This window comes from Phymastichus coffea, unplaced genomic scaffold (assembly GCF_024137745.1).
Source record: "Phymastichus coffea isolate CEN01 unplaced genomic scaffold, Cenicafe_Pcof_1.1 PCOF00038, whole genome shotgun sequence".
NCBI classification, from domain to species: Eukaryota; Metazoa; Arthropoda; class Insecta; order Hymenoptera; family Eulophidae; genus Phymastichus; species Phymastichus coffea.
In genome coordinates, this window is record NW_026706849.1 from 271,576 (window position 1) to 343,664 (window position 72,089).

Below are 72,089 nucleotides of genomic sequence, written 5' to 3' on the forward strand. Positions count from 1 at the left end.
TTCTCAATATTTATTGTATACGTATTATCTTACATGTCAGTAATATTCAAATATTACAAGTTTACCAACTCTCTCATAAGAATATTTTTTTGTTTTTGTTGAATTTATCAAGAATTGCTTACATTATAAATTAAACGTTGAAAATATTTTTCTCAGAACTCAGTACTGAGAAGGTACTTTTCAATATTATCTATTATATTTCGAGATTCTCACTGAAATAATCTCTATTATTCTTTTGTTTCAGCAACGACTTCTACTAATTCTGATGACGATGGTGAAGAAATCGAAATTGTCTTCGGATAAAGTAATCAAACATTGTTAGCACTGCTATTCTAAAATGTGAATGAACATTAATTAATATAATTGTAAGAAAAAGAAATCAATTAAACATTAAAAGATTCTTTTAGAACTTGTATAAAAAAACAACAAATTACAAAACAATAAGGGTGAATAACAATGAAGCAAACCGGACCTTGGTGGTTTAGCTGTGACAAACAATTCTGATGTTTTAGTATCTTGTTAAATATAGTAAACCAATTATCTTCCATAAATTGATAACCAATACTATACATTATTCTTTTACTTTTATATAAGCTAGATGTTTAACGTGTTTTTTCTATAACATTTTAGCTAATATTCAAGTTTGTTCATCGCGTAATGATGAGTATATCTAATTGTGTATGTTTCGCAGAGAGATATATCCTTTATTTAGTGATTTTCTTATCTTCATAATTTTATAATTAAATTTTTATACGAGTACCAAGATTCTACCCAAGCATTCAGGTAAAATAATTTATCTACTAACGTTTTTAAGAGCAAATTTCAATTTTCAAAGAATTCTTAATATTATTGCACTTGAATATCATATAACAGTTAAGTTAATTAAGTTAAAGTAAAAATTCATTACAGTAACAGAAATATTCAGAAATATAAAGTTAAGTGGAAAGTTGAAATGAGAAATTAGAATCTGTGATTCGATATTTAAACCAAATACTGTAATTAAAGAAATACAAAGAAAGCTTAATATGTCACTGTTTATTAACTTAAGTAAGAGTCTAAATTATCTACGTAATTTTTCATAAAACTGAATTTCTGAAATAAAAATAGCAGTGAAAAAGGAGATGAAAGGTAGGTTTCAAAAGCAAATATGAACCGAGGAAAATAACTATATCATCCGAGACTCGATTAACTTGTTTACAATAATAGAAAAGCTTTTTGTAAAGTCACAATGTAAAATAAAATTGATATAAAATAAAATTGATATATTTCATAAAATCATTCTTGCCGAATTCACCGAATAAACAGCCGAGTAAAAGTCTACCTACATTTATTATAAAGTAATTATTACATGCTGTATATGATACATAATAATAACAATTGTATAATTAAAAATACATCTTGTTTTATTGCATATCTCTGAAGTACTCTGAAGTACAATTACATTAATTAATAATCATATAATAGTCAATTATTCAAAGCATCCTCATTTCATTCGAGGTTTAGTTTTGTATAGAAAGCAACATCACAATTTTTACATCGATCTGTACTCGATTTAAATCAATGTTGAAAATGTAGAACAACTGCGTGTACAACCAACAGATTGTTTACGTATGTTATGATAGACAAGATAAAATATCTACGTGACTTCCAAAAACGGAATATTTTATGGAAACAACAATATAAAGATAGTATCTTACCGTACTAATGGAGAATTCTATAATTATTTATTTGTGACACGCGATTTCGCAATTACAAAAGGGAATAAAGAGCAGCCAAGTAATCTTTACGCCTCTCGGTTGAACTACAAGTAATAGTCAAGTTCCTCTTGTCTGCGTAAAATCGCGAATTCGTGAATATTATAAAAAAAGAAATTTTCAAACAATCAGAAAATCTATGAGAAAATCTCTCATTTCTAAAATAAAATTCTATATAAAATTTTTTAATTAGCCGGACGGACTTCCGTCAAAATTGGTTTACCTATCAAAGATAAATCTCCCACTTAGATTACAAATCATTATTCTTAAAGTATAGTTTCTTTATGAAAAAATTCATGATCCAAAGATGATTTCGAGATAGTTATTTATTTTTTATTTTACGATAGAACAAATAAAACCGACATCCTTGAAAGCATTGTTAGATTTTTAATATTTCTAAGCATAGAAGCAAACGATCAGTTTTGATCTAGGTAGCAACATTTATGTTTAAATTTTTCCAACCCTACTATATGTAATTTAGAAAAATCACTTAATGATGACCACAAACAATTTTCTACATTCATTATACACAGTCGCTTAGACTGTAATAATTTCATAACTTTATTAGAACCAATAGTAAGAACTTTGTATTATTATGAAAAAGTTTCCTTAATACTGTCATATTTTCATTTTGTAAGAATGAATATTTCATTACATGTATTACATCTATATTTGGTTACCAAAGCATTTAATTAATCATCGTAACGATACTAAAATGAAAAGATTTTTATTCGAAACAAAAATCTGACTATTCCTAGAATCAATTTGTTTGTTCTAATTGTAATAATGAAATTTTTAATATTTTAATAATTTCAATAAATATGAATTAACGTTATGGTGCATTTTGGACTCTCGATTCTGAAAGTCGGAAGTTAATACCAATGAATATTAAACTATAACTAATATACCTTACTTATGAGAAAAAATTAATATAATATATAATTGTATGTATGAAAATAGGGAAAAGAATATCCTAAAAAGCTCTTTTTGGAATAAATAAATAATTTTTCCATAATTTTTACTTATTATATAATAAAATATTGTATACCACTGAAAAATTTCTTTTACTATAAATGATTTTTATGCAAACAATGAAAAAATTTTTAAAATAACTTCATTAAACGGAATTAGGTAGAAATAATTACTCATACGTGAATTTTCATTTTTCTTTATTATAAACATAGTAAAAAAATGTTATGATCTAGATATATCTATTTTTCTTTTAAAAAGTTATGTCTTATTTCACAATGAACGTGTACCAGACACGATGTATAGGTAGAGCAAATCTTTCTCATACATTACATGCGTTATTAGGTACATATTGTATGGCTACTGAAGAAATGAGTTCTTGCTATGTTTAAAATGACATAAACGTATCATATAATGTATTATCTGTATTTGAAAGAATGGTCTCACAGCGTAAAATAAATAACGAATTATTCTAAAACTACACAATTTTTAATATTTTCATGACATTATTACGAAAACAAAGACTTCCACATACAATCAAGAATACTATGAAATGAAAAACATTGCATTGAAAAATGGATTGTCATACTTAATTGTATTCATAGAAAATTAAATAGCTTTATTGAATTGCTTATACTACTAATACTTGAACAATATACTATAAATTTGTAACGCAATCAATTTATAATATTGAATGATTTTGAGAAATAACAGTTTTATTTATCTACTTTTCTTTGGCTGGCCAATTTTCTTCGTCATCATTACATTTTATCTTCGCCCTCCATGTGCTATTTTCAAAATGCGTTCCTAAAAAAATAATATAAAAATTAAAACTACTGTAATCTTAAGAATCTATTATCTTAGCTACACTTGTATAATCTGTATTTTTAATGATTTATTTTACTATTTCACTGTGCATGAAACAAACATTAATGATTAGAATTACTCACGTCGATTTTTATTAAGAAAATTTTGAAATGTACTGGAAAAAGTTTCGAATAAATTTTTCTAGTGTAACATTATAATTTAATTATAATTTAATATTTTGAATCAGAAAGATTTGCTGTTTATGTACATTTATAATAAATACAACTATGATTGTAGATGTTACGTGCCTATTGAGCTGTCTGAGTATTTATCTCGTTAAAAAAATTCTTGTTAAAAACAAAAATATCGTTAAATAAGTTATGGTGAATTAATAAATAAATAAATCTAAAAATCTTGAAAAGGTATATGTAATAATTAATTTAGATAAAATATGTTTTAGATTACAAAGTAATTGAATTTTAAAAAAATGCACTAACCGGTAGTTGATTAGCGTTAGGTATGTCATCATGTGGTCCTCTAGTTTTAGGAGGTATTTTAGGTAATAATGAATCGGTGTCAATTTTTAAGTTGGGATTATTTTTCAACAGCGTTTTCTTAACATCCTCAGCTACTTGTATTACAGCTTTAGCATTTAGAAAGCGATCATCACTCCATAATGGACACCTAAAAGTGATAACATTTCTAGTATATTTAAATTCAATTCTTGTCTTAATCGATATTCAATTTCGATTTTTGAATGTAAGAATAAAATATTTCATAACTTCACAACATCAAAACTAAATTTTATACTTTTTGACAATGAATATCTTTCCTTACTTTTTTTTTAAGTAAAATTGACAAACACTTTTGTGTCATAAAATTCATAAAAATTGCACAATATATAAGATTTACTTTTACTCAAAATTACTCAAAAACAGTTGAAGTAGTGAAGTATTTGTAAAAGATAGTATACTCACAGATGAGTATTAGCTCCACCTTGAGCATTAAAATGATTATATCCCTTAATTGGTTTACTACACAAATAACACATTAAGGCACCGCAAGGACATTGCATTTTATTGCAACCATCTTCTTTATAAAACTGTTTTCTGCATTTATAACATGTACGTACTAATGCTTCAGTCATTTTTTCTTCTAACATGTGGCGAGCTCTGTCAGTCTTGATAACTTCATCACATTTCAAAGGGACGTGGTTTAACTCTTTGCACATCCTGTAAGTTTGAAAATAATAAATAAATTATTATTAATATTAAATTAAAATGTGTATGTATATCCAGGTATTCTTTTGGATATTATATTTTTTAATTATATAGTTTGAAAATAGTTGCTTTGAGGAGATGGAACTTATTCAGCAAGAAAAATTATTTGAATTTATTGAGACTTTATTCTATCAACATAAGCAAAATTTATTGATTTGCCATGTAGTTATAAAAAACTAAAGATAGCATTATGTTCTTACTTGCAAGTTTCTTTCATACAATCAGGATTAAGACATTTGAATACTTTGTCTTCTGGAGGAGGTATGGATGCAAAATGGCAGAATGGACATGATACAAGTCCATCCACTCCAGCAGCTATAACTTCAGCTGTTTGTCGCTTTTGCAAAAGTGCGCTAAATTTGGTAGGAGGTAGGACTTTTTGTAGAGTGGCCAACGAAAATTCACTTGTACAGTCCGTGAAACACCGAACGTGGAATTCTGCATCTGCTAAGGCAGATTCAGTTCCTCTAATAATACATTCATGACAGAAAATATGTCCTTCATTACATTCTGATGATTTTGTTGGCATGCACTCATCATTGTAACAACATTGACATGTTAGCAAAAGATTTTGTTCCTAAAATTGAATGAAACCACAATAAATGAAAAAAATAACGAATATCTTAAACGTAAAGATCACATTTCCTAAATAAAATCATACTTTTAATTCCTTAAATAACTGTTCTTCTTTATTTTTCAGCATATTCAAATAATTAAGAATATTTTGTTTATTTTTTATGAAAGCTATTTCTTGAAGAAGTGGAATATCTTCTGTTGGCATCTCTACACTCACTCTTTTACTCTTCATGTCAGAACCTATTTCTGTTAAATTTTTAGCAGTTAGACTCAAATTGTAATTATTACTTTTATATCGCTGAGTAATAGTGGTTACCTATAGAAATTATAATGAAATTGTCATTCATGGCTAGGATTAGTAATAATTAAAGAAAATATGAGCATACTTACTTTATTTTTAACAAAAAGAGATTTCAGAAATTCCATTGCTATTGGTTGATAAAGACATTTTCTCGACGTATTTTCAAAGTGCTCCAATGGATCAGGAAATAATTCTAAAAATTTCTCAATATTCAATTCTGTCGTATACTGTTTAATTTGCTCAGTTATTTTTATTTTAGCCATATATTGTTCTTTTGTAGGATAATTACGAGATTCCAGTTTTTGTTGGATAAATTCTTGAAAGTCTTGTTCTGAAGGATTTTTAACTACGAAATCGCGTATATATGTTGGGTCGGCATCCGGAAAAATTCCCAACAAATATTCATACTTCTCATCTATGCTTACTGATGTAATGTCTGGTTGATCAATAATGTACTCTACAGGGCGTAAATGATTTGATCCTTCGTTTAGCAAATGTTCAATCAATGCATTCAAAATGTACGTTTTATCATTTGTATTTGTAATATTTGGTGGATTGATACAAATATTTTTGATGTATGAAGATTCTACATCAGGAAAAATAGATCGTAATTTATTATAAATACTTTGATGTGGTATACTAGTTGAAGTTGAGGATACAATAGAATTCATTCCAGAGATTCCTGGTTGAGCCACTAACAAAAAATATTATAATTAAAAATATTTGTTTATTTAGTTAATGAATTTTTAAACATCTTATTAGGAGTCCATTGTAAACTCTCATTAAAATAAGTAATAACATCAGTGTTTTAAATTGAATTATTTGAATAGTACATACCTGTGTCATTATGTAATGGCTTTGTCTGAATTTTTAATGAAGGTTCTGCTATAGTTTCCGATTTTTCAGATTTATATAATAAAACATCAATTGGTCTTTTAATATTCTGACTATTATTTTGTTTTTTGAGTTTCAGCTCATTTTCCATTCTGATTAAACTATTTTTATCAGCTTGATCTTCAATTGTAGTAGTTCTTGGTAATTGAATGTGGATGAAATTTGAAGAAGGCAATTGCTTCCGACAAGCACTTAATGGTGGTGGAATATAATGTTTTGATCTGGCAGCATGAACATGGTATAGTCGTTCTAATGTGTTGTCTTTTGGTTTTAATATTGATGGTCGTATAAAATTGGATTTTGCCGCCATGATAGGATTTATAACAGTTTGGGCATTTTGCAGTAGCAACTTTGGTGGTTGTATAACAGTTCTGCTCTTAAAGTTCTGTGAAAAACCTAAAATAATAACATATTACCACATGAGAAATTTTATTAATTTTATTTTCTGATTTTTAAATGTTAATAGCAGTGTAATGTCTAACCATCTAAGATAGGCAAATCTTTAAAATGATTAGCTGCTTCTTGTATTGTAGTGTTCTTAGTTGATTTAAGATCTATTGAATTACCACTTGCTAAATGTTGAAAATCATTAATACTGGAAAAAGATGGTGTCACAGGCTGTTTTAAGAAATTTGTTGAAGGAGCCAAGGTGAATTTGTCATTTAGATTTTTCCTATGCAGTGTTTCTAGATTATTTTGTTCTTGTAATAAACCACTAACTACTGTTTCATTCCTTTCCTTTTTGCTAGTATGGTTTACTGTTGGTATATTGCAAGATGTTTTAGAAAATATTTGTGTATTTGAATTTAGCAAGTTCGATGAAGAATTCAAATTACTATTGAAATTAATCTCTTTATTTTCTAAAGATGCTCTGGAAAATTCAAACTTATTAGATGTGTTCAAGTTTTGATTTATTTTGAAATAGGGTTCTATATATTCCGAACGTTTAGAAGATAGTGAATCATTACAAGATTCATTAGAAAGGATATTGTCAAACTGTAATTTAGGATGGACATCTAATTGACCATCTATTTCAAACATATTATCTAGTTTTAAAGTTTTTCTTTCAATTTCTGGAGAATTATTTGCTTTTCTTTTAACAGCTTGTGATTTTATTCTTTTTGATTCTTTTTTCATCAAATTTAATAAAGTCAATTGTTTCCTGTCAGGTAAATTATTATATTTCATTAATACAAAATGTATTTCTTCTGAAGTAGCCCAAGGTATAATTTCTTGTATACAGGTAATATCTTTCTTCATTGAATCATCATTTACTCCGATGAGTCCAATATTTTGTGAAATATTTATATCTTTACTACATCCAGCAACAGGATTAATAAAGTTGTAATTAGATACAGTTTTATTGGCAACATTAAGTTCAGCATTCGGTTTTAATTCTGTAATAAGTCAAATTCAAGTAGTATATTTAAAATTTTAATACATGAATAATCAATTTTAACACTTTGACTAATACATGACCCATATGCCTTTTCTACATATAAAGTTTAAGATAGTATCACTTTAACTATTAACATCAAATAACATTTGTTCTATTACTTTTAATCAAAAACCAATTAAATTATCAGTTCTATATAATTTTTCTACATATTTTCATATTAAATATCATTTATTTACATTGTATAATAAAATATAATCTGAGTTTGGAAGTTAAAGCAAGACCATCTCATTATAATTGAAGACTAACTCTGTAGACAAGGCAATTGTGACTCATGAAAAATTTCCTTCCAATTCCTAACAACTATAAATGTTTTAGCTGTCTCTTTATTTTATGAGATCTTTCAAACAAATAATACTTATAGTTTCTTATACATGTAATTGAATTAAAATCATGTTTATTACAAAAATGAAGAAATTATTTATATTCTTGTAATCAATGTATTAAAAAAATATCTTAAATTATGTAATGAAATGTGAAGTAGTTAAGAAAAATAAAAATCAAGCATACCTTTGCTACATCCTGGAAATACACCTGAGTCAAATAATTCATTAAATAAATTGTCCAATGCTTTATCCGAATTAGGTGGCTCATTATCATTTAAAATATCCATACTACTAGAATAATTATTGACTGTATGGTTAACTGCCATATTTTCCTCATTAAAGTTATTATTAGGATCATTATTATTTTCTTCTAACATTTCAGATACATCTAGAGAATCATTATAGCTTTGTTCTTCTTGTTGATTCATTTGATTTGGCTGATCTAAAATAGCCAAGTAGTTTAAAAGTTGTTTTTCACTGTTAGATCTACTAAGGTTATCAGTAGTTAAATTTGAATCTTCATTGAAATGGTTTGAAACATCAGAATCACTAAAACTATGAATTCCATGACAACTTGTATCAGAATCATACATTTCTATATTAGAATCTGAATTAATTTCTATATTTTCAACATTACTTTTATTTTCAGATTTTTCAATAATAACAGTTTCTTCTGATTCAGTAGAATTTTCAGTCAAATCAATAAGAGGATGAATTTTCTTGGGAACTTCAATTTCAATAATATCATTATCATTTTCATTATCATTACTTAATTTCTTATTGTCTAATTCTCCTTTTGAGTTGCCCATTAGACTTTTTGAATCTCGAACCCTTTGAGCATCCAACATACATATAATAGTTTGTACAGCTTGAGCTGATCCATGTGAAGGATATAAACTTTCCAGTAATTCAAAAACAGCTGATTCTTCAAATTGGTTGTTTCCATTTCTCTCTGAATGTTGTTTAATGATGTTAAAATCATCAAAAATTTGATCATACATACTGATGCCTTTTAATCAAGTGAAATATATAATTAGATTTTACATTTTTGTAGTTTCATTTAAATTTTTAGGTTACATAATATTCAATTAATTGCATTAATAATGCAAATTTGCTAATAAATAGTTGGAAGTAATCATTGTAATACTAATTTCATTTGAATTATTATAATTTCAAATCACTACTGAAATTAATGAGTATATGAACACTATTAAAAATAAGAAACCTTAGTTCGTTTAAATTAATCGATTCAATGGCTATACAAGCAATCAAAAAATTAATCGAAACGATACATAATGTTTTTAATCATTTTTAAAGTAAAAAGTTGTGATAACACTGCAACCTTTTAAACTTATTGCCAATCTTACCTAAAAAGATACTCACCACCAGTCACTGTAAATGCTCATTAACTACCAATATTTATTGAAAATAATTACAACTTTTAATAAGTCAGATACTTCGTAAATTCGTTGTAAATTTTGTTTCAAACATCGACTATCTTGTTTTTAGCAATCATAACCTCTAAATAGCACATGGGGTTTCCGGCGAGTTTTGCAAAAAATTAAACTAATAACTATTTTCTTCATAAGCAAATTTTCACTATAAGTTGTTTAAATTTTTGTTATCAACGACTTTTTTATGATTGATCTTAACGATTATTAGAAGATTTATATACACTTTCAAAACTTGCCGTTACAAGAAAATACTTTCACCTTGGACACCTTGTGTAAGACTGTGAACCAACAAAATGAGGCTTTTAAGAAAATACCGAGAACTTTTGATGCTCGTTATTATATTCAAAACAAATAGTATGAGTATTAAAAATTTGTTCTTTAATTTCCTATAACTTCTTTTGTTTTATCACTTTCGCATGTTGTTATCTGAGTCTGACCAATGCAATGCTTGAACTGACATCATACTCAATTATATATATTCACGTACACACATCTATAAGGCATGGCGTGTAAACATACCACTACAATACTGCGCTTCCTGAAAATTCTTTAAATAGTCCTCTTTTATCGGCTATTTTATTCTACTTAAAAATAATATGATAGCAACTTGTTGAAAACAAAAACATATATAACTTTTTTTACAATGCAACGTGGCTATAGTAATGCGATAGTTTCGAGATACACAGGACACACCAAACTACAGCATCGGTCATTGATGTGGACTGGACTGAGTACTACGTTGAAGATGCTATACGGTCCTTTCGTTTCGGCTTTACCCTCCCTCTTTTCTTGTTTTGGCCATCGCTGCTTCTTCTGGTCCTTCATAAAATGAGTGACTTTTGATGATACGCAGCAAATATAAAACGATAATATCTAGGTGCTTAATGAGTATATTCTGTAATTATAACTTTTACTGTAAGATATAAACGGTTTTTCATTAGCATTTGATATTTTAATCTATGAAAAAATGTATTACGACGTTAATTCTTACGCATACGTTATTTCAACTCCATTTATACGTTAAAGTTTTAGAAAATAAAAAAGCTTAAAAGATAAATACATAATATTATTAAAAAATTCCTCTCGAGGAATATACATAATTTTTTATCAACTAAGCTGTATAATCATATATAACACAGTAAAACGTGTATTTTCAATATCACGGTGTTAAACCAATAAGAAACAAGCAATGGTTAAATTTAGCTAAAATCTTTTTTTTAATTTAAATGCAACTTTTTTAATGCAAGATTTCTAAAACGTTATCATAAACTTATTAAATATGTATAAAATATAAATATTTATTATAATAAAACAACCATATATATTATATAGGTATCCATTTATGAATGTCGTAAATGAAATTTGATTTTTTTTCGTTAAGCTATTTTAATAATTTTATTGTAGGATCAGAACAGTTAATATGAAACTATATTTGTATGATAATGAAAAACTATGTACAGAATCGTATGTATATATAATGAAAAGCGTGGAGGTAAATGATAATAGGGCTTTTATCCCTGAATTTGTGAGTGAGCTCAAGCGGCCCTCGGTGTCAGTCTGAAGACTGTATAACGCCTCTCACACTAATTATTCTTGCATTTATAATTTATGCCTTATCTTATTTTATTTACAATGTATTGAAATTTGGATTAGTTTTCATTTTAATTTGCCCTCCATATTTGCCTTCAATGAATATCTATAATAAAGGATGATCTTAACAAGACCTAAATGTCATTATAATATAGTGTTTAATCAGAATTTCACGGATCGAATAAATGAATAAAAGTTGAATTGTTACTTTGTATTTCATGAATAGGAATATTGAAGTTGAAATATTATTTTGTTTGAAATTATTATTTATTCGTATAAAGTGTGAGATTTTTCTCAAATCATATCGGTTTAGTTTGGACAGATTTCTGAACAAACTGATGAAACAGCACGTACATATACCGTGGAAAGGATATTCTTTGCGATAGAGTTAAGTTAGATTCGTATTGATTATATAAGAATAAAGACGTGTCTTTACTTGTTATTAAAGAGTGTTTTTATTTAATTGCGATTTCTCACACCCATGCTACCTAATTATCCTACATGATATAGTTGTATTTGTTACAATTTATGTATTGTCTTATTTTATTAAAAAATTATTAAAATTTGTACTGGTTTTATTGAAATTCACTCTGCATATTTTCTTCAATAAATATTGATAATAAAAGACGATACTAAACGAGGCCTCAATGATATTAATATAATGTTGCATTTGAATTTCGCGGGTCGAAGTAAAAAAGTTGAACTTATATTTTATCATTAGAAATACCGAAATACATAATAAGATTTCGTTTAAAGTTATTATAAATGCGTAAAAAACTAAGCGCCTTTTCTAAATCTCTTGGTTTGGTCTCTATCCGGCCTCCGTCTTCCCTCCGTGCAGCGGTGCGTTATATACGACATGTATGATAATATCTGATATAGGTTATATCATGCACGTGTATGCGTGTCACAATATACATGCATAAAGGGCCGGCCATGTTTTTGGCACACGCATCGGCTCGACTCATACGACTGGCTGCAGGCAGCAGCGAGCAGAGCGTGAGCGAGGGACCCGGGTTGGAAAAATGGCGGAGACGTGTTTTTGCGACGGCAATCATTGTCGTTGATGTAAAATTAGGGCTAGTCAGTGAGTGGAGTGCATTGAGTTTCGACATTAAAAAACCTTTGTGTTGCTTGAAACACGACGAGTACAACCCTCCAACACACGCGTGTCACCACTTCTAAGTGTTTAAATTTTACCTCTCAGCCCTTTCCTTTAAGAAAGAAGTAATAGCAAAACCAGCATAGACCACGCATAGGCGAGTCTTGTTTTCTCGTTATTCAAACTGCCCTTTTATCTATTGGCAGTGACCCTGACGGATCCATCCTATTTAGAGAAATTTTTCGCTATACTCCGGCGAGATGTGAACCAAATAGAGTAAGTTTCTTTCCTTTCTAACCTAGCTTTTTCTTCGATCTACTCCACAGATTGCATGTACTTTTTTTAAGTAATTCAATCTCAACACTTTTGATTGTTGATTAATTTTTCACATGACTTTATACTTATAATTAACTACATCAACAAATACTGATGTGCAACAGAAATGAGAACCCATAGTAAAATTGTAGGAATTTTACAGAAACATTATATTATTAATCATAATTTCGACATTCATATAACACGACTTTTATTATCATGAAAAAATTATATTGATGAGCAAACAACATGTTTTAAATTATTTGGCAATACTATTTTAAGATAAAATGTTGAAAAACTTCGTCGTTTTTTTCGAAGGGTCGCGTTCAAGATTACTATTACTAATATCTAATGCTTTTCAAAATGTAAAATATTTTTACATTTTGAAAGCATTAACAATTGGTTTTTATTATTTAAGTTAATTAGTGTGATAAAATAAATGATGAAATTTTTAATTTATTTTAGTGTATTTGTAAAGAAAAGACAAAAAGGTTGTTTTATGTAATAGGTATACTTTATTATTACAAAATTATTTGTAATGAAAAAACCATTACAAATACTATCTACCATATCAAAACATTTTCTTTACAGTAAACTGTTCTAGTCTTGAAAGACCAGGCATAAATAACAATAAATATCAATCATGGTTTCCAATGACTTTGATGTGGAACAGTTTGAAAGAAGACTTCAAACTTTGAAAGATTCTCAGGAATCAATACAAAGCCTTTCATCATGGTGTCTTGAAAGAAGACAGCATCACAAAAAGATAGTTGCTACTTGGCTACAAGTTCTCAAAAAAGGTTTAATTATTTCTGGCTTATTAAATTTATTTGAATGCTTTCACATTAATAAAATATATTACATTTTATAGTCAAAGTAGAACACAGATTAACACTCTTTTATTTAGCAAATGATGTTATTCAATATTCTAAAAGAAAAAATTTTGAATTTGTGGAATCATGGGGGACAACATTGCAACGAGCCACAACAATGGTTAGAGATGAAAAAGTGAAACACAGAGTTTTAAGGATTTTTAAAATTTGGGATCAAAGACAAGTTTATGATGAAGAATTTCTTGCTGATTTATCAGGGCTTATTTCTGCTGCCCCCAAAAAAAAAGTGGAACCTCAACCAATACAACAGTCTGAAGAATTTCAAGCAGCTCTTCTTATTTCTACTATGAGATCTTGTGCTACACTTGAACAAGCTACAGATGCAAGATTGAGAGATTTGAAAGATTGTAGTGTAGATATTGACAGTGTTGAAGAGTTACGCTCTTCCTTGAAAGATCGTCGGCGAGTAGAGGATGCTGAAAAAGATGTTGATCTTGCTGCAAGAAATATTGAAAATTATGTTCGATCTTTGGAGGCAGAAATACGAGAAAGAAAACAGGTTCTTGATCTGCTTGAACAAGCTGATCAATTTTATGAAACACAGAAAGGAGAGGTCAAAATTGTTGTTAATGTATGTCTGATTATGAAACTACTTATTATATTTTGATGAATTATAATGGATGTGTTTAAGTATAAAATTTCCTATTGCAGGCTTACAGAAATTTTGGTAGTAGAGTAAAAAATTTAAAGAAAAAGTTAGATGAACTTTTGCCAAAATTAGCATCTCCTCTCCCATCACCAGATATAAATGCTCCGTCACCAAGTCCAGATAGTGATATTGAACTACCAGGGGAAGAAAGTCAAATAAATCAGTCTACTTTAATTAATGTTGCTCCACCTTCAATGTATGGAACATATGGCTCAGATTACAATCCTGTAACTGCACCTATCAATAACACAACATCTGATTTTAGCAATAACTTTTCATCTTTTATTGGTGAAAATTTAGACTTTGACCCAGTAAACATTTTATATATAATTAATGATATTTTTATAATGATATGTATTCACAACTAGAAATACAATGTTTAAAAAAATTTTTCAGAGAAATATATTCAGTGAAAACTCAGTATCTGGTACCAGTCAACAATATGATATTCTAGAGGTAAATAACATTTTAATATAGAAATTTGTTATTCAAAATTAAAAAATTGTTATGACTTTTTTTAATTGAATAATCATCTTTTTAGAACAAATCAAGTGAAGTTATTGATATACATTCATCATTGGATACAAATAATGAAGAACCCGTCTCAAGTTTTCTGAAGACTGTATTACCATCTTCAGATTCAACAAATTCTTGTGGTATCCCTGGTCTTGGAATGGATGCAGCAGATGCAATGACAGATAATATGCAGTGTAATGATTATAGACCTTTGAGTATGGGACCAATTTCAAATACCCCAATAATGGGAAGAATGTTAGGCATTCCCACTACACCAATAGGGAATCATTCTCAAATAAGTCATAGTACACCCTTGCATAGCAGAAATTTGAATGGAGAATCGCATACACCGTCACCTTATTCTAGTGAAAACAGTCAAAATAATCCCGTAATTTCTATGAATTCATTTGACAGTACTACAGTGAATCCGCTGCAACCTCCGCCTATGCCCCCTATTGAATTTTTAGAAGATAATAATTGCTACAAACTACCTCCTAAATTTCCAACATGGACTTTTGCCAATGAAACACCTAAAGAACCAGGTATATAGAGAATTAATATTTTTATACGATGACTTAAAAATATTTGTAACAAATTTTATACCACTAGTGATTAATTCATAATGATTAAAAACCTTTTCAGTAGTATTTCCAGTTGTAAATGATACAACTCCAGTTTGGCCACCAAGTGACAAAATAAAAAATCAATGGAACGAAAGTAGCAATGAACAGTGGGATATGAGTAACGATCCAAATTGGTCTGACAGTATAAGAATTAAAAATGAAATACTTTCCGAAACTCCCGAATCACCTCCAATGTATGAAAAAACAAGTTATAATCAACCAGTCGAATATAATGATTCACAGTCTCAAGAGCCAATTCTGAGTAGCGTTGGTGACGTTGATCATAGGTAGCTTTTTATAATCATCTTTAAAATATATAGTCTATAACTATTTGACATTAAATTTTTTTTTATAGGGTGTTGGCTGTACCTATCACAGCAGATAAACAATTGCCTCACCGTTTAATGAAAGGCGCTGATGTTGACCATCGGAACCTTATTAGTCTTACAGGTAGTCCAGCTAATAATAGCAACGATGCAATGACTGGATCACTTTCGAATGATAATTTATGGACAAACACAGATCAAGATTATAGGTACACTATAATAACAATAATAAAAAATTAATTTTTTATTTTTATAATGTCATTTTAACAATAAATAAATAATTCTAAATGACAGGAGGCCAAATATTCCTGTTGGAGATAACGTTGAAAGTGTAGATATGGAAATGTCTGATGAAGAAGGAGAAGGTAAAAAGGGTAATCGAGTACTGGTAGACTTAAGATCTCAGGATCGAGATATGCGAGTGCCTAATATGCCTCCTGGGCCACCACCTGGACCGCCGCAACATCATCATACAGCTGATATGGATATGCGGATGATGCCAGGCCCAGGTGGTCCTCCTGTTAATCCAATGGTTCGTTATTTCATTATAACTGATGCCTCGTAGACTTTGCAAACATATTTTTGTGATACGTCTTAATGATAATGTCATTTATATAATAGGGTCTTCAACGAGGTGGAAATGTTGGGCCAGATTTACACGGAGTAGACACGAGACCGCCTCCGCCGCCACCTCCACCTCCTCCAGGGTTTCATCCCGGACAGATCAATTTTCAGCAAAATCAGTCTGATTTTCGTCACAACAAATCGATGGATTTTAGGCCTAATCAACCATTCCATCCGAATCAACAAGAATTTAGACCCAACCAAAGCTTTCCACCACCTCAGCAAGATTTCCCTCCCGGTCAACTAGAATTTGAATTTTTCGATAGTCCACATGGCAGGTTAGTATAAATTAGTGTTTAATCTCTTAATGATTTAGAATTTTCGTAATTGATTTGATTATCGAATTCCAGGATTCGATTGTGAGATCGAACTTTTTAATTTATTTATTTTCATTTGCAGAGGTGCACCTATGCAGAGAGGTGGTGGCAATGGGCGAGGTATCGGAACAGGAGGACCATTCCGCGGCGCTGGTGGTCCAAGGCCACCTTGGATGGACCGAGGTGGCCCAGGTCCACGTCCTCCCATGCTAATGAGTGGCTTTCCACCGGGGTGTCCGCCGACGCGCGGTATGAAACCTCGAGGTGGACCTTTTCGTGGTGGACCGGCTGGCTTTCGCGGCAGAGGTCGCGGAGGTAATGCTTGGTAAAAACTGCTTCTTACCAAGCCAAGCCTCATGAACTCATAATTATTTGTGTGTTGCGCCACAGAATAGAGTGGTCGGCGCAGTTATTAAATCTTGTAAATAATTTTGTCCACGACGTACATTTATACGACTGTGTATTTTCTATTTTCTTTATCATGTCTGCAACCATGAACATAAACTGAGTAATGCTTTCCCAATAATTGATACGGAAATATCTAAGGCTAAGCGTAACTTGGTTCCTTTGATTCTATGATCATTTAATAAGTCAGCATTCGTAATCAGAAAGTTTTAAGTAGGTTTGCGTAGTAGCTTTTCAGTGTTCAACTTTTTTCTATTTATACTGACTCTGGGAAAAATTACGTGCATTTTTATAATGACGAGATATTTGTTTATATAGTTAATATTAACATAAGAACATTTAAAATTACTGCTCGTAAATCAAATGATTTTTATACTTGATCCAAAAATAATGTACAAAATTATGTACAAATATTATTTTTCAAAATTACTGAAATTTTTTGTTTAGAAAATAAGCGATTTTTGCATATCATCTAATACACTTCTTTTACATAACATTCTATGTACTAAAAAAACACTTGATAGTTTTAAAGATTTATTGTTTATTGTTTCAAGTATAAAGAATGTGACTTTTTGAATAGTAAAGAAACATGGAAATATGTTGTACATCCTACTTCGGCAGATAATATACTGTACATAGAAACACCGTGACTTCAAAGCTCTTTGTAAACTTTGTTTAGGTTTTGATTAGTATGGCAATTTTTACAACATGTACTTGTACTAATTTGAATAATAATTTTATAAGCCACAGCCATCACAATTACACATTGTATAAAGTAAAAGATTGTAAATTTCAGATCTTCATATTAAAGATAACGTTTAGTTTGGTTATAATTATCATCGAAAAGAACTTTATTTTGTAGATAAATTACGTCACTAGTAAAGAATTATTGAATTGATTATATATTATTTACGCTTTGAACGATGAACGTAAGTTCTTCCATATGAAGCAAGCATTAATACAAGTTTATTAAAAGGTTTCGCTGTATAAATAATTGCTGCATTATCATAGTCATTAGAATTAATTGATCGCAAACGAAAGTTTTTGTTATTCATGTAAGTTTTGCTAATGCCACAATTTGAAAAAAAAATGGAGATCTTGATAAAGTTTAGATTATCTTATTCATTCACGATAATGCATTTTCTCTAGAATAATTAGAAATGCATAAAAATGACTTATGGCGGCCGCAAAAGATCTTGAAAAGCTTGCATAATTCGTACGTTTTCTCGAAAAAAATATTTAGTAGAGGAAGTACAATTATTGTTTGCATGCTTATTGTACATATACCGGATTATTCCATAAGGTTTGGAATTTATTATATGGAGCTTATTTTCTGACAATGAAGAAAAGATAAACATTAATAACACTGCTTATTCAAACAATGTTATGAACAATAAATTCTGTATTTGTAGTGTATTTAAAGATACTTATCAAGAATTTTGTTTCAAAAGTTATGAAAAAAGAACAAATTATTTGAGGTCTTAGTGATAAACATAATTTTAACCTTTATTGAACAACTTAGTAGTTTTCTCTGTATAAAACGAAAGGAATCCTTGTTGCTTTCATTGATCTTTTTTAATAAAATACAAACTCCTAATGAAGGTCCTTTTCAGCATCCAACACTAGTATTTACCCCATACACTTTTTTAAATAAGTCGATGCTTAAGCATTTAAATATTTATTCAATTTTACAATTCGCTTCACATTATAAAATGTATTAAATCATGAAGCATAATGTGTGGGGTAAATAATTATTTCATCGACTTTTATATGTTCAGTTTTCGATTTTTGTGTTCTTTCGTTTTATGAGTTGGTAATTGACAAGTGAATACGGCATTTTCAGTAAAATCTGTGATACGCGATTCAAGTTGAGTAAAATGTCAAATAAAACTTAGTACAAATTAAATTTACGACTCCAGATTAATTATAGTAAATTAACGCATACAATTTTTTTGCTGCGGGTTTTTTCTTATTTTCAAATTTGTATTTAATCTGTTAAATATTATATGATATACCTAGGGAAGTAAAGTATTAGGAAGGTCGAAGCACACCTAAATTATCCCTCAAGTTAAAAGCGGATTAAACGCGTGCCACGAATTACAAAGTTACATCCTGTAGTGCACATTTTGCTCATCCAAGGAGAAAATGCATCTTTTCCTTTTGAATAGCGAAAGAAAAATTGGCATTTTCAGTCCGCTGCCAAGAAGAAAATATTTACGCTTGAAACTTCTGAGGCTAAATTTACATATAAATTATTTGATACCTTAACAAAATGCAATGTTTTTATAATTTGAAAATGTTTACGGAAATTGAAGTGTAAAATCAAAAATAACAATTTAAAAATTTTGATCTCGGTATTACACGTAATATTAACCCAATATAAGTAAAATAAATTGTAATTTTCTGATATTTGACTTTAAAATAAAAATTTTCAATAATCTATTATTTGATAAGTAATACTTAAAACGATGAAACTATTTTAGATTTGCAGTAAAAACATTGCTATTAAGTATTAATATTACAATTTATTACATTTAGTAAAATAATTCATTCTACATCATTGGTTTCTAAATATATTTAACGTGAAAATAAAATAAATCTGCGTGCATTATAAAAAGGTTTTCAGTTTTCTAAAATTGAATTTGAATAAAACAAAATATTTGACCAAATTGTGTAAATTATTGCTAGATAAATAAAGGGATTATATTTTTCTAGAGAAATGTAATTTAGATAGTTGAAGTAAATCTGACTATTAAATAATTAATAAATTCATTTTTTTTTAATATTTATTTTTTTACATCTAAATAAATAACAATGTAATAAAACAATGATCTTGTTAAAGAAATATTAAATACAAAATAATTTGAACATAAAATAAAAGTTCAAAAGAATTTTAGTTACATTTAACATTCGATTATAAAGGTTTAATGTTTTATTTTTTAAAGAAATTTGATTATCACACGTATTACTGCGTATAACAGTTACAATAATTTTTGCTATGATTTATTTTTTCTAGTAATGAAAATGTCACGTTTGCGTGAAATAAAAATATTAATAAAGAGTATTGAATTATTATTAATGGAGAAAATGGTTACAAAAATTTATAAATAGATTTATATAGATTCGCAATACGCGAATTGAAAGCTTTATCGAACTGAATCGCAAAAAAATAGTTTTAAAAATGAAAATGTCTATAACTTTTGTAAATGTAAATAGATAGGTATTTGTGAATTAAAATGATTTTTATTTATATTTTTGTGCGCATGCTGATTTCGTACCCTCCTGTACTGTATAAAATGTTTGTCAAAATGTAAAAACCAATAAAGGTTGATTGCTGCATACTATGTATGCTGTAAATTTTTTATAAATCATAAAATAAAAAAAGTAATGACAGTAATTTACTGTTGATTATTGAACATTTCCTAAAACTTATTGATTTATATATTTATGTTTCTTTAATATGCATTAATAGCAATTGAGGTATACTTATTTAGATTCATGGACAGGAGCTTGTGGATTTTTTAATTTAAATATTTTAATATTTATAACAAATCAATTTTCTGTTTCCCTATTCAAAAATACAATCAGAATACATTATCCTTTTGAAAAGTTTGATTTAATTATCTTGTTATATGATCATTATAGTTGAAAAAAATGGATTATTCGCGACTGGCCACTGAATATAGAATATTTTTTAAATTTATTTAACAAGAAGTTTCAAATTATACATACATTTCATACGCAAGATTTCGACGAAATAAATAAGAAAGCTGAAATTATAACGAACTTAATTGTGATGTACAATGATTGTTATTTTGACTAGATAAAAATGTGATAATTTGGCACTTTATTGAATGTTAATATCGGTATTTGATAACAAAATATGTATGTGTACTAGATATTTATATAATAGTAGATTAAGTGATGTAAACTGGATACAGACGAAATTAACTAGTAAATAGTTCATATGACAATACACATGTTTGCGCTGCTTAATTGAATTTTACAAACTAGTTATAACATTCAGGACTTATTGTAATTATAAATTATACTCGATGTCGAATGTCACATTAGTTTGCAATGTTCTAAGAAAGGTTTATATACATAATTTTCTCCGGACTTGAAAAAAAGATGAGAATACTTTAACTAATCCAATTTTATAAATGTCTGAGGAAGTAGCGATGATTATCTTTTTAGACTTCACTCGGCCGCATATTATTAAGTAATTTTTTCGTAGAAAATAAAAAATGATCATTTTACTCTTAATGGCCACTTGTTAATCTTCTGTTAATCTCCTCTCTGTTAATCGTCTGTTTTGTAGAAAGAATATTTTTGGAAATCTCCAATCTATTTTGGCAAAACTTGATTGGGTTTGCTAAGCAACATTTAGGGAAATAAAATTTGTAGCCGATTGCGAATTAGTTGAATTTCATTTACATATATACACGCGAGAGCACCCAGAGATAGCGAAAATTAGAAGTCAAAAGTGAAAATACATGATTTACATAAATATCCCGAAGATGTGTCATTTAGGAATTCATTAATTTTTGGATGAATTCGTCGAGTCAAGCATCGGTAAAAACATGACACTTATACGTGGAACATATACGTATAACGATAAAACATACGCTAAGTTAGCGCGAATGGATAATCAGCGTATTCATAAGCGCACAAACAAAGGCCAATAAGCACTTAGCGGGCGCAGTTATATACATACGCACACGTACACACACACACACACACACACACACACACACGCGCGCGCGTATATATCGTTGAAAATGAGTCAGAAACTGAAGGGATGACAGACTATGCGTGTGGGGCCAGTGTATCGGAAAAGTAGGTCAACAAAATCAGTATAGTTCGGGTTGATCCTCGAGATTTGTCGCAGACTGCCTACAGAGAGAGAAGAAGAATTGTATCCCGGCTCCCATCGTCCCTCAATCTCGGTTATTCCTTATCAGCGTTACAATACACTCATACAAATCCTTTTGCTTCTCTCTGACTAATATTCCGACGTTGATTGCAAACATAATGCGAAGGTAGCGCATGCGCCTCCATGAGCGCAGCGACTCGATTTAGATATCGGAGAGCAATGCTGCTGCATACGGTCAAACGGGTTTTCAACTCTCTCTCTCTCCTGCTAAATATACGTGACGAACGACGAAAGCGAGTGCGACATGAGACTATTGCACGTGTATGATAACTCGAGTTGTGTTTTATTCCCTCTCACGTATAGAAAGTAGTGTTGGGGAGGGGGGGGGGGGCGCAAGCAAGCGCTACTGGATCAGCTCAGCGCGCGGTCGATAGAGCCTCCTTCTCACCTCTGACCTCTCTCTCTCCTCACTCTCTCATTCTTCTTTTTTTCTTTTTCAGTCGGTTCGCGCGCCTATTTGTCGCCGGCGCCGGCGCCGTCGCCTAATATATCTTTAGAGCGGAGTAGATAGGTCTCGTAGTTCGATTTGGGTTGAGCTGAATTGGGGCTGGTATCGCCGCTCGAAGGGAGGCTACACAGCCGCGTATGACTGGACTCTGCGATGTTCTACTGTGCTACAGCGCGCCAAACCGTGGCTTCGAGTGAACTCGCGTGAGACGGTTAAAGGCTGTTGTCGCTGCTTACTCGACTCGGTTATCCCGGTTGACTTGTCTGGCGAGCGCTCTCCCTACGGATCACCACCCCTTCCGAGTGCTTACCACCCTCTGACGCGCGCGTGCGTCGCACGTCCCAGACATGCGAGCAGCGACGGCGATGGCAGCAGCTCCGTCAGTGGGCTGTCGAGCGCCGCGTCGCCTGCTCGCCAACCGAAACAAGTGCCACCCGCGCGTCGACAGCACACCAAAGCCCCTTTTCCCGTTCGCTCGCTTAACGAGCCGACGCTCGCTCATTAGTATAGTCGAGCACGCGCCACCCGCGATAAGACAGAAACAGCGAGTGCGCGAGTGACACGCGCGCGCAATCAGCTCGGTCGTCCTCCGAGACAGGAAAGCTCGTATGTGCCGGGAGGCCGAGAAATTGGTGCGCGACTATACCGGAAGAATAAGCTCACTTCTCTTATTCTGACTACTACTGCTCGTAGCACTTGAGCTCTGCGGGCTTCAGTTCTCAATGAGACGCACGCCGTGTCCACGTTTCCTTACTTTCGGTAGGTTTTACAATACTCTTATATTGTAACATCCATGTCATCGTTCGCAAATAGCTCCGTTCGGAAAGGTCACGACCGCCCAACTTATCTCCAATTCCCTCATTATCGCGCATTGCTTATATACGCGTATGCTGAATTAAACGGTTTTCGCTTGTACAAGCATTTATTACAACCTGCTTTTTCGTTTCAAGAGAGAGCGTGAGAAAGAGAGAAAGAGAGGCTGCTGCGAGGAAAAGCCCAACTTACGTAGAGTAGCTGCGCAAACAAATGTGCGCTTTTTCAATTCGCTTGTGCACACACACACTACATACATGTACACCATTCGCGGTGCACCAACTTTTTCCTATTTTCTTCTCAGAAGGCATTTTTATTTTTAGAAAGTGTAATTGACCGAAAAATAGCACAATTTTGCAGGTTCGTAAAAGTAGCATTGCTTACAGGTATTTTTGCGACGGCTAACGAAAGGCGTAGTAGTGTGAAAATGAGTCGAGAGAAATGGATAATCAAAGCAAACGGCCGATCATTCAAAACGATAATGCACTATTTGCCTAAAATAATCGATATGTAGGCTTTGTAAATGTAGGCTGGAAGGCTGAGCAAACCGAACGACAAGATTTTTACTTAGACGCCGTCGATAATAACTTTGTCCTGTCAACAAGTGAGTTTCGCTTGATTCGTGATTCTTTTCTATAGCACGCATGTTAATGGTTGCTTTGATCGATCGCCAAAATATACCTGCACGTTTCTGCCACGTGCGTAGCTAAACAACAATTAATATAAGCAAATGAGTCCTAGAGTATATATTGCACGTTTGGCATGATGGCAAGATATCCAGCATGAAGATCCGTTTAGTGAAAATAATGCATCCTTGGAACTACGTACGTATGGGGATGCTTGACAAGATAGGCCATTTGGGAACTGTGGATGATGCTCGTACTCCACGTGTATCGTACGCTCTCTCTCTCTCTCTCTCTTCTCTCTGTCTGTCTGTCTCTCTCCGTCTCTCTCTCTCTCTCTCTCTCTCTCTCTCTCTCTCTCTCTCTCACAGACACACTCCATATAACTGAAGTTTGCATACATGTACGTATACATACCAAGAGAGAGAGAGAGAGAGAGAGAGGGGGGAGAGCTTGTATAAGTAAAGTGGAAATGAGGCTAATTTGGAGGTTACACCTTGAGAGTCAGTACCGTTTTCGTGTAATTGAACAATACGCCAGCAAGCGAATATTCATTAGCGAGCCATTCTACAGAAAGCTTAATCAGGCCTCTACATATATATGCAGGTAGGTTTTATGTATCGAAGCAATTTGCTCTCTGCTCGACGTGTGGGTACTAAACTGTTTCGAAGTTGTTGCTAGCGCACTTTCGTTCGCGAGATTAAATTTTGAAACTTACGTCGAAAGTTTTGAAATCCTTTATTCTTTGTTCACCTTAGTTTGGGATGAGGCATTACGTAGTTTTTTCCATTAATCAATTTTTCTCTTTTAATTATACAGACGTTAACGGTAGCGTGGAATGAAGTATAGCCAAATTTTTGAAGATGAAAAACAACTATTGATATTTTGGCAGCGAAAACTCATAAAATTTTGATATTATACGAACATGCATATTTTAAACCTATTAATATTGAAACTTATCTGTGATTGTCACGTTTTGCCTTCTCATTTCCGAAGATAAACGTAAATGTTTATTTAATGAGAGACCAGTCGCCAATAAGACTTCAGACGTAATAACTTATGCCATTTTTTAATGGACTTCTCTGATAAACTTATTTCCGTTCTTTAAAGATTTTAAGAATATAATTAAAAAGTCTATAATATAAAAAGAATTTTTCAATATTAAAAAAAAATTAAGTTGATTACAAATTACGTAAACTTATTTACTACAAGTAAAAAAAATTTTTTATGTTAAAAAAACTAGGTTGATTACAAATTACGTAAGCTTATTTACTACAAGTTAATTTTTTGATTGAAATCTTTAAGTTGCGGTGCAAACACAGTCATTAAGGAATCCAAATAAGAGAGTTACAATATATAGTCAGCAGGGTAATAATGCATATAAATTAATAACTTTTTTATCGTTCATTTGCTAAATTAGAAGTCGTTTTTTCTGTGTCTATTTTTCAGTAAAACAATATCTGGTTTATAGGTATGCTTAGCTGATTGTAGTGAATTGGTATATACGTACGTGACAAGTTAAGTTGCTATACCTAAATCGTGACATGAAAAACGTTTTTTGATTAATTGCTGTTTCTATAGCTCATCACTTTATATAATAATACAATCAAAAAATCTATCAAATTATTTACATTCTTTAAAAATAGGTCAACTATGATTATAAGTAATTATCACTATAAATAGAATGAAATAATACTTTATATAAAAGTTCTTAAAATAATGTAGGCTTTATAGGACGTGGAAAAAAGTATTTGCTCAGGTGCACATATTTTGCACATCACATACGTTGTATACCCATGAACAATGTTTTCCGTTGTGTTAAGCGCAGCTTCGTTCTCTCTTAATCTCGGAAATATACGACCGCAGAACGATTGGTGTACTTTTATACAGCTGCACGTTCGAGCGTTCAATTTTTCCGCTTGCGCGCGAATAAGCTACAAACTATAAGCACTGGAACGAATGAGTTTTCCTTCGCTATACGTTGACATTTTTCATTAAAGCAAGCAATGTTATATTAGCCCAGGTTCATAGAAAAAAAATGTTATTATCAAACTTTAGAAATACTGAACTTTGAGGCACTTGAAAAAAGTGTCGAGAGAAAGAGAAGTGATAAAATATAACAGATTGCTGGCCGATGCTATTTTCGTGCGTTGCAAAAGTAATATCAGTAGATCGAAGTTGTCGAGGTGGCGCGTACAATGCGCGACAAATCTGCGCATTATACCGACTTAGGAAAGGGTCACAACAATCATTGACTGGAGTGCATGGGATAAGCAGTTGGTTGGGTCTGGCACTACGTAATACAGATGAGAGAGAAAGAGAGGGACAGAGAGAGAGAGAGAGAGAGAGGGAGAGAGATGTAGTCATTGTACGCTTGGTTTCTCGTTGGAGAGCTCGTCGGTTGCGGCTGTGTCACGACTTCAATAATTCAGCGTGCTTCAGCTCGCGCTCAAAGCACGCACGCAGTTTCGATGATAAAGGACCCGCGCCAGCCACGGGGATAAGCCAGCGCTTTCTCGGTCCGCGTGCTACTTCAATTTCCAATCGATCCCAGCTTTCCTCTCTTTACCTTCTTCTCTTGGGACATTCGGCCCAGTTGAATTTGGTATTGATTAAAGACAAAATACGCTCTTGCTACTTCATTACATATTTACTCTCGTTTAACGGACTTGCTTTACTTTATTCCTTACAGCTTTTACATATTATTGAGCACTTATTTTTCATTACGGATCATGTATTGCATAATCGAGATTTAATTGTTTGTTATCTCCGTGCAGTCAAGAGGCACGAAAAATGGTAAACGATGAAAGCAGCAAGTATAAGTTTGTTGACCTATGCAGTAGTAGTTGGTATAGCCTGGTTGTGTGGCGTCAAGCTTCTGTACAAATCAATATTTTTTAACGTTAGGCCGTAAAAACTGTGCATATCGAGCACGGCCGGACTTCCGCTTCGACCGGATATTAATTGGACGGTCAATCAAGTAAATTATAAAACATTTATTGCTGCTTTTGTTCATCCTCTATATTATATTTTTATGTAATAGTGTCATCGTCGTATTATGCAGCTTTATATTCGGGATTCTCTATTCATCATTAGGTTAACTTCCATTTTTATCTTATCTTTTCAAATGACCGAAAAATATAACTAACATATCATTTTTAGAGTTCAAGGGCAGATTCGATATCGTTACCCTTAATTGTGATACAAAATCTTTATACTTATATTTTTATAGCGCAGTTATGATAAGAGAATATTTGAACTTTAACGATTAAGGAATTTATGTGAACTTTGCGTCACGTTTTCTGCGTGACTAATAAAAAATATAACGAACAGCTTCAATGTTCGTTTCTGCAAACTCTTCTTTTCTTTATAACATTTTTAGAAAACATTGACTAAAAAATTATAGTTGACGAAAATTGAAAACCACTCAAATAATTTGACTCTTTTATGCTAATTACATATTACAGCAATTTTAATTTTAGAACGTGTTTATTCAAATATCGATTTTTCATCTCGAGGTATTTGAGAATGAAAATTGCTTATAATTATGTTATTTCAACATAGCTATTTGTTTATTTAATTCGATTTTCAAGCCAATAATTTTTTTCTTTACTAATTTTAAGTAGAGAGGCGATATTATACGCATTCTTGCTGAGCTTCTAATACGATAATGGTGTTGCTGATAAAAATATCGACCTAATTATTTCAAACAGTATTTTTGGTTTTAATGAATTATACTTTTCAGCACATTTAGCTATAAAAACAAAAAAAAATCAAGTATATAGAGCTTTAAAAGTTTTTTTCTGATTTCAATTATATTATACGTATAGCAAGAATAAAATTACATCAACTAATAAATTATTTATTATTAATAATAAGGTAAGAAGAACAAAAAAAATCAAGTCTATCGGATTATAATTATATGCCCCGATACCAATAAATTGGATGGCTTTTCGTGACGCAGGTAATGGAGTAGTTTTATTTACCAATAAAATGACTATTCTGATCTCCTATTCTGCTTGCCCAGTGGCATGAATTGTTGATAGTTTTGTTATCCTTTGAATTATAATTGCAATATTCGACAGTTCTTGAAGTTACAAGATGATATAATGACTAAATTTTAAGTTAATATTATTTTCCTCTTGTCGAATTTTGAAAGGTAATGTAGTTTTCACATTAATTTCGTTCAATATAAATTAGTAAATCTTGAAATTTATTAGTGGAGATAAAGGTTTTAATTCTGGATTATAAATTATAGATATTTAGTCAAAAATGAATAAATGCAGTGATCTTGATAAAATTTATTTTATAATATTCATCTGAATATACAGTCACGTGGTCGTATTTATAAATGTAAAATAGTTGTACATGCTAAATGTTATATGAGTCTTATATTAATTTTCAAATACATTTTCTTTTATAAAGGAATAATAATAAAAAACAAAGACTCAAGATTGTTCAACCATGGCCATATCTAAGGCTTATTCTTAAATGAAAACTTGATAAATTTTCTCAATACAGATACCATTCTGTACATTAGATCATTAGCAATCTCTTGAAAAATTCGTTTAGTACCTCTAATGTTGGATAAAGTCACCATAATATGAGATCTTGGTTCCTTTTTTTCTTGAAGTTGACATTCAAAATCGATAATACATGCATTGTCAGATTGTAAATTTATTTGGCTTAACAGAGATTTGGAAATATTTATTTCATTTTGAAAAGGATCTTCACTTTTATCAACATTTTTTATAGATTTGCGATTTTTCCATAAGCAGTGAGATCCTTTACAAATGAGTACTAAAATCTGATGATCCATTGTTTGATTTAAATGGCTACTGTCATTATTTATTTTCACCTGGAAACTTAAAACTTTTTCCAAATATTGTTGTATCAATTTAAATGTTGAGTCAACCCAATCATTATCAAAACTAACTTTTTCTAAATTTATTAGTGCACCATAAATATCATATGGACAAATTGAAAATCTTTTCTTGTCTGGTACAGGTGGGACATAATTAATTATGGATTTATTTGTAAAACCAAAGAGATCTTTGAGTAGAGTTTGGTAATTGTTATTCGAAGAGTTAACAATAATGTTGGCAGATGTAAAGCAAAATAATTGAAATTTATCAACACATTCAGCTGAAACATTATTTGTGACATTCCAATTCAATTCAGTTGGATCCTGGACACACATAGGTCTACGTAAATTAAAAGCTTTAGGATCAACTGAACCATTTAAATATTCTTTATAACTTTTCATAGATACTGGTAGAAATTCTATTTCATAAAATAATTTTTTTTCATATGATTGCCCATCACAGAGACAAGCAATATAAGTTTGAAAATCATATTTCATATAAAAATCAAAAAATCCAAAAAGTAATTCAGGAATGCTTTTATATCTATTGTCTTCATTCATTTCAAAATCATTTAAATTTTCACTAAAATTGACTTGCCATCCATTTATAACTAAAGGAACTGTACATTTTTCTTTTAAACTATTAGTTGTAGGTACTAGTCCAAGGTTTTGAAGATAAAATATGTATAATATAGTCAATGCATATTTTGTTATACCAATATAACTTCTCAATTCACAATTGTAATACCAATATTTTAAAATAATCATTAATGGTCTAAATCTAGGATCAATGGAAAGATAAAATTTTAGTAAACTACTATTATAAACTCCTAACTTACTCTTGAAAGAAATATCGCATGAAACATTTGTTGGAGAATAACAGCACTTTACTATTGGTACTCTTGCAGTTGGAATTGGAATACATCTAGAAAATTTATAGTTTGACCGAATGGTCTTTTCAACTATAGTAAATAATATCTCTGAAGAAAGGACATGTGGTCCAATAGTAGACTTCTTATTCGCTTTGATAACAGGTATTCCTAAAAATATCGATAAAGGTCTGAAAACTTAAAATGGGTTTATAATAAATTATACAAAGTATTATTTATTTGAACAAAATTACCAATATCCAAATATATGTCTAAATCACATTTTCTAAACCCTATATCAGTAACAGATGAACCAAATTTGAAAATTCTGCACTTTGGAAAAATAGGTTTGAAAATGTTTTCTAATTCTTGACAGACAGGTTCATAATTCATTTTAATATCTACTTGTGTAAGAGATATTTTATTAATAAAGTTGTACAGTTGCTCTTCAAAACTGTCATCAGTAAAAACATTTTTGATAGCTTCATAACTAATGTTATGTGCACAGTCTTCTATAATATAAGATGCAATGATTAAAAATAAAACTAAATAATAATTATTAAAGGTCATTTTATAATTAAATACCTTCATAAGTCATTTGTGCTCGATTAACACGTAAATTAACATTGTTTATATGAATTCCTTTAGATAGAATCATTTTAATAGGTTCACTGGAAAAAATTTTACTATATATATATATATACTTTTCATACAAAATTTCTATATTAAATTTTATAATTATTAGTAATTCTATTATAAGTAAATTACTGTATACAATAGTGGACAAAAAATGAAATTAAGTTTACAAAAATCAAAAGAGTAAAAAAATGAATTCAAATTTACCATTTACTGAATTCAACAAGAATTTTGTCTTCTTTGTTTCCAAGTGTTTTGTGTTTCACTATTTTACCAGTCTGCGACAAAAAATTTAACAAGTCATTCAAAACATTAGGTGCTTGTGGAATTCCACTTATGTAAACTGAATTACTTCTTGAATTTCTTTTTATATGACTTCTAGTAAGAAAATGTTGTTTTAAGTCATCCTCGCTTTCAAAGGTGTAATCACAAACTTCACACTTCCAATTATTCATTATTTGCTGTTTATCTTTTAATTAAAACGTTTTAATTAATTTGAGTATAATTGTTTTTTTATACAAAGAATTTGTATTTTTTAGTTTCATACAAACTATACATTTTACTAATTACAATTGGATAAAAGCATTTATAAAAAATTATAATATTTTATATTTTATCTATACTTTATCTAAATTATGAAAAATTGTAATATTTAACCTTTCATAATGATCAAATGTTTTCTCTATAACAATGGATTTCAATCGTCAACTAACGTAGTAGATATAAGATATGATTAACTTTGTTAAATCTACTGAAAACGCACTATTACACGCGATTGAATATTTCGATCATTGTCTAAACAATTGTATTTATGTTCAACAAACGGACACGTTGGTGAAATGTAAGCATGGACCATACCATAAAATGTCGTTTTATCTACGATTAATACCCTTGTACACTGACGTCTGCATTAATAAGTTTATTTACTGATATTAAATTTACGGTCAGTGAGGGGTCGCGCCGCATGTCGGAGAAGGACAGGACGAAAAACGACCACAATATATCTACTATTTTTGTAAACATTGACACATGACGGCCGTAAGGCTATTGAATCAAATTCTTTCACATTAGAAAATTGAAAGAGAAATACGAGTGAATGTGTTCTCTTTTGACCGATTTAATACATAATAAATAATAATAATCCATCGACACACGAATATAAATTAACCAAATAATAACTCGTAACAGTATATTCTAAACGACGATGATCGTTGTATTCATTTCAGAAAAGCAAAATCAATAGTGAGAGTCGTTCAGATAAAGGACTAATGCGTGCAAGAACGGAATCTAAGTCTCCGAGAAACAGCTACAGCGTCGGCGGCGGCAGCAGGAGCTGGTCGATGCCGAGAAATCGCTTCGGGGCCATCGATCGTTCGGGTAGACCGTTGCAGGCGGGCGGGCAGCGTCGCGGCGAACATGCTAGAGTATACCGGCCAACTGGCCAACTGCTGCTCTTACATCGGCAAGTACTTACAGCTGCTGGAGCCGAGGTTCGCTAAGCAACTACAACTACATTGTCTATCACGGCCGAACAATGAGCAAAAGCGTCGAACTGCTGAGCCCTGAAGATACTGACCATTCGCACGGTGAGCTAACGTTTTTTATTTCAAGCCAGTAGTCTGGCAAGTATCTATACTGATCTTTTGTACATCTTGATTTTGGAAAACCATAACTTCAGCGCTAAAAATTCGTAGTCGAGAACTTGCAAAATGTTGTTTCCCTTAAACAATGCTTGACCATTTATTGATCAGCTATTTTCGATTTTCTTTGATCGGAGTTTTAAGCGCCAGCTTTAAGTTTTTGGTTTGCCCTGCCTTGAGTAGCTCTTGTAATATCTAAAAGCAGAGTTTATTTAAATTAGAGAATAATTGATGCGCGATAAGTTCCTATACAATGACCTTACAGGTACAAAAAATCTAGTGCACTTTGATATCTACTGCATGCTTGTTAGGTATATGACGGCCGAGTGCATCCTAATTTTGCACAAAGGCACCATTAATGCTTCAGTATTCTCGCAGCCTAAAGAAGAGAATTTCTCATGGGCAATTAATCACCTGAGTTTTTTTTTTGTAAATACCGGATGGAGACTAGTCTTTTTTGCTATTTTATGATCGACACATATGAGTATGCAGGTTTCTATTGTAGCCTCAAATACCAGTGTTGTAATTGTTTGCACGTTGATTTCTATTGTTTAAAATGTATTGTGGCGACTGAAATGCTTGAATTCGAGTTTAGCCGTGATAATATAATTAATCGGTGAGTAAAGAAAAACAAGAAGCGAAACCAAACAAAGAAGCCAAAAGAATGACAGGAGAAAAGGCAAAGCTCGAGATGCCCGTTCTGGAGGCTCCAGTTGGCTCTTGGATCGATTAAACCTCACGTATTCAAAGAGCAGCTGCGCACCGCGCGGTGGAGATCCAATTAGGCGGCGACGAAGCTCTAAGAAACTCCAGATAATCCGTCTCGTCAAGTCATATTGCAGCATTAACGCACTCCATCTCTTACCGCGCGGTTGCGTGCTTTTTCGCTTTTCTCGAGAGCGTAGGCATAGCTCATTACACCTCCCAGACGCACATATCTACAAGTTTCGTATATAAATTTTTCTTATATTTTTCCTTCACTCCGGGAACAGCCAAGACGAACAATCAGAGTTTCGGTTAGTACTAGAAAATCCTAAAATCTCAATATCGGATAAGCAATGTTTTTGGACAAATTCGAGACATCCTATGGAAAGTACATCTTCGTAATCTAGTGGGATTTTATCAGCTGAAGAATCATTAAAGACTAAATTTGTACGTCATTCTTTGAAGCATTTTAGTCACGTCAATGAAGGTCAACATTCATTTCTTCAAAGATTTTATTCACTGTATTCTTTTTTATTTTATCGTTTTTATTATAACATATTTTTTAGATAATCTGGTAAAAATACTGGACACGATGTTAAAAATATAGACTAGAGTTTACTAATATTCCAGAAAATACTTTTAAAAATAATGGCATGCCTATGAAACAGGGCCATCGGTAGTCGATATAGGAAATACGAAAAAGTATATCTATTGTCCTATTTTCAAATTCACTGTAAAATGCTCTTTTTATATAGCTTCAAATGCGTACAACTTGTAGCGATTTGCCCTCGTATTTTCATATTTTCCTCAATAATCGTCTTTCAGTATAAAAATTAGAGAAGAACTATTTCCATTCGTACTCGATATTTCTTCTTTCCATTTTTCGTTACACATTGGCGTAATGTAATAAAGTTATGGAATGGATATACAAGTGAAACCGTACATTTATAATGTAAGTTTACACACATACCGTACGTGTAAAACTAGACTACATGCGACTGTCAGACAGATAAATATATATATAATAATGCTGAGCAAATAAACCTGCGAAACTTGAATGAGTTGAGAATTCACAATCAGTTGTTAGTATTTATACATCCGATGAAAAAGCTGAAATTTAAAAAAGCGGATTAGCTAGTTCTGTGTACTTTATCTATCAGAATCTAAAGTTCCAGAGACATGAAGTTGAAAAATATCATGGTTAGAACAGTATAAACGAAACTAATTTTGAAACGTCGTAGCTTGCCAAACGTTTTTTTCTTCCATACATATGTTTTACGACATGGATTTTCGGTTGTTGTAATTTCGTTCTAATGAGGGAAAAAATTTGACAAGTAACTCTCTTATATTTGAGAATTTTAGAATTGAATTTATTTTTATGAAATTCCGAATCGAAATTCGAGAATTTTATCAATGGGCGTTTCAAATAGCGCTAAGTAATATTGATGTGTAGTACAATGTACATTCAATGACGCATGGACGTGATGCAAAAATAAATCGCATAAAACGGAGCTGATTTATGAAAGAAGGCGCATTATAGACTTGAGTGAAAATTTACAGCTGGAAGGAAACTCCGCGTATAATACACTAGCAGACAGGGTAAATAAACAAGTAAGGACAAAGAAAAAAAAATTAGCGGTAAGTGGATAGGTGTTCAATTGAACGAAACAAGGCTTAATTGATCGAGTTATCGGCAAAAGTAAAAAAAGAAGTGATGTGTGCGTTGCAGGCGAGACGAGCACGGAAGAACGTTCCCGGCTGAACCTAAATGGTAGCCGGCAGCTATCGCGCAGCGCGACGGAGCTGCGCGACAATGGCTTGGCGCGAGCGGGCGAGTGCAGCGGTGGTGAGAGCTCGTCGGCGGGCCGCTCGCCGGAACGCCGTGGCCTCCACCACCAGCAGGAGCACCTAGCCAGCGGCGTGGTGCAGCGACTACGCCACTCGCACCGCCACATCTCAGTCGCCCAGCGCACCCACACCTTCTTCGCCTGCCTCAAGTCGCGCTGGCAGCGCAGTCGCAGCAAGGAGCGCAAAAAGTCCAAAGACCTGCTCGACTCGCAGGCCAAGGAGTCCGACTACGCGGCCGACTACTCGTCCGATCACAGCAGAGCTTCCTCGGCTAACCAAAGCCCCGCCAGACACTACCTCAATCGACCCGGTACGTATTCTCCCGTTGTTTTTCCTACGGATCCACATGATTAACACTGATCTTGTAACTTAGTTATTACGTCACTACAAGCGTAGCACCAGCTTCGATTCTTCTTATAAACTTTACAGCCACGCGCATAAAGTATCATAGTCACACACATACCGACATACGTATACGAGCGAAGCAATCTGCGTTTATGAACCATCACAGACTACCTGTCGGTCTTACTGACATACCTCTGCGTAATAACAAATATAAATTATCTGATTTTGCACCTGCTTTCCTTAAACTCGACATTTGTAATAAACTATTGTTCGTTATTCTTCTTGCTTAAAGGTATTTGAAAAATTCGACGAAGAATTAGCTGTTGATGAAAGCCGTTATCCTAAAAAGTAAATTGAAAGCCCTAGAACAACCTAAGAGTCTATTAATATTAATTATCCCTTAGGAACTAGAAAATAGAAGTTATTGGTGATGGAAACAATTACGATACTATACTATACCGTGTAAAATAAAACTATAAATTCGAATGATGTGCTATAACTCAAGTCAAATGTTATTATTATTGTTTTTTTAAATAAAAACCTTAAAGCAGTACTCAAAAAGTATAAGTCACCCGATATATGATGGTTTGAGAACTTGAAAAAGGCCTCGTCGATTTATAAGTGTTTAAATTTACCTTGCTTGAAGTAACGGTTCTTTGCTTGACTAAACCTTAGATTTAGTGACGAAAAATTTTTCATTTAATTCAAACAATTTAGACTAATTTTCAGGTTATTGAATGCATGATACAAGTTATAAATTCTAATATGTATATATATATATATATATATATTCATACATATATATATAAGTAAATTAATATTATTAAGTCGTAATAAAAGTTCATGAAAAAAATTCTTTTAAATAAATCCTAGAGGGAATTTTAATATTCATAAAGAATACTCCCTCCAAAAGTCAATTAGTTATTATTATATTATTCTATTCACTACATTTTATGAGTCATTCTTTTAAACGCTAGTCTCGTTATAACGTTGAATCTTATTGCGATTACTATTGCATAAATATTTCAAATATTAGATATTTCACAATAATTTTTTGGTATAAGTTATATTAAATAAAGAAATAGCCATAGACTACGATAGACAATGAATCATCATTTTTCCGAAACCACATTTTTCTAATTTATTTTTCATAACTCATGTTTTTGATTGTTATCATAAAAATATTTTCAATAATTTTTAATCACATCAACTTTCATTTAGTGAAAAAGATGACCAAAAAAGCCGTTTTAAAAAATCATTTTTTTTTCAACGATCTACACTTATATTAAGGAAGGAGAATTAGACAAAAATAATATCTATGTAATTTAATCCTATTACGTTTCGTAATATTTTCTTCCTTTGAGTTATTTTCGGAATATTGAGAATATAAACGAGAAGAATAAGTACTAGTAAATCCAAAAAGTGTCAGAGAAATTATATTTAGACTTTCCTGGTAACAAATGTAAACTTATAATTATTTTTTTTTACAAATGAAAATATATTTAAATTTATAAGCTTGTAGGTAATGTGTACGATAATTTTTTTTTATAATTTAAGATTTAATTGCAATAGTACGTAACGTAAATTAATTTACGTGACGCAATTGTTGCAATACTAACTCAATTAGATGAAACTTTGCTATTGGCTAAGAATGCATTGAAAGTTATAGAAAAAGAAAAGAAATAAAATAATTAGCAGAACTTATGTTAGTTGTTAACTTTACTCTTACTGCTATGAAAAGCCTGCTGTTAGATAAGTGCTTGATAGGTCTCTTGAGATGAAAAAAACGCAATAATGAAAGCTTTTGTGATGACATTACATTATAACGACTTGAATTTTCATATTTACGTGTAAATGATTTTCAACAATTCATATATTTTTAAGACAGCCATTTATCTAGATGTATAGATTTCATTTACTCGGCCTGTTATATTTTACAAGATGTAGGTATATATATATATAAACTAAAATATTTAAAGTGAGATTTTTTGAGATATTAAAAAGTTAGGTAACCGTGGGAAGCGATTATGTGAGTCCGCGAATAACACCAATACTATAACGTTACGATACCTAATTTTTCTTACTGAAATTCAACTGGGCGACAGTCTTCGCGAGATACAAAGTGTTAACGTTTGTGATAGCATTTTTGTGCAATGAAAATTACATAGACATGCTGGCTATGTGCCAACAAATTATTTCACGGTAGAAACTTGTTATAAAATCACAAGCCATTAAAACAGTCGAGTGTCGTTGTTGAACATTTATCTCTTGATAATATAGTGAACGATTAATCGTTTAGAATGAGATGGATTCGATCTAATATGTCATTCGTCAAATGCACAAAGAAACGTAAAAAGAAGAGTAAATTTTTTTAGAGCACGGCTACACTTGTCATTTCAGAATCTCCTTTGGTACGCTCGAGTCGCAACGAAAAAGCGACGGCAGTGCAGGATGACAGCCCAGCCCGAGGCAGTAGCGAAGGCTCACCGAAAACGTCGGCGCCGACGGGTGCTCCCGTGGCGTCGACCAGCAGCCCAGCTGGCGCCAATCAGCAATCGATCGATATCAACGCTTCGCATAAGCATCCTGGCGAAACTCAAGGCGATCCGGAGCTCGTCAAAGTCGACATTCTGCAAGATGAAAACACGAGACGCCGCGAACTTGCTCTCCGCCAGCATGCCTTCTTCCAGTTACGACTTCACTTGCGAAGAGGTGCCAATCTCGTGGCAATGGATCGATGCGGTGAGTCGTCAAAATCCCGCCAAAGCTCACATTGCTGGCGGCCAGCTTGCTATTCACTAGCCGTCTGATGATGTCGGCGTGGCTTTGTGCGTGCATGAATCACTCTATATGGTAAATTCCATAAAAAATGCATTAATTTGATATCTTTTTTACTAAATATTAAAATTCAGTGCACGTTTTTAATTTTGTGTTATCGATGGTATTGATAGAACCAGAAAATATTTATGCCCATCGCCGCGGATGTTTGTATCATTCATTGTTGTCTGTAGAACAGCTAAAATTCATAAAAAAAAATGTTTTTTTTCATGATTCATTGGAGTTTCAAAAAAAGGACGAAAAAGAATTATAATATGTTAAAAACCATATATTATTCTCTTATTTATCCAAAATTTCGATCCTCACGATGCTTAAAATGCTATAGCACTTTACAAAGTTTGACAAGAATCAAAATTTTGAATAGAACTAAATTAAGATATGTGTTATATAACGTATTTAACCTATAGGATTATTATTTATTTATTCCAATTTTATTGGCACTATCATGCTTCGATTTCTTACATATTCCAACAAATTATATTATACAAAAACTTATATAAAAGAAAGATTTTTGTTTTTATTGATGCCAACAATTCTATAGGCAGAAAATGGACGTCATAAGCATACACAGTGGAGAACTAAATTATTTGTAGATAGGCAACATTACAGAGAATAATGAAATCCCTTAATGAGAGTTCTATTTTTGAACATTCGCCAAATAACGAAACTGAATCAATGTATTTTTTGTGGAATTGGCCATATGTACATATAACGCGTTTACATTCGAGATATCCGAGGACGATAACCGTGCCAAAGAGGGTGAGAATCAGTACGAATTCACGTGTTGCCATTGGATAAAAACACTTACAGATTCAAGAGCAATTGCTATGTTTTTTTTTTATTTCTTTCTTTCTTTTATATTTTGGATGAAAAATGAATTTTACATAACAGATCGGTCCCCCTGTTTCTATTACCGTGTTTTTTTGAATGCATTTCAGTTATTTCATTGTAACATAAAATTCGCTACTTAAATCTATTGATAATAATTATAATATATAAATTTATTTGTCTATAGGGTTCAGTGATCCTTACGTAAAAATAAAATGTTCCGGTCGCCTGTTACATAAGTCGCGCACAGTTTACAGAGAACTAAATCCTGTCTGGGATGAGAGTATCTCTTTGCCAATCGAGGATCCGTTCCAACCTCTTAATTTTAAGGTATATAATTAACATTATTGCGCTTTAGGACATTGTTTTATCTTCAATTACAATCGAATGTTTAATTACTTCTAACGATTTAGGTTTTTGATTACGATTGGGGTCTGCAAGACGATTTCATGGGTGCAGCACAGCTCGATTTAACGCAGTTGGAATTAGGTCAGATGCAAGATATTACTTTAGAACTCAAAGACCCTGCACGGCCAAAACAAGATCTTGGGCAAATTATTGTTTCTGCTACACTTTGGCCGAAAAATCAGCAAGAGAAAGAACAGGTGAGGATTAAATTCTATTTTTCTTTTAATTTTTATCCACCTTTCGTGTATTATTGTGACAAGTTGAATATTTTAGTATTATTTTACTACTAGTATGTGTTGATAATCAATATTAAAGAAAAGTAATCAAAGTGTCATGCATAATTTACATACATAGATTAACGTTTAAAAGCTTCAAAGTCATAGTGTCATAAAACAAAAGAATATTTTTTTATACGCATCTATTATATGTTCGACAATAAATATTACTTTCTCTGTCAATTTCTACTTTATGTTGTGTGCAGTCATATTACAAAGTATTTACATCCAAAAAAATGGTACAAAAAATTTCATTACTGTTACTTTTGTGAAAATTTGTTTATAACTATTGGTATAATTTGGATTTTAAATTTGGTTGTCAAAATATCATAATCGTTCAGTACGCAAGAATGACCAACAAAATAAATCAATTATATATTACATAGAAGATTGATAGCTTTAACGAACAAAATTATTACATAGTGGAGAAACATTAATTTTTATACTTTTATATTACTTAAAAAAGATTTTTTATGAGGGTTGCTTAATTACTCTATAATAAGCAATTTTTATTTATTACATCTTTTTGTTCAAATTATTACTGATAACTGTGTTTCGTATGATATTGAATATTCTCGAAATTCATCTATATTTCTCTTTTACGCCACCTAGCAACCTATTAAATTGTTTCATAAATTAATTTCTTCTGTTATCTTTGTTTATAATTTGATGTTTAATCAGAGTTAGGCGATTCTGTCAAAAAGCTTCCAGCAGTTGACTTCGGACCTCGCAATTATCGTAAAGCGGAAGCGAAAATCGTGAGGTCTGAAATCGACTGCTGGAAGCTTTTTGATAGAATGACCCAACCCTGTGTTTACTACTAACGTTCGTCATACATTTGATAGACCTGAAGCTTTTTTATTATATTTTAGTATTTTTTTAACTTTGTACGTGAATTTATAAATGCTTTACGTTTTTACTGTGTCATACACATAAAATATTTAAAAAATGTCGATTTGGGTATAGGTATCCGACAGGTAATCCTTTTTTCTACTTTTCGGACTTATATTAAGACCCTTTTTTATGTAAAAAAAACTAGGATATAAAAGTGTTATCTTTCGAGATACTGAAACAAACATATAGAGAAAATTAACGAGTAAGTGTGTAAACTATGAATATAGAATTGAAACTCGAGCTGTAATAACCGAAATCATAGCCTGGCACATCACGTAAAACGTACACAAACCAAATGTGGTTATAGGTTATTTGGTACATCACTTCTAATAATGTCGAGTAATTAAAAATTTCGTAGTACTTATTTTTTTACGCTCCAAATAATTCAGCAATAAAAGATCGTTGTAAATACTTAATTTGGTGTGTGTCTAATTTCATACTACAACGCGACTTTTAAAGTTATCAATAATGAGCGCTGACCTGATTGAAAACATAAATATATTGTTATTTTATAATTGAAATTCTTTTCCATTGTTGAATAATTCGAATAATTCACGTGGAAAGTATGTCATTAATTTACTTAATGACAATTTTAATGAATTGAATTCTTAAATTTCTTAAGTAACAGCCTCAACCATTTATTTTCAGAATCATACCGGAGAAAATAAATCAATTTAGTAGTAATTATTTGAGAAAAAGAAGTTCTTATTTGTTTAACTTAGATCTATAATCCGATAATAATTAGAAATACTGATGAAAAGAAGAATCAATAATATATAATACAATGTCTCCTAATTACATTATTTAGCGAATGTTTTTCAATATATATCCAATGTGCACATTTACTGAAAGTGATGAAAATAAGTGCTCAAGCCTGGTTTGTCACACAAATGTAGAACGACCTCTTCTCACTCCGAGGAATAATTAACACACGCTTGAAAATGTAATTTACAGAAAAGTTGACATAAAAGCTTTGAAGCTTTTTTTTGGAGAATAAAGTTTGGTTTAATCGTACAGGACGTCAACACGTATAATTAGTACACCGAAAGCATTTTAAAAAGAATTATTTTTATTTTTGAAAATTTTACTCTTATTATTCGAAAGGATATGAAAGGACCAGATTTTCGTATTTACTCTTCTAAACCCATTTCTATAATGTTGTATTTTAATTTATAAAGTGCACATGAAGGGTGCGTGTCGTGAACTTAAGGATACTCGCTGACTTTTGCGAACATACAAAAGGGTATCTATTCTGCGACGCTGACGGACAATACTTACAGAGTGATGAGTGCCAGTGATATACGTTAGTTCAACGCATTTGGCTTTATTTAATAATATGCTTTTTCTTTATTCACGTGGCCACCCGGTGCTTCACATACATATTTGTTATTTTTGGAATAGCAATTTATCTTGCGCTTGCGACAGCTTAGCTTTTTACTTGAGCCGTGCAAGCTGCAGGCTCATCTATTCTGGTGTAGTTATTGGACTAAGTTTGTCAAAATATTAGCTTTGCACACCGAGGTCTTTATTATCTTGGGACATAAATCGAAAAAAGTAAAGGAATTAATTTAAAAAATATCTTATAAACAAATGTTCGAAATATTTGCTGCTTTTTAGGGCTAACATGTAAAACATATTGAATTTTTAAATAATTTTTAAAAGCATTTCTCATTTTCGTTACCAACTAAATTGTAGGCAGATATAAAGTACGCTACAGCTTTATTGGTCCGTTTCATTTTTAATAACGCGCATGGAAAACGTGCGTGTTCACATATCACTAATAACTGTGAAATTGTGAGTTGAGATTTTCACGTTGATTTAGATTTTATGAAAAAAAAGTTTTATTATTAACTTTCAAGGCTTTAACCATTGACTTGCTTTCATGGCATAAAATTATAATGTTAATAAAAATTCGTTAGTGATTTGCATACTATTTTGACGTTGATCGAGAATATGTCGTTCGTATAATAATCGCGTGCCGTTTCGTTTCAATATAACACACGTTCGCATGGTAGCACCGATTCAATCTGGAAAATTGGTAACATTTTTAAGACTATACATTACAATGTATTACAATTACCAGAGTATCCAACCTTGCAAAATTTATGACGCCAGAGTCAAAACAGTAATTGCATATGCATCATCCATTAGAATGATCAACGTAATTCATCGGATTGAATTTCTTGGCATAGGACAGTTAATGGACAGTTAAAAGGGAGAAAGAGTTAGCAAGACGGCAGTTACGTAATTTGATGACAAACTCGTTTATCGGTTTTAATTAACTACGCAGAACGTACAACTCTATTTATTCCCTTTTATTGTTTTTGTTATATGAATAAAAATGAGTGTGCATTCGACAATACAATGAATATAAATTGTAATACGGTTTTCATCAAAATACAAAAAAAAACTTATATTAAAATCGCGTGTCGACTTATATCTACTATTTGTTTTTTATCTTGAATTTTTGTTAATGTAGTTTGATGAACAAAAGTTATAAACTCTCTATACATACTCTCTACTATAATAATAACAGCGAAAACATCTTTATTCAAGAAATCGTAAGCAATGGAAATTTTTACGGATTTTGTGCAAGAGAGCGTAATAATAGTAATTGCGATAAATTTGATTGAAATTAAATATCTACTGTAAAATTCAAAAAATCGGAGCAATAATTTATATTGAAATTCTTTCTCGGAAGCTTTTAATGTATTGAATGGATGCTTATAAAAATTGTAATAATGCTATAGAAATGCTATTATCTTATTGTAAACTGTTATACTCGTATTTCAAAATGTATCTAGGATATTTTCGTCGTAGAACATGATCTAAACAGCAGAGTGCATGCAGAATGACAAAGTTTATCTAATCTATATAGCGACACGGCATGCAGTAACATTAACCTAGCAAGACAATCAGTTTGAACACGCTTGAGATTACGGAACGCTTGTTATCAAAGAAAATGAAAGTGAAGTGGTGAGCCTGGCTCTGTGCGAGATTTGGGCAAGAGAGCAAGAGCGGTTCCTTTGACGGCTTTCGCAAGCTTTCGCAGAGCGCTGCGAGCGAGTCGCCTGCAAGCAGATAGAGGGAGGCAAGAGGTGGGAGAGCTGCGAGCATAGCAGCATCGCAATAGAGAAGGATAGCAATTTAGCCAAGCGCAATCGAACTGCGAGACTCAGTGCGCGCCAGTAACCGGTACTGGTAGTCTTTTTCTCTTCGTCGCTCGGCCATCGGCTGCGTGCGCGCGCAATCTATATTTAGCAGTAGATTATCTGGTGCGTGCGACACTGTCTGTTGTCACGAGATACGCGCGGCTCTCCTGCGAGAGGCACTCCTTCATTTTCGTTTTCGATGAGAGCGCGTTGCTGTTTCGTAACGCCGTCGCGTGCACAAGCTTCATTAAGAATTTGATGACGGAGAGCTTTCTGCGATCGAAATGCCGCGAATTTCAAGAAGCTCGGGCCGCCAGAAAAAATTGCTGGCCGACGGCGAACGTTGCCGGGCAACAAGTGAACTATTATACGCCTGCAGCAGTCCACATTACTACCAGCTTTCACAACAACGGAGATGAGTGAGTCGTTGCTGTTGCTCAGCGGCATTGTAGCCCCATTGTCAGATGCACGCTTACGTCAAACTACTACTGTAATTCGATTCATTAGCTCGATTATACGATGAAACCCGAACCTAGTTTTGTTCTTGCTGCGAGACCGTTTTTAATTCTTCTTGATGACTTTTGTCTAAGGGACGCCTTTTAATTTCTAGATAACAAGTTACTCACTTGTATCTCTTCTGTTTGCAAAGCTTGATTGAGATTGAAGAAGAGTTCCGCTTACTTCACCATAGTCATTATTAACGTAACCGCACTATTACCTCACAGCTTCTACTCAGAAATGAAATCTGACCTTACAGAATTCTTTACTTACGGAAACACGCCGTAAGCACTTGTTCTATTATACCGAGAGGTGGCTTGATGAGCATTTTTTCTTTCATATTAGACATGATATTATTCCATATAACCAAGTGTAGCTTTTAATTCTGACTCGTAAGTGTAGAAAGAATATTCTAACAATGCACATATTAGTGGACTTTATTCTTGTTGCAAACAAAAAAATTATTCTTTTTAATAGCGTCGTTCAAGTATCTATTTTTGAAAGACATACAAAAAATTTATCTTTCAACAACTGGCTATTTCAATAAACCTGAAAATGACATTTTCAATAATAACTGTCGGGAATTTTAATAACAGCAATCATATCGAGTTTTGAAAAAATTAATTACGCGATATATCAGTTTGTTGAACATTCAGTTCACAATAAGCTATTTTATATAAATTGCTCTAATTTTCGCGCAAATTGCTACTAAAATTTTTGAATTCCACACGTAAAACAAAGAAAATATCGACAAAAGCTCTTATCGTTATATGCACTTGTTAATACGCTCTTAAAATTGATGTCCATTATGTCTTATCGTGGTTATTTAATTGACCAAACAAGCTACCGAACGAGTTTCGAAAAAAAAGCACGTCGAGGTCAAATTTCATAAATTATTCTTTGACGATACGCTATCTTGTAGCAACTTACAAACAGCTAGGAAAATTTGTTACTTGTACAAAGAATGAGTGCTCGAAGACACGGCGGTTCCCCGCTTGGCAAGTCCGCCTCGTCCACGGCGTCGTCGTCAACGACGTCCCTTACGGAGGATGATCTACGGCACGCAGAAGCGTCGAGACCTAACGAGGCTCCGAAAGTCGCGTTGGAACGGCTGGCCGCAGGATTACGCCAACATCCGGAAGTGCTCGAGCAGTACGTGGCGTACAAAGCAGCCAAGCAGGAAGCGACGATGAAACTGCGAGAGCCGACGAGTGAAGCACCGAAAAGACCGGCGAGGACTCGCCACAAGATGGAAGCGCTGCGGCTGCTCGTGGAGCGTAGGGTAGAATTAATGGAGAAGCTTGCCGAGAGTCGAGCAGAGAAAGCTTGCGAGAAGCTACCCTGGCTGCACCCCATCGAAGCCTGGGTAGCCGAGCGCTGCAAGCTCAAGTCCGAGGCGCACGCACGTGGCTACAGTTCCGACAGTGAAATCCACAGTAGGCCAGCTCGGGACAAGGACACACGGAAAGTGAGCTCCTGCCGCTACGAGTATGACAATCACGCGCTGCTTCGTTTCTTTTCACCCTTGCACGCGAGCCCCAACTTTTCCATGCGACAATTTAGGCTCTTTCAACTTTTCCAATTGCGATCTAATTGGCAAACTTTGCCGAATCACGCGATATTCTATGTCAAGTTTTTACCTGTTTTCTCTGCGACACTTTGGGTTTTTCCAGTCGAGTGCTCGTAAAAACACAACGAAAAATGACGGGACAGCTTGTTAAAATTTATGAGCCAGTTATTGCTCAAAAGTAATCTTTTCTCAATTACTTCTTCTTGTGTGGTTTTCATACTTTTTTTACGAGCAATACATTGTTTTAAACGATTATAACAAATCAACTTATGAATTATTAAAAGCCACGGTCGAAGAGTGAATTCACGATCTACTACTCGAATGTTATCTTTTAAAGGAAACGATATAGTAGCGAGCTAAACGCTTCATCGATTTCCAGTTAAATTCATTTACGTATTTACAATATACTCTTATTGCCCAAATCGAATAAATTTAGAGCTTTTATGATTATAAATATTTATAATGTATATTTTCTTTGCATTGAATATGCATTACAAAGTAACAATTTGAAAGAACTATAAAGCCACTGCTCTTTCGTCAAATAGTTCTGAGTTGAAAAATTTTACAATCTTCTCAAAACAAGTCTTAAGAAGAATAGAAACGAAGCAGCACCTGACAGATGTAAAGATAGAGCGTAAGAAAAAAACTTAAAAAGTGAGAAAATGAATCTTAATCTCCAAGGGTTCTCCAAAGTTACTGAGAGAGGAGAAATGCGAAAAATTCGATGATGAAGCGAAAGGAAGCATAAAAATATCGCGAGCGAACGAGATTTTGAAGAATCTCAAAGATTCAACTGGCTCCTTGACCTCAAAGCGATCAGACGCAACAACATCAACGTCGACGCTCGCAACGGCTCCAGACCCAGTCACTGAAACGGGAAATTCCATTTCTCAGCCTGACTCACCTGATTTTTTTGATAAGATCAAGGAAAATTTTAAGGATAAAATAGAAGATATCCATAGGGTACTATTTTCAGTTATGCAAATAAGCAATGATGAACTTTCGCTTATTATTTATTCATGTAAAGCGAGAAAAAATACACTAAAAATTAATGAAACCTGAAACTGTTATGTGAAACGGGAATAATTTTATATTTATTTATTTTCATTCTAAAAGTTTGGAGACTGAATTTATTCGAATTTGTTGAATTAAACCAATACAGTTGCATCAGGTTTCTGTTAAATAATTAACATATAACTGAAAGGTATCTTGTATCATTTTTTGATAATCATTTAGAAAACTAACAATAAAAGTGTGTAAGCACTAAAGTATTCAACAGGCGCTTTAATTATTTTACGAAAACCTCTATTATTGTTATGACAATAAATAAAATTTACGTTATTGATTACAGTACTTCCAAAGAAGCAATCGTTTGGCAGACGTGAACCGGAAGCTCAAGTCCCAGATATGGAGTTCAGTTGTCACCATTGTCCTAGTCGAAGCAAAAAATTTATTGCCAATGGATATAGACGGTCTGTCAGATCCATACGTTAAGTTTCGGTAAGATAAAAGCTTGTCAGAATTGTTATGTGTCACACATTGGATCTCACACGAACTTTCGTTTGAGCTGTAGAATCAATGTCAAAGAGAAATGCCCATTTAATCTGCAACTTTTATCGTAGTCTTTTCAAATTCGCACATTAATGTATTACTAAATAAGTAGACTTTTTAAGTTATTACCTATTTAATTTTAAATGCAAGAGTTGTATAGGTGACATACGATTGTCGAATAAAATCAATGTTTTTTTCTGGTAGTCTAGGCACGGAGAAATACAAATCGAAAGTAGTAAACAAGACGCTGAATCCGGTATGGCTGGAGCAATTTGATCTGCATCTATATGAGGATCCACACTTGGGCCAAGAACTGGAGGTGACGGTGTGGGATCGAGATCGAAGTCATCAGGACGACTTGATGGGCCGTACGGTGATCAATCTGGCGAGTCTCGAACGCGAGACGACCCATCGGCTCTGGCGCGAGCTCGAAGACGGCGCAGGCAATATCTTCCTACTGCTGACGATAAGCGGCACTACCGCCAGCGAGACAATCAGCGACCTTGCCGTTCACGAGGAGACACCCCAAGAACGCGCTCTTCTCATTCAAAAGTACTCGTTAGCCAATACGCTTCAAAGACCCCGAGACGTCGGACATCTCACTGTTAAGGTTATTTTATGCTCTCATTCAGCCATCTGCAAAGTGTTATTACGTGCTGATTTTTCACGTTCTTACATATATATTTGCCAGATGGCTTGGGTTACTTTGCAAGGCTTTAGCCTGTGTGCTAGCTCGACTCTTCTATCGTTCGAGCGTTTCAATCAATTTTCAATCACGCTGTCGACAACAAGATACTTTGCTATTCTCAGTATGCATTTGAAAAGCGCTCCTTATTTTTCACGACAGCCGACGTAAAACGATCTTCAGTTTTCATTCTTCTTATTTTCGACTTTTTCAAAAATATTGGCCGTGCCATCAACGAAATTTTGCGCCTTCATTTTATACCAATGCTCGGTCTAACGATGCTCAACGATTTAAACTATTTATATATCATTAATTCCAAGTACTTTTTTATTCCTTACGCGCTAAAGTCTATCATTTGTATCTTCAGCGTTACTTAGAAAACCATTTTTCAAACGAAACATATTAATAGAATTCATTTCAGAATATCACAATGACGTATTACATGTGAATAAGTATGAATATTCTTTATCCTTTAGTTATAAAATTTCTGCATAATAAATGCAATTATATTACATTAATAAAATAAATATAAAATATTTTACCCATGAATGGCAAAATTATCATAAACCGAACTTACAATGTTTAAGATATCGTGCAAATGAAACATATAATAAATAGGAACAAAACAAGTTAAAGCCATAATAATAATAAGTTAATTATTATAGATTATGGTGACACTGTTAATTAAAATTTAATCTGCTCATGACACATTTTTATTCAAATTGTGTTCTCAGGTTTACCGAGCACAAGGTCTCGCAGCAGCTGACTTAGGAGGGAAGAGCGATCCATTTTGTGTGCTTGAACTTATCAATGCAAGGTTGCAAACCCAAACCGAGTACAAAACTTTGGCACCTAACTGGCAAAAGATTTTCACTTTGTAAGTATTGATCGTTGGTACAACACTATATTTTTTAATCAACTTTACCCAGATTGTAAATAGACCACTTTAATTTTTGCGAGATGAATAATTTACTCGTTAATATAAATCTTAACATGTTGTTTTCGATACATAATGGATATTTATCAGTTACGATGTTTTATCTAATTCAGCAACATTTTTTTTACCGACTTGTTTTACTGCAAACAATACAAAATAGTCGATAAATTTCTTATTTTACATACAAGATTAGTGTTGAGATGTATGATTACTGTATAATGAAATTGTTTGTAATGATAACAGCTGTTGTTTTCTATTTTCCCTATAAAATTATCGGGCTTTTAGGGCACATCACTCACCATCGTAATGTTGAAGACATTTTCCCCCTCCTTTTGATATTCCTATTTGCTCTTTTTACTTTTTTTGCTCTGTATGAACTATACCCTTGAACTCCCGAGAAGCATCGGACTACCGCGTTTCAAAGCAGTCATTTATTCATTTCCACGGTATGTTCTTGGCGTAAACCCTTTTATAGATAAATGAAAGATGTCCTCAATAGTTATTGGACCTACAGCTTAAGGTGGGTTTCGAACCACCAAGAAATCGTTGATAATTTTTTTGTGGCACACAATATATCCATTTTAATATCATTATAAACAAATAATTTAGAAGATTATACATCGAATAGAATATTGCTGTCTTTGTGCAAATACATTTATTTTATACTTTATATATTTTTAATGTTATTCTACAAATTATATTTTTTTCAGTAATGTGAAAGACATAAATTCCGTGCTTGAAGTTACTGTATTCGATGAAGACCGTGATCATAAAGTTGAATTCCTCGGGAAGGTTGCTGTACCTCTATTAAAGATACGGAATGGTGAAAAACGATGGTACGCTCTTAAGGATAAAAAACTACGATGTCGTGCTAAGGGTAACAATCCGCAAATATTACTTGAGCTCACTGTCGTTTGGAATTATTTGCGAGCTTGCATAAGGACGTTAAACCCAAAAGAAAAGAAATACATGGAGCCAGAAATGAAGTTTAAACGGCAGGTCTTTTTAAGGAATGTCCTCAGGCTAAAAGCTATCATTGTCATGGTCATTGACGTAGGAAAATATATACAGTAAGAATATAGTTTAGTACATTTCGATACTATCGCGAGAAAATGATTTGATTCTCGTATGGTGGTTTGCGCCCATGCGATATGAGGGTGAAGAGGCCGCACGAGGGTGAAATCACTTTCTTGCACGCATATCTAACTTTACTTTTCGATGAGATATGTGTTGGATGAGATTTTAAGCATTCTCGATTTCTCGAGAGTGCGGAAAGTCAAGTCTCCACGTACAAAGTAATGAAAGTTATTTTATAAAACTGTATAACAGAAATAAAATTTTATGATGTTCATCTAATTTATTTCTCAAAAATGTTTATAATACTGAAAATATACATACACGAATATCTAATTTCTATTCTCCCAATAGTCATTTCTACTTTTATGATATACAAATTTATTTCCTAATTTAAATTTGCAGGAGCTGCTGGGAATGGGAAAATAAAATGAGATCTGTGATAGCACTTGTACTTTTTGTGCTTGTGGTTTACTACTTTGAGCCATACATGATTCCAACAGCATCGTTTCTTATTCTTCTTAAGTATTATGTGGTAAGAGATTTGTGTCTTATAATGCTTGTGCTAACCTTCCACTGCATTAACCATTTCCAACATACCTTATCTCTCACATTTATGATAGTATCAATTTCAGTTCTTTGCAAAAATCAAACACTTTCCCAAATAACTTTTTTAGCAAATTCAATCCTTATTAATCTTCTGAAGTTCTAACATTTATTCAAATATCACTTCTGTTCATGTCATCAGTTCATATATTACGGACAGCTATTTTTGGTCTTTTAATATTTGTCTAAATAATGTCAGATTTCATCACATAGCTATTATTATCCCCACCTTTTATTATATTTGAAAAGTTTTTTAATAGTTTAATTTCTTTGATGTTCTGCATAAAGTATTGAACATAATTGTGTAAATAATAAAGAATAAAATGTAAAAGAGAGAAAGAGAGAGAGATAGGGCGCTTCAATTGCCTTCAATCCTTGCTGTGCAAACAGGTAGCAGTTCTGATGGGAGCTCCTCTTCCTCACCAGATGAATGTTCACATTCAAGATTCTACGGATGGATCATATGAAGATGGTCCGTCAACACCTGGCGATGACGACGAAGATGACGACGATAAAGATAAGGTACAAAAACAAGTTATTAAAGGCGTTTGGCTTAACATTGACGTTAACTTGAATTTAACAGGAAGAGAAGAAGAGTCTGAAAGAGCGCTTGCAGGCCATACAAGAAGTAACGCAGATTGTGCAAAATTCCATTGGTTACATAGCAAGCCTATGTGAAAGGGTAAAGAATTTGTTCAATTTCACCGTCCCTTACCTCAGCTACTTAGCAATGTTTTTGGCAGTTCTTGCCATAATCGTCTTGTACTTCATTCCCGTACGTTATCTAATACTTGCCTGGGGTGTAAATAAATTCGCCAGAAAAGTAATCAGGCCTCACGTGGTACCCAACAACGAAGTACTTGATCTCATATCTAGAGTGCCTGACGACGAAGAATTACTAAACTATAGGTAGGTAAAGTTTATCGGTATAATTTATTGCGAATTTTATATCCGGATTCAAAACGTGTATTAGGGAGCTGAAGCCGGTGCCGACGGCGGATTGCGAAACCAAGAACACGGGGTCATCCATGACAACATCGGCTAGCGGCGCGACGACCAGCCGACGAGAACTTCGTAAGCGTCAGAAAGCGGCGTAGCAGCAGTATGTCCCGCGACCCGATGTCGCGGGCCTCAGAGCGCATGGCGTTCTCAAAAAGTCCCTGCTGCGCCAGAAGTTTGAGTATCTGAAACAGCGGATGGGCTCAACCGAGAAGCCAGATGTGCCTGATCTTGACTGATTATAACGAAAAATAAACAGAGTGATGTTGGTTATCGGTACTGCAAAGCCATTTACATGTTAAAGATTTAAGACGCGAGCTATACCACTGAAATTGTTGCTAAGTCAATGCTGGCATGGACAAGTTTCATTAAACTTTTTTACTTTTAGCATTTATCGAGTGCTTTAATAATGATAGATTCGTAGTTCTGATTATCGAAAGTCTTGTTTTACATACTTCCACGTTTTCGCGAGGCAAACAACGCTTGCCTCGTTCTTAATTCTTTTTACAAATGGAAAGCTTGAGATGGTTTTGAGTACATAAGTCTTACATATATATCATCGAATTTTTATTACATATTATTATAAAATATTTATTGTAAGATTTTTTGAGCTATATATCTTTGCATTATAGTGGATTATATTTGAATATTAAGTACATCACAATTTCCAGTCAGTACAATAATTTATGAAGCTTTTTGTATTTCAACTGAAAGTATTAACAAGGTTATAGAACGATACAAAGTTTATATAGTTTTACTATAACTTATTAATTAACCATTACTTTTTTTATAATCCAGATACATCTATATTTTAAAGTTCCTGTAATAGTTCAACTATTAGTTTATGTTCTTCCATTTCGATACTTCTTATAATTGAAAAATTTTTTAATTATAATCGATTTATATATGTTAAACGGAATCATTTAGTTGGGATAATCAATCATTATTTATAACCGATTTTCCGAGTGAAGTATAACGATGCTAGTAAATTTTAAGAGAGACGAGATGAGATACTGATTATTGTTGATATTACAAAGCACCATTATCTCACTAACTCGGATAGCCTATTATTAATAAAATTTTTATAATCGATTAAAATATTTTGAGCCTTAAAATAAAAAATATTCTTTGTAAAATAAATTACTTCGGTGCACTTGTTTTTACGTGCACGTACAAATTAACATTTTATATTTAAAAATATTCTATTTATTATAGAATCTGTCATATGTATATTCATTCAGGCTTGTCCATGTCTACTTAAAAGAGTGCTGAAAATGAAGTATGTTTGCAAACATTTAAAATAGCTGCCTTACTAAGATAAAAATTGAAGAAAAATTTAAATTAGGAATGTAAAAGCAATCAAGCTTGGGTTTGTGCGATGCTCGAATAAATAGTTGCTAATTGGTTTCGTATAGATCCCTTGAAGTTGCGCTATTAATGCACATTTGCTATATGTGAGCAATTTTTCTAATCATATGTACAATCAAAGTATATTTAAAGAAATTATTTATACATTTCTCAATGTGATATAAAATTGAGCATTGAGAGTAGATTTTAATGAATTAAAATGTTCAATAAATACAATTTTTCGCAATATTTTTAAAACGTAAAATTGTCGTTACTGCAAAACATATTTTTTCCATATATCTTTTGATTTTACGTTAAAAAGGCCCCTATGCAATGGCAAATTTCTTATATTTTTAACTGTTAGTAGAAACTCTGTCAATTGTAATTACAAATAGATATCAAGGGCTAACCATCAGAAACAATACAAACTCATGTTAATTAAACATGCTTGGAACATTGCAAATAAAGTTGCAATGTTGATTATAGTATACCTGGGAACTATCATTACATTTTTGAACTTCGTGCGATGTAAATAAATTATTTGTCAGATTAACATAAATGAATAAATTTTCAATTAAACTTTACCTAGTTATTGGCTGAAATCTTTGCAAAACTTTTAGTTCACTGAATAATTTATCTCAGCTATAATTTATAGATTTACAGAGATATTAAAGACTCAGCTTGACGATTCCTGTCTAGATTAACTATCACGTTTGTAATTAGTATTTGAATTATCAAAGACCAAAGTTTGAGACCAAATTTATACTTGATTTTTAGAACTTATTTCCTGAAATAACATGTAAATTTTGTTAACTAATAGTAAAAACTTGAAAAAAATTATTTTCAAGTTTCAGTATATATGTACAAATTCAAACCACGTATTTTTTATCTTTTAAATGTTAAGATTTACGTGTTAGCCAAATCGTAATTGGCAATAAATATTAAAATTTTGAAAATGTTAAAATTCAAAACAAAAAAAGTGTCAAAATATGATAAATTAATAATTATCATTAGAAAATACAAATAATAGACAGACTGTTGGGAAAAAATATATTTTATTTTTTCAAAATATATTTATGTGATACGTATCAAAGTCAGTTATCATCTGTGACATTTAAAACAAATAAAGTTTCAAAGTATTCTGAATTGTTATATTACATTTTTGTGATATTATATATATCAATAATATAAAAATTCCGTAAGTATCATCTTCTAACATAATCATCTAAAAATCAAGGTAGTATTAATTTTTACAAAGGCGTATCTAATTACAAATCAGGTTGTTAATTAGATTGTTAATTGAATAGCTTTACAAATGAATACCACTATAATAAATCTTGTACTATCGTATAATAATGAGTAATCGCACGAATTTGAAATGAAAACAAATTTAAGAAATTCATCTGTATCGTAAAATAATAAGCTTTATGATGATACAATATGCAAAAAAAAAACATAATGACTAATTCTAGCATATCTGAGAAATTTGTAAGTTTTACTAATGTTCATTCCCACATATTTAAATACTTGAAAAGTGTACAATTACTGGAATGCAAAAGTATAATGCAGTTGCTAACTATGAACAGTTTATTGAATACATGTGTAATATGAACTTCCAAAGCAAGTTCCATGAGCATTACGTCCATTAACGTTGTAGATTATTATATTGTCAAAGATTTAATAATGCTTAAGAGTGGGCAGAAATAACTAATTGTATTAATTTTGAAATATAAGATATTTTCAATTTTTGTTCAAATTATTTCATGTTTTGTGAAAATGTAAAGCGATACAAGTCCATGTGTAAAGCAAAAGTAAAGCCTATTATTTTTTCCAATTTGTTATGGACACGCTAAACTAACTGGACCCACGAAGTTTCTTAATTTTGGTATTTTTTAATATTTCTATGGACCAGTAATGTTCACGACACTACTTGTTGATTTCTGTTCACTCTTTTTAATTGACGATGTTAAGAAAATTATTGCGGTAATCAGAAGGTTGTTAAATTATGAAAATAATTAAACAATAAATGAAAGTGAGCGAGAGAGTAAGCTACATAGTTGAAAATATTAAATTAATATATTGTTGAAGTAATATCGTACACTTAGTTCCTTGCTTCAAAATCTAAATACTTCGCAATCCAAATTTTTACTATTCTAGAATAGGAGCACTAAAAATACTGTTATAATATTATTGAAGTGGGGCACTTTCAAATATTTTATACATTTTCAAAGTAACCTTGAAATACCTATGTACTAGTCTATATTAAAAATAATATAATACAAAGAAAATAACTAGTATTTTGACTTCGAACATCATTAGTTTTTTCCTTTAATGATTAAAAAGTGCTGTATAGGTCTGGAATGACTTTATCAAAATTCTTTTTGCATATATTTTTTTCTGTTGCATAATGCATTTTCCGAAAGAAACAAACTAGATGATACTTGATTATACTATTTAGAATTTTAATAAAGATGAAATGAGAATAAGAAATTTTCGTTTTACGCGTCTTTGTTCTTGGGTCAATGTGATAGATTTTCAGATATATTTTTATACAAGAAAGTCTTTTTAAGTTTTCAAGATTGAATATTGTAACGAAAACTTTCTAAAGTAAAAAGGAAAAAATTACGATATTTTCTGAAAAATGGCTGTGTTCAGAATTAGCTATTTCTTCCTATGTTACAACGCAATTCTTGTTAAATCCACTGGTTTAAGCGTTAAATTGTTCTCTCTAGTTATTATTTCCAACAAATGTCAGTGAAAAACCTGCTTCAACAAATTTATAATTACTTATAAAGATCTATAAAATGATGAACTGAAATAAAGAATAAATTTGTTGCACAAATATGGACCATAAAATTTAAGATTTTGTACGTCGATATAACTTTTAAGTGCTTTTTATTTATCAAAATGAATTTTTTACTTAAGTATATAATTTTAAACTAGAAATATTTTAATGTTAAATATTGCTTCATATTATCAATAATTTGTCGATTGATACGTTTCATTATTATTGGCTCTATAAAAGAAAAATATATGTACTCCTAAAGTACAATAGTAATTTTTATTCCATACTCCGACGTGACATTTATATCACAATTACATTTGATGATTATTTAGAGATTAATATACAAAACCAATATTTAACTAAACAAAGATCGATGGCAACGGTAATCACTGATAATTACTTTGGTCTAGATCAGATGTTTTTGTCGTTGTTCATGAAGTCTCTTTCATAATCTAATGCGCTTGGCTACAACAGACTCGTAATATGTCCAATTGACATCGTGATAATAAAACCTAGTGCTCTGTACCAGACGACATTTCATAAAAATAAAAATAAGTCAAATCACTTCTGAAAACAAAGAATGGTATGATCTATTGATGTATTATTATTATTTTCAAGATTGCTTATTATTTGTTTGTGCTATGACAGATAATATAATAATACAAATCAGTACTTATTTTTTGCGTATTTTTCTATAAGTTTGATTAGTGACGCGATATTATTGTATGTTTTGTGAAATATTTTTGCCAACTACATTTAAGTCATAGTTATTGTTGATTAAATAGAATAATGAAATAACATAATTTAAATGTGATATCAAAATTTATTATTTATTGAAAGAAGTGTTTATATTAATCGATTTAAGTAGTTGAAGTTATATTTGTATTTATATATATAAATAATATAAGCTTACTGCGCATTGTTTGCGTAGTAAATTTTTGCTACTTGTAATCATATATTTCATATAACAGCTATTGGTAGAAACTGGTAGTCTCAATGGTGTTAGTCTGGTGAGTTGTCCGATAATGCAATTCAAAACACGAATACAAGAAAAGTCGACATACCTGAAACCGCGCCCATTTTATTAGCAATTTCATTCAATATTTCCAAAGTAAAGGACCACCAACAGCACCAATAGTCAAAGAGGACTGTTACAGAAAAGAAAGTTTGAAATTGAATAACTCCTACTCCCAGTCCACCAGACTTCTCAAAAAGTAAAACTAACATGCAAGTAGACTAGCACTAAGACTTGAACCTTAGAGACTATTTGAAAATAAATTTGGTAATTGTCGCGGTCGGCTTAAAATAAGAAATTAATCGTTGATAAATGGACGGAGGCAGTATCGCGGATGTCGTTTGCGCGCTCGACTCATATTTGACACGATACCTTAATTTGATCTGTTTCGGAAAGGGGATTCGTTAGAAAAGGTCGCAGGACCGCGCAAGCCGTGATTCATGACCTTTCAGCCGACTATTAAAATCAGCCGTAGCCGAAAAGTGAAACCATTGCGATAGGAACTTGACCTGCACACGTCATGAATGCCATATGTTCTCGGCTCTACTAGCTTCCTTGCATGCGTAGATTTGTTCGTTTTGTCAACAAGAAATAGAGCGACAAGAATTTTATGTAAACGCGCTATAAGTTTTGTACTCGACTAACATTAATAGAAAACTAATGTGAATCTGAAGGATGGGCGCCGATACGAGGCGATGTTGTAAAGCAAATGTGACAGAAAGAGATGTAGAGTTCCTCTACTGTCACGTAATAGGGCACAGAACAAACAAATCGAGAAGAATAATGCCTCGAAATAGATCGCAAATAGAGACCAGAAGCCATCCCACAAGCTCAACTAGCAAGCACATCGATAAATAGGTGTATGCTTTGCTACAGCCAAGCAGATTGGAATATTTATTCCAATCTCATTTAGCGAGAAAAGATCGTAAAAAGATCTTTAACGCGCGGTGTCATGTGACAACGCCGAACACGACTCATAGTTAGCGAGGAGCGGGATGGCAAGCTACCCAAAACTATAGGAAATGCTGTAAAAGCAATGCCTATACGTTCCTTTAAGGAGAGGAGAAAATAAAACCCTGTAGTGGGGATAAAAGAAAATTTTGAGATTTCGACTCGCTCGCCACCCATGATTCAGAACGCATTAGTAAGCCGAACTAGCAAGTCGTTTTTTCTTGTACGAACCATAAGATCGAGTTGACTACAGCAACTCAAACCTTTGTATATCGCGTGCGATATTTAGAAAATTATATAGTTAATCATTTATTATTCACTTGGAATTAGCACTAATTTAATTTAATATTCATTGTATTTTAGAAATTAATGTATTGCTTTATTCCCGTCCTGAACAGTAATTGCAAGCAAGTAAAAATTATACATGAACAATTTTTAGTGTAATTACGAAGTGGCAATTTTGATGTTGTTTGGACAAGATGCCAAACTGCTGTTTCGTAATTATAATAATAATAATTGTTAAATTACAATTTTTACTCATTTACAACTGCGAAACTGCTTTTAAAATAGTCTTAAAAACTCGTTTTTTAAATTACAGAGGCATGGTGTATCATGAGTTCTTGCCATAAGGTAGAACAGTCAATAAGAAATATTATCTGCAAGTTATACGTAATTTTCGAGAAGCAATTCGCTAGAAATGACCGCCTTTGTGGAAGAACCAAAATTGACTTTTGCACTATGATAACGTCCCTGCTCACACGTCGTTGCTCGTGCGCAAACTTTTGGCCAAAAGCAATATACTAATGATGCCGCAGCCACCGTATTCCCTAGACTTAGTCTTTTGTGATATTTTCTTGTTTCCAAAAGAGACCCATGAAAGGATAATGCTATACCACGGTTGAGGAGATAAAGACTGTATCAAAATTACAAAAAATTATTTTTTAAAGTGCCTCAAAGATCGGAAAAAATGTTGGCACAAATGTATAATATCTGATGAGGATTGTTTTGAAGAGGACAAAATAGATATTCATGAATAAATAAATACTTTCTGAAAAAACACGACATTCGGAACTATGCAAATATATGAATCTACAAGTTCTAGTGTCATTTTAAATCTACTCACTCATGCAACTGCAAATTTGATTGATTATGCTTTACACGTAAATCAAGATGTCCATACATATTTCATTAATATGCAGTAACCTTCATTCGCGATTCATAAAATTCACAATCCACATGATTTTTTATTAATCGATGCACTTAGCTATTCATAAGTAGTTAAGCAATAATAGTAACCTATCGTAACGAAGTTACGATTTTTTCTGTATAAAAGCATAGCGTTATTGAGTATATATTAATATCAATGAGACAAAAGACATGACTAATTTCAGTCATCAGTTTAAATGTCGAATGTTCTTATTCGCTTCAATTATTTATTATGTAACATTATAACGAGATAACTTGAATTGTGCGCCTGGCCCATGTCTCGACATCGACTCGCGCTGATTAATTTAGATCGATGAGCGTGCGACAGCGGCGACCTCTCATTGCGTGGATGTTCGACATGTATGTCAATTTGCTTCGTTTGCCGGTACTTAAGCCGGTACTTCCTCGCTCGTCTCCGCCCACCCAACATCGTTCTGTTAGGCTCTGACGTCCCGTCTCCGAAGGCCGACGATGTTCCAACTTATTCGATCCGGGCACTCTCAGTCCCACTACGGTCTGCGTTGGCTTCATCCCCGGTAGGCAAAGGTGTTTTAATTCGACCGATTAAGGCCATCGTCGTCAATGACTTTACTAATGAGAGATTAGCCCTGCAACCACGCTACAGGAAAGCACCTTAGACCAGACCACAAGTCGAAGGCTCAGGATGCCAAGCGTCTCCAAACTTTAATGGGACCAATCAACCAAATTGTCGGCATACTCCACACGGTTAACGGCAAAACCGTATATCATCGCGTGTTATGTTATAACGGACGAGCCGATCATTGGTGTCCTCGCGGGAAGAGATCGTGACGGTGCAAGTGCTATTAAATTGTATACAAACAAGCGATCAGTGCCATGACGAAATTTGCGCATTGGAACCCGACCGATATGTAAATCAACCAGTGTTAAGTACAGCGTAAACTGTTATACTTTTGACTGTCACTCGAATAAATATTTCCTGATATCTAAATCGCCGAGTAATGTTATGTATGTTAGATTGAATTCGTAACTCGATCATTTTACTCATTGACCATCCGGGAAACTCTTTCTCTGGAATATACCTCCCCTGTAATAACCAATTGACAGTATGGATTAGAAAAATATTGAGTCAGCGTATAAACCCAGTGGTGCGCGGGAAAGTGTTCAAAACTGAACGATCAGTATTTCAAATTCTTTAGGCTGAAAATATTCATGCTTAACCAGAAACTCCATGTAAATAATTTTTCTTTTAAAATAAGAGTAGTTTCGAAAAATAATAACAATGAGCACGCTTATGAAATAAAATTGCAAACATTTAATTTTCTAAAAAGAGCTTTGGCGTTTTAATTAGCTTTTTTTGTTGAGAGTAATCGCACAAACGCGCACTAGGGCATACAAAATCGGTAAGGCACAGCCTTCTGTCGGATAAGCCGGACATTGAGAAGTTTAGAGAAGCGACCACATGCGCCGGATACTGAAACAGGAAAACCTCTCCAATCGTATCATTTCTTGGCAGAAAGAGTGCGAGAAAAGTGGGAAAAGCGGTTTCCACTCCTTTAGGTCTTTGCATTGATCAAACAGTAACTAGGGCGGCACGACACAAGTCCAGATGGATTCTCCCTGGCGGTGGATAATACTAGCAGTGAGGATTGACAAGCACGTGCTTTTAACTATCGCGGTCAGCCACTTTTAGCGTTGTTTGCCTTAAGATAAGCAGATGTCGCGGTCCTGTAAATAAAAATATAGAGACAAGAAAAATGAGAAAGTAAGTAACATAAAGAGTATTGATGGCGAACAGATGGAGTACAAATTCATTTGCATATCAAAGATAAATTCAATCTATAACATTACTCTTCAAATTGAAATAATATAGATATAACTGAAGACAAAACTTTCGCCCTCAAATCGGCAACATAATATGTTAATAAGTAATGCGGATACATCACATCATTAATGATTCTTCTTATATGTTGTCTTAATTATGTATACTGTTATGTTTCTTTAAACTAAACTCGAGATGTTTTATTTATTTTCATTAGAACATAATATTAGATGTTATGACGAGATAGAACTTTTATTACAAAATTTTTAATTATATTAAAAATGTATATAGGTAGGTCAGAAATAATCATTCAATATAAAATCAAAAGTAGTATAACTTCAGCATTCTAATTTTATCAATCAACTAGATATTAATTATACCAATGATTCAAGTTTTATAAAATATAATCATTTTTTAAATAGTTAGCTATTAAACGTGAGTAAATTATATCTACATCTATTTTGTTCAGCGTTTGGGATCGGTGGATGAGGTATTGTTCTAGCGAAGACAAACTTTACATTTTGGAAAAATTAATACAGCTATAAAAAAATGCGAGCATACATATAGAGTATTCCAAACATAATATTTCAAATTTAAGTATAATAATATTAACCCGTTTTGGCTGAAAACTACACCTTCGGTACACCAGTCTTTAAGCGCTCATAACTAATGTTACAAACGTTAAAAAAAAATGGCGAAGACCATATTCTGAAAGTTTAAGAGATATCTTTTTTCGGACAGAATCTACAAAATTTTTGTAAAAAATTGTTTATCTGAGTAAAATGTAGTTTTAAAAAACACGAATTTTTCACGTCTTTTTTTTTAAATCGAGTGTTCAAAAGGTTTCTAATGTGTAATAATGTTGAAACCATACTAACCGGTGCAATAAATGTTTAAATTTGATGAACAAATAATTCCTGGATCGATTTTCCACGTGGGGATGTCTAAAATACCACCTTGAATGTGTAATTTTTTCTGTTACGTTCATGAATTTTTTACTAAAGCATTATTAGCTTATCAAAAAAGTACCAAGAGAGAAAAAGTTCTTAAAATCATAAGGATATACTAGAATTTTTGCAAAGAGCTTCAAGGAAAGTTTTTGTTTTTGCAATTGGACAATTATTGTAAAATCACAGAATTGCTCAAAAAAATCCAAAAAAATTCTCATGTATTCTGTAGACAAGTATAAGAATTTTTTATTTTTAGATAATTTTGCTGTAACCGTGTAGTTTTTGAAGAAAAAATTTTGATAGACTATACCTCTTTGATATTTTTTCTTGGAAGCAATGCATATGTAGGAAAAATTACTAAGAATAAAATATTCTTATAATTGTATAAAGAATACATAAGATTCTAAGAATTTTTTTCTCTTGGTACTTTTTCTATAAGCTCTATAGTTTTTGAGTAAAAAATTTATGGATAAAACGGAAAAAATGAAGTAATCGATCCAGGAATTATGTTATTATCGTTGTTATTGTTATTGTGACTTCAAGAATTACGTCCGTCCATGTGGAACGCTGCAGAGGTCCGTTAGGTACCTGTACGCATTAGTCTCGGGTTCCCTATAGTCATGAGTATACCTACCTCCCTCATCATTTTTGTAAAATGGTGTAGGAGGAGAAAGTTTTACACGCATAATGACTGGACCTACAATTTAAGGTGGAATCTGAACCACGGATTCCACCGGATGTATTCGTCAAATTTAAACATTTATTCCACCGGTTAGTGAGATTTCAACATCATTGAATACCGGAAACCTTTTGAAAACTTGATTTCAAAAAAAAGAAAGGTCTAAAAAATTAATGTTTTTATAATCTGCATTTTACCCGGTAAAACAATTTTTGCAAAAATTTTGTGGACATCGTCGGAAAGAGCATCCTTTTAAACTTTCAGAATATGGCCGTCACCATTTTTTTAACGCCTGTAGCATTAGTTATGAGCACTCAAAGACTGGTGTACCTTGAGTGGCGTTTTCATCCGAAATTGATTAATATCTATTTTTTGAATAAATAGAAACGGAATTCTTCGAAAGTTGAAAATCTTTGTTAAAAATGTGAAATATTCTGAAAATTTTGAACACTCAAAATAAAAGAATGATTAAACATCTGCTGCAACATGCTATTCACGGTACTCGATAAATAACAATAAAAAGTCATTGGTTAAAAGTTTTTTTTTTTAGGTCATGTTTACTTTTAGAAAAAATGTCGTATGAAATGTGTATGTGTATATGTGTGTGCGTGCGCGTACGCGCGTTTATGTACATAATTTACATATAGAGTTTCTATATCTGTTCAGGCCTGACTTTGAAAAAGTGTATGAAAGAAAGAAAGCTTGAAAAAATTAGATAGATATACATGATACGTTTCAATGCTGAATATGCGTGATATTACGGATATTTAATTCGTGGAAATACATTTATTGTTACTGTTACTTATTATAACCAATTCTGGAATTGAAATTTACGCCATACATTTGTACAGTGCAATATTGTATAAAAAAATTAACATCTTTTAATTTTGATAAAAAACATTAACATAAATTAAAATATTAGAAATGTAAATAAAAATTTATCGAGTAAATCGCAACGATGGTAGCCGTCTACATTGGAAAGTTAGAAGTATATGAAGATCCGGTCGATCCACTTTTTGATAGCGCTTATGTATACCTTCCGCGTCAATTCTCTACTTAACTAGTCTGTCGAGCATTGATGCAACTTTTTGTTTTTGTTGCTATTATTATACAATAACAGTAAACTTCCGAGTTATTCTCCCGTGAACCTAGTTTTGTGTTCTACATTTACAGAAATATGGTATTTTTGCTTTATAAAAAATTAATACAATCTAAACAACAATTAATTTATTTGAACTATTTATTTTTCAAACATAAAATAAATGTACTGACCTTATTTCGTAGCATTAATTTATGTTAATGTATCTATAGATAAATCCATCAACTAAATTAGTTGACAATGAATGACTAAAAAATCTGTTTGAAAGTTTCTATAGGTTTCTAATTTGCTATCTTTCCATCTCTATAAGGATACTCAAAATACGCGGATTCTTATTTTGATTTGGGAAAATGGAATTATTTCGAAATGTGTTTAGGACAAATTTTCAGATTTATTTCTTTATAAACTGAACGCAGTAAACGACTAAAAATATCGTTTTATTGTGCTCATTCATGTAACCCATTTAATTAACTGTTTACGAAAACTCTTTCACGTAGTGATTTCAACAGTCACAGGAGTCTGTAGCAGTAAAATCCTTTTTATACTATACCAATCAGTTTGGTGAATAAAAATCTCCTGGAAGAGGCCGTTTAATTATTTATCAACCTTCTAAGAAACATGATTGGATCACTCTCACCATATCTCAGTTACCAATTGCTTGTTCCCATTTCAATTGTACCTAAAAGATTCTCAAAAATACATTTATTTCACACTTTTCAACTATCTTACGCTTTGACTGTGTATAGTTATTCTTATCGTAACTGAATCATTATCTTTGGCTTCTTTTTTTAATATTTAAAAAATTGACTTTTGTTTGATTATTAACGTAAATTTTTCATCGCACAATTCAGAAGTTTTTGCACTTAATTTATAAAGTTAATATTATAATACATAAAGTTTCAATTTAATATTGTTAAGGGTACATTTATTGAAAGAAGAGATAAGTCAATGTAAAATGTTAATAACAGTTGAAGATAATTTGGACATCATATGTACTGATATTATTTTTTAGAAAGGATGGCTTATAGATGTCCAGGATAGAGAAATTTTTTTTCCCAGAAAAAGGCATGGCAACAGTAGGGAAACGTTTTAATGGTTTCGCATAGAATTATTGAGGAGAATTAGGCATTTACTGCTGACTTTAACTTTATAAAATGAACATAAATCGACGCGAAAATTTTATTATGACAATAACAGGATAAATAACCTGTCGAATTAATTCCACTTTCACGGATATAGCCACCAAAAACTAAATAAGTAAGATAAAACGAGATGAGACATTGGACCATTAATAAAGGAACCATGAAAATGTAGTAGTGAAGTTACCATGCAAATTCTCGGCCTCATTCTCATAGGTATTCTAAGAGGTGTGCGTCCGCGGGGGCAATAAGCTGCGTAGCGAAAGTTCTAATAACCATATAGGAAATTTGATCAGACCATGAAACGGCGTGGCGCTTGTCAGGTGCGCCGCTCGTTGTTTTCTCTGTATAGTGCACACGTGGAACGAGTTGTAGTGGTCCCGCAGGCAATGCAGCCTTATGTTCACCAACATCAAGTGTATTGGCATTGAACCTAGATGCTATTGGTTTGCACTGCAACCGTGCTGTCGTGAAAGTGCACGGAACGCAGATATACGTATGACCGGTATCTTTCACTTTAGCTGAGGCACGGCTCGCGGGGCGCGTTCGCTAACCTATCTCTGCACTTGCCAACATGGAAATCTGCAGTAAACAATCTCGACTGACTAGCCGTGACAACGCGGTCACTTTGATAATCGCTCGCGCCAGATTATTCTCCGCTCGCAATGACGCGAGTTGCGTGCGAATGTTATATTCCCGTCGCACACCATTCGCACGTCCTACACCAGCCAGACGTTTAACGTCGTGCACCGCCAGCACTTTCTCTCACCTTGACCTTGAACGGCTATCATATGCGCGATTCCAACTTTCTGCGTATAACATAAATGTTTTTCCTCTGAGCTGTAAGAAAGGAAGTTAAGCCGTACTAACGTGGGCTTGTATTGAATCTGACGGGGAGGTAAAGTGAGAGTTATTTTATGACTTCGAGGGAAATTGATTGTATCGATCGCTTCCTCTACCTATGGTATATGGCAGATCAACCGTTACGATATTAACGCATAAGTGTATAACTGAGTTAATGCGTGAAGTGACAAGCTTTACATTATTACAATATAATCTAAGGCTTAACTCTCTTTAAATATTAACTGCGCTCCACGAAGTACTATACACCGAGTAGTTTACATTTAATTATAATTTACTACATTTTTTATAGAGAGGGAGATTTATGGTTTACTATTTTCTTATCTGTTTTTTCTTGTACACTATGTAAGTTTCACTATTTACATAGAATAGTGTGTAGAGTACTCATTGTATAGATGAAAATCATGTGATCAAAATAAATTATAATAATTTTGTTGATAGCAAACAAACCATAAATGTAGTATGCTCTTATAAAAAGGTCGAACAAACGTATCTTACCTCAAATCTATAAATTGCTAATTTTTAGAGAATCAAATTATAAAATGTTTCAATTGAATTTATTGATATCCGTACATACACATTTTAAGTGCGGACGTAATTTAAATGACCTTTTCACTTGGAAATGAGTTTTTCAAAAATTGCGACTCTTCCTGCGTAGAGCTCGACGTTGCACGCGCTCCAGAAATCGAGCATGCTTAAAATCTTGTCCTACACGTGTCGTATCGAAAAATAAAGTCTGATACATATGCTAGAAAATGATTTTACCCTCTTTACCCGCGTTTCTCTCGAGTACAGACGTCCGCTCGAGGCTCACATCACCTTTTCGCGCTAGTGTCGAAATGTACTACATAGCAAGACTTGTAGGGCACTTATTATCAAAGATAATGAGTCGCCTTATCATGGCTTTGCTGAATTAGGAAGTCGCTTGGAACATTTGTCATCATCTAAAGCTTTAAGTAAGCTTAGAGGATTGATGGTGAGGATAGGAGTACGCTAATGAGGTCAGACAGACTTCAGATCTTTCTCTGAAGTGAAATAAATAATTAAATTTCAGATTAGATATCTACCTTAATTTATATTTTATTTTTCCGCTTTTCACATTTTCATCATCGAATTATTTCGGGTTCGCTTGTTTATAATTAATGCATTGTGTTGTTAAAATATTTAGTAAACAATTTGGACTAAATAAAGCTACTTTTGCTATGCACGTCGCAATACCATTTGTTTAGCTACTCAATTCGATGTATTAGCTCTGAAACTTAATTTCAGGTTCATTGTTATAGAGAACTCTTTTTGTTCCAGTCTAGCATTAGTCTCACCTTATAGATGATAGTTGGTACTATATTGTGTAAAATTATTATTTATAAAAATCTAAATTCAAATAGATTTCGTTTGCTAAACGGCAGTAAAAAACACGACACGTTTATCCAACAAACTTTTTGTTTGGCCGTACAGTCTGGAATAAATGTTCAATGGTCCTTAGTTTTTGGTCTCGAACGAGTTGAGAATCAACAATGAACTTGCAAAGTTTTCACAACTTGAGAGCTGTGTGATACTTGAACTACTAAGCAATTTATTGGTTAATTCTGTTTAAAACCATGGCAAAAGATGTCGTTAGGCTTTTGTCATGGTTTTTGAAACTAATGTTATCTGAAAATTCAAGTTTTTCATCGTTTTGGATAGAAGCGTAATGAAAGCGTAACTAATTGGCGCAGAAAAGAGAAATTGTTAGTGAATAGATTGTAGAGGCTCAAAAATGACGTAAGATAAACAATTGGCCAAGAATGTCCAGTGGTGTTGCACCATAGATTAACAAAGGCAAAAAAGGGAGCAGAGTGGCGGCGAACGCACGGTGCAATTGCAATGTTTTGAAAGAAAGGCAATGTGAGTGAGAGACGGCGGTAAAATAAATAACTCGTCCTGGCGCGTCGCTTCGTTAGAAAAAACGTATCGAGAGTAGGAGCATGCGCACAGGATAGAAACGTTTGATACATATCCCATTGCTGAAGCATTTAGAGTCGTTCTTTCTGCTCGTGTGCGCGAAGGAAACGTGTCCGAAAGTGATTCGGTAACGATGCTCGTTCCCACAGGCCTCTAATCGCACATACGAGGTGTGTATATGTGGTTAAAGCACATAACTTGTGCTTCCGGTGAAAACGCGAGCCGTCAGCGGCTGCAGTTCTGCACTCTACTCAGTGTTCCTTCGCGACCGTCGCTCAATCACACACACACACACACACACACACACACACACACAACGCGTCTTTCGATCTCAGCAGCAGCCCCGCCACGCGAGCGCATTTATTACATGCTCCACGAGATATCGCGCCACAGCATGCAGTTTGCGCAGGCCGACGGCAGTTGCGCGATTTCTTGAACGGTCACTCTGAATGCGTGCGATTCGTTATTAAGTCTCCGCAACGCGAGACGCTTTTGCCACACAAGTAATTTATCACTGGTTAAAGCCTCTTGTTCATTGCTTCACACCTGTGCTAATGACCGCACTCTACATTTCGTCATTTTCATTAATACCTCGTCTGCTTCTTTTTTTTCTATTCGTCTTTTTCATGAATTATTTCAATCCTTTTCTTTATTTTTTTTTTAAGTATGCGCAGTATTTCTTCAACTTTGACTATGTGTATTGTTCAACTAAACTAAGTTAACAATGACAAAAAATTATCTTACCTGTAGTAAATAGATGGAGTTAATCGTTAGTTTTTATTGCATCGGTTCATTTATTTGTAACCACCAATTTTATTAAAATCTTAAACGATTTGAGATTTTTTCAAAAGAGCCATTTATTTACTTATAGTACAAACAATATCGGATGATTATACAGTAAGTTACCTTTACTCATTCTTTTACCATAAATACAATATATAGACATTAATCTATTTTAGGAGAGAATTTTCAACGAGAAATCGAATTACGTTAACAATTCGTAGATAAATTACTCGAGGAAAGTTTAGAAAATGTATTACTAGCTCGGATGTTAGTTATTCGCATTCATTAAATCATGTTTACGAGTTTGAAAAGACATATTATTATATATATTATTGGAATCACTTCACAAATAGACTATAATTAAATTTTCATTGGTACTTTTTTTGATGAAATTTATGTATTTGACTTTTTTCGGCTTAGACTCTTTTAGAAGTTTTTATTTAAGTAATCTTTAAAAATTCACACCATCTATCGTCATAAATGAAAATTGTGATGACAAGAGTATTGGAATATGTGTGAAATTTTGATACGCTATTTTTTAATAAAAAGATTACAACCTGTTGTTATTGAATTTAAAAAACAAATACGAACTCGATATTTTTTATCTTACATGTTTCTGTATCACCAAATTCTTTAATAAATATTCATCATAATTCTTTGATAAAAAATAGCCTCTACTGAAACACTGCTCTGCCAGGTTGATCACACTATATTCACAAACATGGATAAACTGGTACGCAACTAATGTTATTGACAAATGAAAAATTCATCTCTACATCAGTGATATTAAATTACAAACAATGTTTTTGCATGTGTGCAATCAATCGATGCTCGTTTATTATCGTCTTAAAATACTTATTCTAAATCTATTGTATGGAAATACTAATATCGAGAATAATTTGAGAACCATATATACGATGCGTACATTCCATACTTTTACAAGGATGGACATTTTTTATTTAAAAATTTCAGCACTTTTTATTTAACAATTTCTGACTAACCAGTCATATAAAAATAACATACATTAAAAACTGTAAAAATACAAATGATGTATCAATAGTCAGTTGAAATTGCAGACGAAAGACAAAGAGCGTACAAAATTATTGAAGTTGGCGTGTAGCAGCATGATTTTTGGCGAGTACGCTACGTGTACAGCCTTCTCCATTCCGTCTCAGCGAATTGGGAGTCTGCCTCTAGCTCTCTCTCTCTGTCGCACACACGGATAGGAACGGCGAGTAGGTCGGGGACGCGCGCATTACACAGCTGCACAGCGGCGGCGCCGCATCGATTTGGCTTTTGGAGCGCAGGGCTGCTGCTACTGCTGCTGCAGCCACCTCGCGCCATCGTTTGGCCCGGGCCGTGCTATGCATGTATTGTACCCAATGCCTGGCAAATTATTCAGTCGAAAGACAGAGGGGGGGAGCTGACAAAGGATTGGAAAGCCCAATTGCGATCCATGCACGAGCAAAGCAGCTCCGTTATTAACTCGAACTACACTGAAAATTTGACCTTGCCCTTTGCTTCTACTCGGATATTTACCAATTGGCGCTTTAATAATCTTCTGCTTTGATGCATTTCCATTAATTATACATTTCTCTTTCCAGCAATAACCAAATGACCCAATTGCAATGCACTTTGAATGATCATCCAGCGATAAGCAAATCCAGTCCTCAAAAAATCATGAGTATTTATTTTCAGTGACAACTTGATATATATATATATGCCCAACAAGTGAGGCAAGAAAAAAAACAACCGAGAGAAATGTACAAATGTGTAGTGGAATTTCACTAAAAATTGCACCTAAACTCCAATTAAGTATACGCATAAAAACAAGAGTGGGATAATTTCTGAACAATGAAAGTGTCATATGTATAAGGTATATGCTATGTAGTAGAATAGCTGATTTGCATAACCCGTCTATTCTGTGTGAGTAGGAATTAGGTTTGAAATGTGAATCACGCTTTCTATCTATTAAATTCTAGTAATGTTGAATATTTACAGGCACGTTTTATCGACTAGATCAAGCATTCGTATAACGTGTCCTGAAAAATTAATTATTTTGTCGGCTGAACGCGCAAAATGCGATAAGATCCAGTCACCCGGTAAAAAGCATCGAATGAGCGAGGAAAAAAAAAAGAAATATATATCGTCGAGAAAGGAGTACAGAGAAAACAGAGCAATTAATTGATAGCTTTCCCTCAAAAAAATCGCGCTCGGCGCTGTTGCTGCAAACCTCTCTCGAGTAAGCGGATAGCCCACACGCAAAAAGAAAGACGCGTACAGCGCCGTGCTCTTGAAAGAGTTGAGAGAGTAATTTTGGATTGTTCGTATCCGAGTAAGTCCCAGTGATGATTGGCGACGACGGAGAGAGAACGCGAGCGATGGCGTCTGGCAGCCGAGGAATGTGTCCATGTAAGGTACGTTATCTGTGCGCGGTCTCTCTAGCGCCGTGACCCACTTCCGGTCAAGTTCATTGCTCATCGCGTAGCGCGCCGGCCTCGCAACCAGACTCTTATATACACCCGCGCCAGCGCAGGCTATATCCGCGGAACGGAACACCTACTGCCGTACAGCCGCCGCCGGTGAAATTTTCACTATCTCCCTCTTTCTCCGGCTGTCTTGGTCGCTTGCGTCTACAAATATCTCCGGCATCGCTCGTTCTATTCTCTTTTCGCTTTTGGCCGCAGCTGCGTATCTTTTGTCTTGCGTTTATCGTGATGCTATCCGATGGAACACCATACTTGACTCGCAATATCTGCTTCTCTCGCCTTCTCGTACTCCCTGTTTTATTCATTTTCGAAGCTGCTCGATTTAGGCTCAACTAGTCACACAGTGCTTTCTGATCAAACCAGCGAAGGGCATACGAAGAATGAAGTAACGATTATATAAAGAGAGGTTTAAAAATATCGTGCTCTCCGCGATCAACAACAGCTTTTTCTCAGAAGAGCTCTTAAAAGTACTTTCGACATCGTAATAAAATAGTTATCTTATTCGCACTATTTCAAATAGCGTGTAACGACAAAAGCATTGTCTCACCACAGCTGACCATTTCTACTAACAAAATATGCTCAGCCATTAAGTTGCGTGTAAGAACGCATTTCGTGCTCTTATTTATCCTTTCTAAAGCTTTTGCAATAACCGTAAACGCCGCGCCAGAGCAGCGCCAGAAACCGAATCGAATAATCGCCAATGAAGATGTAAAAAAATTGAATGAATTTAAATGATCCAAGTGACCATGTACACTTGATTAGTCTGGTAATTATATAAAATCCATTAAAACCAATGTCACGTGTCCTTTGACAACGATGCATGGGTGACTTTATACAGCGGACTTTGCGTTCTTGGAGCTCAATCGTCTCGAATGACTGCGGTCGAACCGTCTCTCTCGCGTGGCGGCCACTCCCTTGGTGTGCTTGCATGGGAACAAAGAAATCTTACCGTGCAAGAACTGCCGATGCAAAATCCGTAGAAAGTGAAGAAAGGCATCTCTGCACAGTCGTTTTGCTGGCTTTGCTGCTGCATCGACCTCACAACCGGAATTCTGAAATGGCAGAGGAGGCAGCGAGTGTCATATCGGCGACGAGAACATCGAAAAAACCGGTTTGACTCTAATCGGCGCTCGCGATTTTCTAGCACTTTGTTGATACCTATCATCCAATCGGAGCATTGCACCCTACGCCACTTGTTTTTCTGCGCTCGGACTCTACTTCCTCGCGACTGCTACGGCGCGCGATCACGAGAAGAAAGTTTTTGCGGTGTGACTTTGAAGCGCCTGTACAATGAATTTTCAGCGAAATAAGAAGGCGGGATTTGTGTATTTCAACTTAACAAGCATTCACCCGACTTGACTTTTGTGACTCGTTGGCTTTTTCTATTTTAGCGATGGAAAACTTGCAACGGTATGACTACCATTGTAGGCGGGATAGATTGGAGATGAGCATTTTGATTTTCCGTCACTTTAATTACAGTTCGTAACTGATGCTGAGAAAACTCTCTTGTTAAACTTCTCTCGTGAGAGAGAAAGACAAGTGATTTTCAGAAAATTATAGAATTTGACCAAACAGCAGCGCGTTCAAATCAAACCGACTATAGATTATTTCAATTAAATTTCTTGACTTCTCGGGTAATGGAGTAGAAAGTTTTCGTTCGAACAATGCCGATTGTTGCCCTGCAACGCTCATTGGCCTTCTGGATTTATACGTGCACTTGAACTTTTAAAGGGTACGATATGTTCTTTCGATAGAAAGTGATACTTCGATAAAGCTCCAAAGTTTATTTCTATAATAAAATTCAATGTCTTCGCGTTTTGACGA

General features: G+C 32.9%; 5 protein-coding genes across 17 annotated transcripts in view; 3 read left to right on the top strand and 2 right to left on the bottom strand.

The window, feature by feature from the left end:
* LOC131663690 (uncharacterized) overlaps positions 1 to 1,377 on the top strand; it is a 9,538-nt gene extending 8,161 nt beyond the window's left edge. For all 3 annotated transcript variants that reach the window (XM_058934229.1, XM_058934231.1, XM_058934230.1), the window contains exon 4: positions 245 to 1,377. In XM_058934229.1, coding sequence (XP_058790212.1) covers positions 245 to 303 — 59 coding nt within the window. In that variant the 3' untranslated portion in view covers positions 304 to 1,377. The remainder of the gene's footprint in view (positions 1 to 244) is intronic.
* A 1,559-nt stretch (positions 1,378 to 2,936) lies between these two features.
* LOC131663793 (probable serine/threonine-protein kinase DDB_G0282963) lies at positions 2,937 to 10,241 on the bottom strand. The gene is made up of 10 exons (XM_058934429.1): positions 9,747 to 10,241; positions 8,548 to 9,372; positions 7,064 to 7,978; positions 6,525 to 6,977; positions 5,777 to 6,381; positions 5,472 to 5,702; positions 5,011 to 5,387; positions 4,508 to 4,762; positions 4,028 to 4,214; positions 2,937 to 3,530 (listed from the first exon to the last, which is right to left on the bottom strand). The coding sequence occupies exons 2-10, from the start codon at positions 9,362 to 9,364 to the stop codon at positions 3,492 to 3,494; spliced, it is 3,879 nt and encodes a 1,292-aa protein (XP_058790412.1). The 5' UTR covers positions 9,365 to 9,372; positions 9,747 to 10,241; the 3' UTR covers positions 2,937 to 3,491.
* Positions 10,242 to 12,412: 2,171 nt separating this feature from the next.
* LOC131663689 (uncharacterized) lies at positions 12,413 to 19,774 on the top strand. 4 transcript variants are annotated; one of them, XM_058934227.1, is made up of 13 exons: positions 12,413 to 12,634; positions 12,716 to 12,785; positions 13,290 to 13,332; positions 13,416 to 13,624; positions 13,696 to 14,288; positions 14,369 to 14,677; positions 14,763 to 14,822; positions 14,908 to 15,424; positions 15,525 to 15,792; positions 15,861 to 16,040; positions 16,126 to 16,363; positions 16,453 to 16,733; positions 16,855 to 19,774. In XM_058934227.1, the coding sequence occupies exons 4-13, from the start codon at positions 13,468 to 13,470 to the stop codon at positions 17,099 to 17,101; spliced, it is 2,850 nt and encodes a 949-aa protein (XP_058790210.1). In that variant the 5' UTR covers positions 12,413 to 12,634; positions 12,716 to 12,785; positions 13,290 to 13,332; positions 13,416 to 13,467; the 3' UTR covers positions 17,102 to 19,774. The 4 variants fall into 4 exon arrangements, with proteins under 4 accessions (XP_058790210.1, XP_058790209.1, XP_058790208.1 ...); XM_058934226.1 differs by lacking the exon at positions 13,290 to 13,332; XM_058934225.1 differs by lacking the exon at positions 13,290 to 13,332 and having other exon boundaries at positions 12,413 to 12,785.
* A 3,132-nt stretch (positions 19,775 to 22,906) lies between these two features.
* On the top strand, positions 22,907 to 56,009 carry LOC131663823 (multiple C2 and transmembrane domain-containing protein). 3 transcript variants are annotated; one of them, XM_058934509.1, is made up of 15 exons: positions 22,907 to 23,320; positions 31,593 to 31,952; positions 34,441 to 34,869; positions 37,305 to 37,646; positions 38,758 to 38,900; positions 38,984 to 39,175; positions 46,719 to 46,867; positions 47,123 to 47,528; positions 48,338 to 48,480; positions 49,251 to 49,610; positions 50,020 to 50,149; positions 50,611 to 50,742; positions 50,804 to 50,902; positions 51,040 to 51,129; positions 51,194 to 56,009. In XM_058934509.1, the coding sequence occupies exons 2-14, from the start codon at positions 31,901 to 31,903 to the stop codon at positions 51,082 to 51,084; spliced, it is 2,622 nt and encodes an 873-aa protein (XP_058790492.1). In that variant the 5' UTR covers positions 22,907 to 23,320; positions 31,593 to 31,900; the 3' UTR covers positions 51,085 to 51,129; positions 51,194 to 56,009. The 3 variants fall into 3 exon arrangements, with proteins under 3 accessions (XP_058790492.1, XP_058790491.1, XP_058790489.1); XM_058934508.1 differs by having other exon boundaries at positions 22,909 to 23,320; positions 50,647 to 50,742; positions 50,804 to 51,129; positions 51,194 to 56,007; XM_058934506.1 differs by having other exon boundaries at positions 22,910 to 23,320; positions 50,804 to 51,129; positions 51,194 to 56,006.
* LOC131663824 (speckle targeted PIP5K1A-regulated poly(A) polymerase-like) lies at positions 28,342 to 31,555 on the bottom strand. 6 transcript variants are annotated; one of them, XM_058934511.1, is made up of 6 exons: positions 31,225 to 31,555; positions 31,024 to 31,048; positions 30,574 to 30,835; positions 30,316 to 30,401; positions 29,985 to 30,239; positions 28,342 to 29,901 (listed from the first exon to the last, which is right to left on the bottom strand). In XM_058934511.1, exons 1-6 carry the CDS (start codon positions 31,225 to 31,227, stop codon positions 28,472 to 28,474), a joined length of 2,061 nt encoding a protein of 686 aa, XP_058790494.1. In that variant the 5' UTR covers positions 31,228 to 31,555; the 3' UTR covers positions 28,342 to 28,471. The 6 variants fall into 6 exon arrangements, with proteins under 6 accessions (XP_058790494.1, XP_058790493.1, XP_058790498.1 ...); XM_058934510.1 differs by having other exon boundaries at positions 29,985 to 30,242; XM_058934515.1 differs by lacking the exon at positions 31,024 to 31,048 and having other exon boundaries at positions 29,985 to 30,242; positions 30,574 to 30,644; positions 30,719 to 30,835; positions 31,225 to 31,239.
* Positions 56,010 to 72,089: the final 16,080 nt, after the last annotated feature.

Bases quoted from the DNA above. Each gene is read 5' to 3' on its own strand.
- LOC131663793 (XM_058934429.1), bottom strand. From the start codon at position 9,364: ATGTATGATCAAATTTTTGATGATTTTAACATCATTAAACAACATTCA. The intron at 7,979-8,547 runs GTATGCTTGATT...GACTTATTACAG, and splicing joins ATTTCCAGGATGTAGCAAAG to AATTAAAACCGAATGCTGAA. The intron at 3,531-4,027 runs GTTAGTGCATTT...TTATTTTTTTAG, and splicing joins CTAACGCTAATCAACTACCG to GAACGCATTTTGAAAATAGC.
- LOC131663689 (XM_058934225.1), top strand. From the start codon at position 13,468: ATGGTTTCCAATGACTTTGATGTGGAACAGTTTGAAAGAAGACTTCAA. The intron at 15,793-15,860 runs GTAGCTTTTTAT...TTTTTTTTATAG, and splicing joins GTTGGTGACGTTGATCATAG to GGTGTTGGCTGTACCTATCA. The intron at 16,734-16,854 runs GTTAGTATAAAT...TTTCATTTGCAG, and splicing joins TTCGATAGTCCACATGGCAG to AGGTGCACCTATGCAGAGAG.
- LOC131663824 (XM_058934510.1), bottom strand. The intron at 30,243-30,315 runs GTATTTAATTAT...CTTATATTATAG, and splicing joins AGCACAAATGACTTATGAAG to AAGACTGTGCACATAACATT. The intron at 29,902-29,984 runs GTAATTTTGTTC...CGATATTTTTAG, and splicing joins AGACATATATTTGGATATTG to GAATACCTGTTATCAAAGCG.
- LOC131663823 (XM_058934506.1), top strand. From the start codon at position 31,901: ATGAGCAAAAGCGTCGAACTGCTGAGCCCTGAAGATACTGACCATTCG. The intron at 48,481-49,250 runs GTAAGTATTGAT...TATTTTTTTCAG, and splicing joins TGGCAAAAGATTTTCACTTT to TAATGTGAAAGACATAAATT. The intron at 51,130-51,193 runs GTAGGTAAAGTT...AACGTGTATTAG, and splicing joins GAAGAATTACTAAACTATAG to GGAGCTGAAGCCGGTGCCGA.